This window comes from Somniosus microcephalus, chromosome 6 (genome assembly GCF_052327205.1).
Source record: "Somniosus microcephalus isolate GS21.2 chromosome 6, FLI_Smic_1.0, whole genome shotgun sequence".
Lineage (NCBI taxonomy): Eukaryota > Metazoa > Chordata > Chondrichthyes > Squaliformes > Somniosidae > Somniosus > Somniosus microcephalus.
The window spans coordinates 271,827,856-271,899,944 of record NC_140992.1 but is presented as its reverse complement, the minus strand read 5'-3'; positions in this window follow the sequence as shown (position 1 = coordinate 271,899,944).

Sequence of the window (72,089 nt, the reverse complement as noted above, 5' to 3'; positions counted from 1 at the left end):
CTGGGAATCCTTTCAGTGGAAGAACAGGGCACTGTAAGAATGGTCCCTGAACATGAATTAGAGAGCATCAGGGCGCAACTTTGCCGAGCGCTGAAAGCCAAAGTTCAAGAGGAACGTAAGGTGGAAGTATTGGAGAAATAGGTGGATGAAATGGAGAAGACTCTGATCCACCATGTTCCCAGGGAAGAGTTAACGGTCGGCCAACTCCTTCATATGCTGAAGGACAAGACTCGGCAAGGGGAACAATCTGAACACGAGCTTCAATCTTCAGGGGGAACGAGTTCGGAGCTCTCAAAAGTCACGGAGATAACTGAGGTGGCAACACAAATTTTACAAGGATGCCAAAAGTACATTGAATCACGTCAAGGTGAACAGAAGAATGTGGAAACCGTTATTTCAGTAGAAGGGTTAAATAGCCTGATAACGCAATTACCGATGGAAAGGAAGGTATTGAACTCACAAATGAGGTCCGTCGTGAAGGAATGGCAGATAACCCAGGAAGAGCGGGATGAATATGAATGCATGAAGAAGGCTTTTCAAGAAAGATGTTTAGGGAAGGAACCACCGTCAGCTAACGTCCAGATGGGTGAGGAGGAAGAAGAAGTCTCTCTCGCTGGCCTAACTCAGGACGAACCTGAATATTACCATGACCTGTTGAGTGACACTGAATATTACGAGGATGTGGTCTGCCCAGCTTGTGATGAAAACTCTCAAAGTGCTGAAATCCGGATGAAGCACTTAAGGTCTAAGGAACATAGAGAGTTGGTGGCGCTACAGCTGGCAGCCGAGAAAGGAGCTCCAAGAGTTCCAAAAAGGCAGAAAAGAAAAAGAAGAAGCAGAAGATAATAACTGTCTAAAATATTAGCACTTCTACCATTCCAGGCGGGACATTACGAAAGGAGCTAAATTAGTTGAAAAACTGAAAAATGTCAAGACAGCCAGTTGGTTGTAAAAGTCCGCACTGCTGGTTCAACAGGATGAAAGTTCAAGCTGTTACATCAAGAAAAAGGCTATGGAGGAGTCACGCTAGCCAGGTGAACCGGCTACACCAAAGAAATGTTGTTCGGAACGAGTCAAGATCAGAGACTGAATCTATGAACTGTTTCCGCAGAGACTGAACCTGTGAACTGTTTCCACCGAGATTATATTTGTAAATTGTTTTGTATGACATTGACCCCACCGAGATTATATCTGTAATTTGTTTTATAGAAATTTGAAGATATGTATGTTTAACGGGGACTCTGTAAGTAATAAGCTAAAAAGGGAGGATTGTAGTGTATGTACCCGTCTATCTTTAAGGGAACTATTGAATGTAACCGTTCACCTTTAAGGGAACTACTTTAGGTGTGGCACTATTTGTTTGGCTTTTGTATACTGTAATACCGATAGTGACCACACCAGTATATAAGTGTTGTGGCATGATTGCTGAGGCAGATTCGCCCGGACCTTCGAATAGTAAAGACCTGTTTGTTGTTATTTCTGAAGTCTGTGTATTTATTAACTGCACAACCCACAGGCTTTACAGGTTTGACAGCTCTTCCTGTCAAACTCATGAATGAAGCATTCCCTGCTACCATTGACTCTCCATGGCCCATGTGATCCCAGGGGACGCTTCGAACTAACTGCGCCCCTGGGATACGCAAGCACTGCACGCCGGCAGTTGGAGGAGGCCCAGGATCGGAATTCCACGCGGGCCCACAGCTCAACGGCCGGCACGCTAGGTAAGTGCAGGACGGGGGTTTGCACCCGCAGGAAGCCTCGGACCCGAATTTCTGGGCCGTGTTTTTTCAAAGATATATATTAAGAAAAAAAGGAAAGACTTGCATTTATATAGAGCCTTTCACGATCTCAGGACACACTTTTGAAATGGAGTCACTGTTGTAATGTAGGAAGTGCGGCAGCCAATTGGCGCACAGCCAGGTCCCAAAAACAGCAATGCGATAAAGACCAGATGTTGGTTGAGTGATAATTATTGGCCAGGACACCGGGGAGAACTCCCCTGCCCTTCTTCGAAATAGTGCCGTGGGAGCTTTTACATCTCATCCGGAAGAAGGCACCTCTGACAGTGCAGCACTCCCTCAGTACTGCCCTGGAGTGTCAGCCTAGATTACATGCTTAAGTCCCCAGCGTGGGACTTGAACCCACAACCTTCTAACATAGTGTTTATCTATTCACTTAACCCTGTGGCCACATCTTATTTACGTTTTTTTTTAGTATTCAAAAAGGTCTGGGTTTATTGGGGGAATTGACCTTTACCTGCCTCTTAAATAAACTCCAATTCAGCCATAAACAGAAGACACACCCGTTCACCCATCACCCCTGTACTCGCTGACCTACATTGGCTCCCGGTTAAGCAACGTCTCGATTTTTAAATTCTTATACTTCTTTTCAAATCCCTCCATGGCCTCGTCCTCCCTATCTCTGTAATGTCCTCCAGCCCCACAACCCTCCAAGAGATCTGCGCTCCTCTTGAACATCCCTGATTTCGATCACTCCACCACTGGCGGCCGTGCCTTCAGCTGCCAAGGCCCTAAGCCTCGCTACCTCTCTCTCCTCCTTTAAGACGCTCCTTAAAACCGACCTCTTTGACCAAGCTTTTGGTCACCTGTCCTAATATCTTCTTATGTGGCTCGGTGTCAAATGTTGTTTTGATAATCGCTCCTGTGAAGTGCCTTTGCACTTTTTACTATGTTAAAGGCGCTATATAAATACAAGTTGTTGTTGTTGGATGTTCAGTCTAACAATTATTTGTATAACTTTCAGTGCCAATTTGAATTTTTGCAACAACTTGTGAACAAAGAGACTTCAACCCACACATGATTAACCACTGGGGAATGAGCTCAAAATAACACAAATTTACATAAATATATAGCTATTTACTAATTGCAAAAGACAAACTAAATTTGCTTTAAGTACCTGCTGATTACTGTTTCCTTGGCTAGCAATTTACTTGTAATTAAAATCCTTAGAGTTAAGAACTGTTTTCCCCCTCATTTCCTGAAGCCATTTACTCTTTCCTGGGGTACATTAGTCACTTCATTCCAGTCGCCATTGTTCCTGTGCGTGCATCAGTCGTGTCAGCAAGTTTTCAGCCAGAACCAAATCCAATTTTTACAAAAACATTGGCCTCTGAGACAGAAGGTTTGTGTGTTCAAGTCCCACTGCAGAGACTTGAGCACAAAATTCTATGTTGGCACTCCAGTGCAGTACTGAGAAAGAGTTGCACTGTTGGAGGTGCCGTCTTTTTGATGAGATGTTTCGAGGCCCAAACTGCCCTCTTGAGTGGACATAAAAAATCCCATAGTTATATTTCGAAGAAGAGCAGTGCAGTTCTCCCTGGTGTTCTGGCCAATGTTTATCCCTCAAAAAGTATCACTAAAACAGTTATCTAGTCATTATCACATTGCTGTTTGCGGGAGCTTGCTGTGTGCAAATTGGATGCCGCGTTTCCTACATTCCAACAGCGACTACCTTATATGATAGCAAAATACTGCAGATGCTGGAAATCCGAAATAACAACAGAAAACGCTGGAAAAACTCAGCAGGCCAGGCAACATCCATGGAGAGAGAAATAGAGTCAACGTTTCAGGTCTGTGACCCTTCGTCAGAACTGAGAAAAAAGCAGGAAATGAAACAGATGAAAAAGCAAGTTTGGGGGCTGGAAAATGGGGGAGGGGATGAAAGAACCTACCTTTTCATTGGCTTTAAAGTGGTTTAGGACATCTTGAGGTATTGGGCATCCAGTGTCAGTATCGAGCTCTCCCAGTTAAATATAGCATGGATAGATGCAGAGAAAGTCGCCCTCTACTCTGTCCCAACATTCAGCTCTACCCCCAGCCTCACAGAAACACACACACCAGTGGGATTTCCCTCTTCTCCATTCCCCACCTCAGGCAACCCATGGACCCTCAGAGTGAGATGGAACATTAAGAGCAGTTTTCTGCCCACTAGGAACTAGAGCGAGTCTACTCACATTATTTTTTGCACAGGGCTGGCAGAAAGAGGAAACTTTCATCCCAAGTAGTCGGGGTTGGATTTGAACTGAAGATCCAGAACTTGAAAGGATAATGTTGATGTCATCCCACCCATCCAGTCCACTGTCCTTTAAATTCATTTGGATCCAGCGACCTTGAGGTTCATCTATGTTTACCAATCTATGGCTTTTCTCTTATTGTTGCTGATGGAACGTGTTACCACCATGAAAATATTAAATCTATCGCCGTCGTTTTAATTTGTCAGCGAGGTTTGACTTCACCTCCCCGAGCGCCCACCTCTTGAGAGGTCAAGGTTTGACAAATTGCTGGTGGAGTTTCATTGTCAGAGGTAATGAATGGATGATGCAAATAGAAAGGACTTGAAATGGAATCTATTAAGAAACAATAATTCATCTTCACCTTGAGTGCTTGCAACTTTCAACAAAAAATGTGTTTCTGTAGACTGGTGTTAATTTACCAGATTCTGTAATCCGCTAATTGTCTGTGTTTTTAGAGAAATGTGCCAGAGGTCATGAGTCATTATATGCAGAGCAGTGCTGAAGCATAAAGAGGTGGATTCTCATTATTGCAAAATTGTTTGTAGAGTTTAAAAGGAATGTCACATCTGCTGGAATAAATCAGGAATCAAAAGAGAAACCGGGGAGAAATTCCCTGCTCTTCTTCGAACTAGCCAGCAAGGCCACCACCTTGTGCAAAAGAGAAAAGTTCAAAAGTGTCTCCATCTAAAAACATGAGCACACAATCCGGGCTGACACTCCCAGTGCGGTACCGAGGGGAGCGCCGCACTGTTGGAGGGGCCGTCTTTTGGATGAGACATTAAGCCGAGGCTCCATCTGCCCTCCGCCCTATATCGAAGAAGAGCAGGGAAGTTCTCCCCGGTTTCCCGGCCCAATATTTATCTCTCAACCAACAACTAAAACACAGATTATCTGGTCATTATCATGTTACTGTTTGTGGGATCTTGCTGTGCACAAATTGGCTGCTGCTTTTCCTACATTACAGCAGTGACTGCACCTCAGCAGTACGTCATTGGCTGTAATGCACTTTGAGATGTCCGGTGGTCGTGAAAGGCGCAATATAAATGCAAGTCTTTCCTTTTTTTCTCCATACTACCCCTCTGACAGTGCGGCACTCCCTCAGTACTGTCCCCCCGACAGTGCAGCGCTCCCTCAGTACTGCCCCTCCGACAGTGCAGTGCTCCCTCAGTACTGCCCCTCCGACAGTGCAGCGCTCCCTCAGTACTGCCCCTCCGACAATGCAGCGCTCCCTCAGTACTGCCCCTCCGACAGTGCAGCGCTCCCTCAGTACTGCCCCTCCGACAGTGCAGCGCTCCCTCAGTACTGCCCCTCCAACAATGCGATGCACCCTCAGTACTGCCCCTCCGACAGTGTAGCGCCCCCTCAGTACTGCCCCTCCGACAGTGCAGCGCTCCCTCAGTACTGCCCCTCCGACAGTGCAGCACTCCCTCAGTACTGACCCTCCGACAGTGCAGCACTCCCTCAGTACTGCCCCTCCGACAGTGTGGCACTCCCTCAGTACTGCCCCTCCGAGAGTGCGGCACTCCCTCAGTACTGCCCCTCCGACAGTGCAGCGCGCCCTCAGTACTGCCCCTCCGACAGTGCAGCGCCCCCTCAGTACTGCCCCTCCGACAGTACAGCGCTCCCTCAGTACTGACCTTCCGACAGTGCAGCACTCCCTTGGTACTGCCCCTCCGACAGTGCGGCACTCCCTCAGTACTGCCCCTCCGACAGTGCGGCACTCCATCAGTACTGCCCCTCCGACAGTGCAGCGCTCCCTCAGTGCTGCCCCTCCAACATTGCAGCACTCCCTCAGTACTGCCCCTCCGACAGTGCAGCGCTCCCTCAGTACTGCCACTCCGACAGTGCATTGCTCCCTCTGTACTGCCCCTCCAACAGTGCGGCACTCCCTCTGTACTGACCCTCCGACAGTGCAGCACTCCCTCAATACTGCCCCTCCGACAGTACAGCATTCCCTCAGTACTGCCCCTCCGACAGTACAGCACTCCCTCAGTACTGCCCCTCCGACAGTGCAGTACTCCCTCAGTACTGCCCCTCCGACAGTGCGGCGCTCCCTCAGTACTGCCCCTCCAACAGTACAGCACTCCCTCAGTACTGCCCCTCCAACAGTGCAGCGCTCCCTCAGTACTGCCCCTCCGAGAGTGCGGCACTCCCTCAGTACTGCCCCTCCGACAGTGCAGCGCGCCCTCAGTACTGCCCCTCCGACAGTGCAGCGCCCCCTCAGTACTGCCCCTCCGACAGTGCGGCACTCCCTCAGTACTGCCCCTCCGACAGTGCGGCACTCCATCAGTACTGCCCCTCCGACAGTGCAGCGCTCCCTCAGTGCTGCCCCTCCAACATTGCAGCACTCCCTCAGTACTGCCCCTCCGACAGTGCAGCGCTCCCTCAGTACTGCCACTCCGACAGTGCATTGCTCCCTCTGTACTGCCCCTCCAACAGTGCGGCACTCCCTCTGTACTGACCCTCCGACAGTGCAGCACTCCCTCAATACTGCCCCTCCGACAGTACAGCATTCCCTCAGTACTGCCCCTCCGACAGTGCAGTACTCCCTCAGTACTGCCCCTCCGACAGTGCGGCGCTCCCTCAGTACTGCCCCTCCAACAGTACAGCACTCCCTCAGTACTGCCCCTCCAACAGTGCAGCGCTCCCTCAGTACTGCCCCTCCGAGAGTGCGGCACTCCCTCAGTACTGCCCCTCCGACAGTGCAGCGCGCCCTCAGTACTGCCCCTCCGACAGTGCAGCGCCCCCTCAGTACTGCCCCTCCGACAGTGCGGCACTCCCTCAGTACTGCCCCTCCGACAGTGCGGCACTCCATCAGTACTGCCCCTCCGACAGTGCAGCGCTCCCTCAGTGCTGCCCCTCCAACATTGCAGCACTCCCTCAGTACTGCCCCTCCGACAGTGCAGCGCTCCCTCAGTACTGCCACTCCGACAGTGCATTGCTCCCTCTGTACTGCCCCTCCAACAGTGCAGCACTCCCTCTGTACTGACCCTCCGACAGTGCAGCACTCCCTCAATACTGCCCCTCCGACAGTGCAGCGCTACCTTAGTACTGCCCCTCCGACAGTACAGCACTCCCTCAGTACTGCCCCTCCGACAGTGCGGCGCTCCCTCAGTACTGCCCCTCCGACAGTGCAGCGCTCCCTCAGTACTGTCCCTCCGACAGTGTAGCACTCCCTCAGTACTGTCCCTCCGACAGTGTAGCACTCCCTCAGTACTGCCCCTCCGACAGTGCGGCGCTCCCTCAGTACTGCCCCTCCGACAGCACAGCACTCCCTCAGTACTGCCCCTCCAACAGTGCAGCGCTCTCTCAGTACTGCCCCTCTGACAGTGCGGCGCTCCCTCAGTACTGTCCCTCCGACAGTGTAGCACTCCCTCAGTACTGCCCCTCCGACAGTGCGGCACTCCCTCAGTACTGTCCCTCCGACAGTGTAGCACTCCCTCAGTACCGCACTAGATTGTCAGCCTAGATTATTGGGCTGAGTTCTCTGGAGTGGGACCTGCTGTGCCATTGGTGAAGTGTCCTCACCGTATACAGTGAATTGTAACCTGCCACAATATGAAGCCCAGCAACCCTTGCAAACCAGTGCTCCGACGCTGCCAAAATATTCCCAAAAAATAATCATCAGAAACAGCCAGCCTAAAATAAAAGGATGTCACAGATAATGATAACACTTTGCAACTGTGTGATCTGCAAAAGTGGCAGTGATGGTGACATATCCCTGTAATTTGGATTCATCTATTTAATTACTCGTGAACGAATAAAGGATTCTTACACCCTTTGAAGGCCGCTTCTTTTCAGACTTTTTTCATTGAGGATTTTTTTTTTTTGAAATTCATTCCTGAGATGTGTGCGTCGCTGACACGGTCAGGAGTTGCCCTTTGAGAAGATGGTGGTGGGCCTTCTTGAAACGCCAGTTGCGAGTTTGGTGCAACTGAGTGGCCACTTCAGAGGACAGGTAAGAGTCAACCACATTGGTGATGGACTGGAGTCACACTTCGGCCCAGACCGGGTAAGGACGGCAGGTTTCCGTCCCTAAAGGGACATCTGTGAACCAACAATCCGACAGCTTCATGGCCACGTTTACTACATGAGATTGACAGCTTAGTGATGAATTAGGAGGCTATTTTGTGCAGTGGGCCGACTCCCCACTATGAATTGGGTTGCGATTGGCCCTCAAAAACTTTTTTACATTAAACCTTTACGGCCAGAACAAAGAAAGGATTGTCATAATTCGGGGAGGGTTTGCTTAGCAACTCCTGGCAGGAAGCTGGTGGGTCAGTAGAGGCAGGTTTGGACTCAGCTCACAATTTCCATGGTCAAATAGCCGACATGTGAGGAATAACCACTTGGGTGAGCTGTTGCAGAACTGCAGTTACCTGTCGAACTCAAACGCCATCATGACTCAGGGTCGAAGGGGAGGGTGGGAAGGACGGATAAAAGATCCTGAGGGGGGATTGACAGGAGTAGATGCTGAGAGGTTGTTTCCCCCTGGCTGGAGAGCCCAGAACCAGGGGGCATAGTCTCAGGATAAGGGGTCGGCCATTTAAGACCGAGATGAGCAGGAATTTGCCCATTCAGAGAGTTGTGAATCTTTGCAATTCTCTACCCCAAAGGGCTGTGGATGCTGAGTTGTTGAGTATATTCGAGGCTGAGGTAGATAGATTTTTAGACTCCAGGGGAATTTAATGATATTGAGAGTGGGCGGAGAAAATGGAGTTGAGGTCGAAGATCAGCCATGATCTTATTGAATGGCGGAGCAGGCTCGAGGGGCCGTATGACCGACTCCTGCTCCTAATTCTTATGTCCTTGTGTTCTTAAAAAGGTATCACACTACAGCACATAGCATCAGCAATACTTTCCTCAAACAAACGAGAACGACTGAGAGGAAAAGATCATCTGGACTGTCCCATGTGGTTGTGTTACCTTTAGCATCATGATACAGACACACTCCCCCACTCCAGCCAGAGCCATGGAATCTCCTGGGAGAGCCTAAAAGCCAGGTTACAATCCCCAGGCCAATTAGCAAAAAAAAAGAATCTGGAAATATTCCTCTCTCTAACCCCTTTAGGTGACGGACACTAGTCCGGGAGATCACACCCGCCCTGATTTATAGCGGAGGGCACCTGCATCCTGTCCGAGGTGATCTCGGCCCCAGCCAGAAAAAGGTCAAGCTCTCGCTTGAAGGAATTCAGGGCGCTGCCTGTTACTCGGCGCAGTTCGCAGGCTTGGAAATGGGGCCCTCCCTCCCAATATTGGGGGAGCCTTGGGCCTCGCCATTCAGGTGGAGGGAATGTCTCCTGCGCCTACCCCACACCCCCCGCCCCTACCCCAACCCAAACCCGCCCAGACATGGCCGTGCCTGAATATCTCTGCCCTGATTTCTTGAACTATTCTTTTTCCATTATTGTTTCGCACTGTGTCAGCCGTGGCTCAGGGGGCAGCACTCTCCCCTCTGAGTCAGAAGGTTGTGGGTCCATAGTCCCGCTCCAGAGACTTGGGCTCATAAATCGAGGCTGACACTCCCAGTGCAGTGCTGAGTCTTTCGGATGAGATGTTAAACCGAGGCCCCGTCTGCTCCCTCAGGCGGACGTAAAAGATCCCACGGCACTATTACGAAGAAGAGCAGGGGAGTTCTCCCCGGTGTCCTGGGGCCAATATTTATCCCTCAATCACATCACTAAAACAGATGATCTAGTCATTATCACGTTGCTGTTTGTGAGAGCTTGCTGTGCGCAAATTGACTGCTGCGTTTCCCACATTACAACAGTGACTACACTTCAAAAAGTACTTCATTGGCTGTGGTCGTGAAAGGCGTTATATACATGCAAATCTTTCTTTTTAATGCAAAATGCAGGCTAACTTAAAAGTGGGAAAGACACAACGGGCTGGATTTTGACACTGGAGGCGTGTAGGAGGCGGGACTACAACTTTTATAGAAACATAGAAACATAGAAGATAGGAGCAGGAGTAGGCCATTCGGCCCCTCGAGCCTGCTCCGCCATTCAATGCGATCATGGCTGATCATTCAAATTCAGTACTCTGTCCCTGCTTTCTCTCCATATCCCTTGATCCCTTTAGCCTTACGTAATATATTCAACTCCTTCTTGAATATATTTAATGGATTGGCCTCTACTGCCTTCTGTGGTAGAGGATTCCACAGTTTCACCACTCTCTGGGTGAAGAAATTCCTCCTCATTTCTGTCCTAACTGGCTTATCCCTTATCCTTAGACTGTGACCCCTGGTTCTGGACTCCCCGACCATCGGAAACATCCTTCCTGCATCCAATCTGTCCAGTCCTGTCAGAATTTTATAAGTTTCAATGAGATGCCCTCTCATTCTTCTAAACTCCAGCGAGTATAAGCCCAATCAACCCAATCTCTCCTCATACGTCATTCCTGCCATCCCAGGTAACAGCCTGGTGAAACTTCGCTGTACTCCCTTCATGGCAAGAACATCCTTCCTCGGATAAGGCGACCAAAACTGCACACAATACTCAAGGTGTGGTCTCACCAAGGCCCTGTACAACTGCAGCAAGACGTCCTTGTTCCTGTACTCAAACCCTCTCGCTACGAAGGCCAACATACCATTTGCCTTCTTAACCGCCTGCTGCACCTGCATGCAAACCTTCAGCGACTGGTGCACAAGGACACCCAAGTCTCGTTGCACTTCCCCTTCTCCCAATCTATTGCCATTCAGATAATAATCTGCCTTCCTGTTTTTGACACCAAAGTGGATAACTTCGCATTTATCCACGTTATATTGCATCTGCCATGCTTCTGCCCAATCTCCCAACCTGTCCAAATCATCCTGGAATTTCTCGGCATGCTCCTCACAGCACACACACCCACCCAGCTTTGTGTCGCCTGCAAACTTGGAGATATTACATTTAGTTCCCTTGTCTAGATCATTAATATATATTGTGAATAGCTGGGGTCCAAGGACCGATCCCTGCGGTACCCCACTAGTCACTGCCTGCCACTCGGAAAAAGATCCGTTTATTCCAACCCTTTGCTTTCTGTCTGCCAACCAGTTCTCAATACCTTGCCCCCTTCGGGGTTGTAGTCCCGCCTCCATCGAGTTGTGGCCAACCCACGCGATTTTCATTTGATTGACCTTGTTGAGCCCACCCAGCGGGCTCAGCAGGCCAAGTAAGGACCACCCGGCAACAGGTGACATCACAGATTGACATTTCATCTGTCAAGAGCTTTTGACAGATGAAGTATCAGCGTTTGACAGCTCTTTGAAGCTGTCAAACACTGACAATCTGTACTCTAAGTTAATTCCTTCCTCTCAGGCTGATTTAGAGATCTCTCCAGAACAGAAAGCTGAATGCTGCAGATTTTGACAGCTCGCGGCCATTCTGCTTTCTGTGCTGGTGAGATGAGGGACTCCCAACACCTGAAGGAAGGAAGGCTGTAAAGATAAGTAAAGGTAATTAAACCTCTTTAAACACTTTACACACACCAAACACACTTACCTCTGCAGTCATGCACCCATCACTCACCTGAACACCGGACATCTCGACCCCTCCAAGTCCTTCAGCCCGACGGTCCGTCTCGCTAACTTGGCGTGGTTTGGAGCCGTCGGGAATCCCACACTTCAGGAATAAAAGTAGGGATTAGGCTAAAAACTGCCTGTTAACTACCTGTTAACAGGCAGTTAATTGGCACTAATCCCCTTCCCGCCTCGGGGAGGCGGCTCCCAGCACAGGTCGGGTATCCGCCTCCTTTGAAACTGGTATGGAGGCGGGTTGGGGGCGGGATGGGCTCATGCCCCCCGATTTTGGGATTTTAACCCCCCACATGCCTCCAATCCCGCCTCCACGGACCAAATTTGGGACACTCTGTTGTACCTGTGTAACACACTCGATGATAATGGCCCAGAAATTCGGGTTGGGGGCTTCCCGCGGGTGCAAGCCCCCGACCTGCACTTATCTTGCGCGCCGGCAGTTGAGCTGTAGGGCCCCATGGAATTCCGCTCCGGGGCCTGGCGCAGCTGCCGGCACACTGTGCTTGTGTGTCCCAGGGGCGTAGTTAGTGTGATGCATCCCCTGGTATCACGTGAGCCACAGGCAGCCAATCGGAGGAGGGAAAAGCCCATTCATAAGATTGACAGGAAGACCTGTCAAAACTTATAAATACTACGGGCCCCAAAATAGCAGTAAACCTTCAAATACATTTTTTTAAAATTACTCTTTTTAAATAAACTATAAATTACATTAAATAACTATTTTAAACAATAATTTAAATTTTTGAAAAAAATAATTTTATATTCTAACGGGGCTAAAAATAAACTTACCTTGCTTTAAAGTATTTAAAAATAATAAACCTGTGGAAAAAATGTTTTAATTTTAATTAATTGACCACTTACCTTGTAAAAAGCAGGCCTTACGCCTGCTTTTTAAATGTGTAAATCCTGCAGGCTTAACCTCGCGTGAAAACCTGCAAAAAAAACCTAAGTTCAAAGCGCACGTGCAGCATTCCCTGCGTGCACGTTCGACCTCTGAACCCCTTCGTTCAGAGGATCGGAAGTGCTGGTTTCCCATGCATGCGCAGTGCATGCAGAAAACCGACACTTCCATTCGGCCTACGGGTGAGTACCCCGTGCGTACTCACCCGTGGAGACCCGAATTTCTAGGCCTATGACTCTCTGCAATCTGGAATCACACACATGTGACGCCCCACCATTTGGAATCATAGGAACATAGGAACAGGAGGAGGCCATTCAGCCCCTCGAGCCTGTTAAGTCATTCAATGAGATCATGGCTGATCTGTGACCTAACGCCATATACCCACCTTTGGCCCATATCCCTTAACACCCTTTGTTAACAGAAAGCCGTCAATCACAGATTAAAAATTAAAAATTGATCCAGCATCAATTGCCATCTGTGGGAGAGAGTTCCAAACTTCTCCCACCTTTTGTGTGTAGAAGATTTTCTTAACTTCATCTTTGAAAGGTCTGGCTCTAATTTTTAGACGATGCCCCCAGTCCTAGAATCCCCAACCAGCGGAAATAGTTTCTATCGACCCTACTTGTTCCCCTTAATATCTTAAAACTTCGATCAAATCACCCTATTCTGCCCTTGCCGCGCATTCCTATGCAGAGCTAGACAGGTAGCTAACAACTTGATATTTTCCCATAAAAATCACAAGGCTTGACTTTTCTTGTAAATTTTACTGAAAGATCCTTATTGTAAAACTGAAATACAACACAGAAATAGAAGCACACATTAGTACACAAGCACATAACTGATATGCATACACAAATTTAGGTACGCCTGAGCAACACAGTACATTTGGCATGTAAATTACCAAACACGAGGAAACACAGCTTACTGTGAATATACATTTAGCAAACTGAAAGGCATTCTCTTTAAATTAGCCCTGTACATAGTACATCAAAATACAGCTACAAGTTAACCAGCTAGACAGAGAGCGAGCACTTCATGGCTAGCTGTGTAAGTTTGCTTACAGAGAAAAGTTACAAACTAAACATTTTCTGCAAAATATAGTGTACACTAATCATCTATAACATTCTCAAGTACTAACAGACAAATAGTGTCCAAGGCTGGAGCATGACAAGAATATAACTTCCCAGACCATGTGTGGCTGCAGGTCTGTGATATACAGTAGTTTACTTTACTGCACTTTACTCTGCTTTACTGCGCTTTACTGCGCTTTACTGCACTTTACTGCACTTGCTAGGTACCAAATATCCACTAGGTGGCGGCACACAATGGAAATCGACCCAAATTACTCAAATCCCTGAATTAACTGGAAAACTAACATAAATTCCTAAAGGAAGGCAGCACACACCCCTTCATCTTCTAAATTCTAGGGAATACAAACCTAATTTGTGTAATCTCTCCTCATAACTTAACCCTTGGAATCCGGGTATCATTCTGGTAAACCTACGCTGCACTCCTTCCAAGGCCAATATATCCTTCGTAAAGCGTGGTGCCCAGAACTGCCTGCAGTACTCCAGGTGTGGTCTAACCAGGGTTTTGTATAGCTGCAGCATAACTTCTATTCTAGTCCTTTAGATATAAAGAACTCTCAGGAAGACAGTACATTCTATAATCTTTCAATCAGAAACAACAAAATCACAACAACTTGCATTTATATAGCGCCTTTAACGTAGTAAAAAGTCCCAAGACACTTCACAGGGGCGTTATCAAAACAAATTTGACACCAAGTCATGTAAGAAGCTATTAGGACGGGTGACCAAAAGCTTGGTCCAAGAGGTAGGCTTTAAGGAGCGTTTTAAAGGGGAGGAGAGAGAGGTCGAGAGGTTTAGGGAGGGAATTCCAGAGCTTAGGGCTCAGGCAGCTGAAGGCACGGCCGCCAATGGTGCAGCGATGGAAATCGGGTGACGCTCAAGAGGCCAGAATTGGAGGAGTGCAGAGATCTCGGGAGGCGGGGGGGTGGGGTTGTAGGCAACGTCCCTGCTAAGCCGCGCGGCCATGCAGCGGTCTGGTGATCCCGCACAGCCCGGGACCCGCTTTTCAATGGGAGATTCCGCGCATGCGCACCATTTTGAATGAGACGTTAAAGCTTCCGCGTACCCAACAAAAAAAATTGGGGGTGCGTTGATTGTAGGGTTGGAGGAGGTTACAGAGACAGGGAGGGGCAAGGCTATGGAGTGATATGAGAACAAGGATGAGAATTTTAACATCAAGGCATTGCCGGACCGGGAGCCAATGTAGGTCAGCGAGCGCAGAGGTTGATGGGTGATTAGGACTTGGTGCGAGTTAGGATTACGGGCAGCAGCGTTTTGGCCATATAGTCCAGAATCCCGCACTCAGGAAGCCCTTACAGTTGGAAAAGCGCACCGGCCGAAATACCACATAATCAGAAGTCAATAAGGCGCATAAATTGATATCTCTTGCTCATCGCTGAGCCAACGTAAACAGGGGTTGATGAGATCTTCCAACGGGAGCTGTGTTTCCACAGATAACAAACACATTCGGACCGACCCTTCCACTCCCAATTCCACCCTGACAGTCCTGCCAGCCTCCTAATTCAGCTCATCGAACAGCTGAAGCCTGGGATTACAGCTAGAGTGCTTGATTACTCCTTTCAAAGCCCCACAGATAACGACATTGAATAGCAGGCTGTGAACGTACCTCCCACAAGCTGTCAGGACACTTAAATGAAGCCAACTTGACATCAAATTACTTTCCTCCCACTTTTGAAGTGCAGATGAAAATTCTGTTCACAAGTTTCATCCACGAAAAGTCTATATTTATGGACTCTGTTCTTACATTGCTTTTTATTCTGAGTCTCGCGTAGAACAATACACTAGTAATATTTTTAACCCATTGTCTAAATTGCTGAATAATTTTTCACTTCAGCCATTAAATGCAAAGGAAAAAAAGCAATCAATGTAAAAACTAATATAACCAACACCACTGACTGAACGACTGTTAGGGATAAGTTCCCAAGACCGCACTGGTGACGCGGAACTTCCCGAGGCACAAGAGCGAAACCCAGGTAGGAATATAAAACCAAGGCCTTAACTCTCGTCCACCAACATCGCTAGCGACATATTATATAGGATTACATAGGAAATACAGCACAGAAACAGGCCATTCGGCCCAACAAGTCCATGCCGGTGTTTATGCTCCACTCGAGCCTCCTCCCGTCTTTCCTCATCTAAATCTATCAGCATAACCCTCTATTCTGTTCTCCCTCATGGGCTTGTCCAGCCTCCCCTTAAATGCATCTATACTATTCGCTTCAACCACTCCCTGTGGCAGCGAGTTCCACATTCTCACCACTCTTTGGGTAAAGAAGTTTCTTCTGAATTCCCTATTGGATTTCTTGGTGATTATCTTATATTGATGGCCTCTTCCCCACAAGTTTTTTAAAATTTGTTTATGGGATGTGGGCGTCGCTGGCAAGGCCGGCATTTATTGCCCATCCCTAATTGCCCCTTGAGAAGCTGGTGCTGAGCCGCCTTCTTGAACCGCTGCAGTCCGTGTGGTGAAGGTGCTCCCACAGTGCTGTTAGGGAGGGAGTTCTAGGATTTTGACCCAGTGACGATGAAGGATTGGCGATATACTGTACTTCTAAGTCAGGAAGGTGTGTGACTTGGAGGGGAACTTGGAGGTGGTGGTGTTCCCATGCGCCTGCTGCCCTTGTCCTTCTAGATGGTAGAGTTCACGGGTTTGAGAGGTGCTGTCAAAGAAGCCTTGGCGAGTTGCTGCTGTGCCTTTTGTAGATGGTACACACTGCAGCCACGGTACGCCGGTGGTGGAGGGAGTGAATGTTTAAGGTGGTGGATGGGGTACCGATCAAGTGGGCTGCTTTCTCCTGGATGGTGTCGAGCTTCTTGAGTGTTGTTGCAGCTGCGCTCATCCAGGCAAGTGGAGAGTATTCTGTAAGATTCGAAATTTTCAGCAATAATCACGCAAGAAAACAGGATGAAGTGGGACAGTTTGTTGACCGAGGTGGCCTTGCACGGAGGGGCCTTTGATGGAAGGGCATGCAGGGTGGCCGCCGGGCCTTGTGGTCAGTTTCTGGACCATTTGATTTCTGTTGCTGCGGGCCGGACAGGCTTGTGGATTGAGGGCAGTGGGCCCGCGGAGGCCGGTGTCGGGGGGCCGAGGCTCGGGGAGGCAGCGTGCGTGTTCGGTGGATTCTGGGTGCGGGATGGTTTCGGGCAGGCAGGATGGGGCCCATCGGGATGTGGGCGGACAGTGCATGAACACTTGTGCCCATTTGATGTGCAGGGGAGAAACCGTTTGACAGCCATCAGGGGAGGTCTCCAGACCGATCGATATGCGAGCTGAGTCACGGTGACAATGTAAAAAGCATTAGAGGACATTGTCGGCCGGGAAGGCCAGTTGGGTTGTCACTGGCTCCCGTTGCAAGACAAGGCGCCCCTGCAGAGATTTCTGCCCGCCAAAATTAATACAAAGACAGGGCTATGATTTGGCAGGAGATGAGACTGTCCCAAAAGGGTATAACTATGGATTGAAAGTCCATCAAAGTTACGGTTACACAGATCCAGGATCAAGTTCACGTTTCACTTCTTCGGAATTCGACCAAGACGTTTCTTCTTTTTGAGGACGCTTCGGACGGACTTTTCAGTGCAAGACAGCACTTCGATTTCGGGACACGATCGGTGTTCAGCCAGACAAGGCTCGGCCACGACGGGAAGACGACGAGGGTGGCCCGGGTGCTGTTGTCGGGAGATCATCGACGACCCAGGCCGAAGGAGAAGACACCCTCGGGAAAAAAAAACGACGATCCAGGTCGGATAAAAAGGACATTCCGAGCCTAGCCAGGCAAGGCCTCGACACGTGCATCCATTTCTTCAATATCACATTGGTGGCAGGGACTGCTCCATGAACCCAAATCCACAATTAGTGGATCTCAACCTTGACGAGCGCTCATCGAGGCTGTGTCTATCCCGCCACCTCGAGAGAGAGAGAGAGAATATCGATTGCGCCAGAAGTTTCCAGGTCCACGTGACGACGGAAAGCTGTGCTAAAAGATTGCGAACCCCTTTTTGCGATTCTGATAGTGGTGAGCATGATCCCTAGTTCCTCAAATCGAAACTTAGTTTAGGTATTTAGGGGAGGGAGTAAGGTTAAATCGTAATGTGTTTCCCCTTTTACGACGTGCCGTGTGTTCCCCATTTCCATAGAGTCAAGTTCATAAATTTGTGCATGATTGTAGTTACTTTAATCTGTGCCTATGACATGTATTTTGTAATGCTTCAAACTGTTTAAAAAATAAAAGCATCCATTTCGTGCTATTCAACCTGGTCTATTGAGTCCTTTCTCTGCACTACAGTTCTCTGCATCTAAGTCCAAGGTCTAGAACCGTAGGGGAGAGTGGGTCGAACCACTCAAGGGTAATTATTGCACAAAGCCTGGCAGGAGACCAGAACGAGCAAGAGAAACCCCCTACAGAAATGGCGACCGCGGCAGGACCTTGGCAGCAGGAAAGTAGTGTGTTAGATCAAGGTCTGAATAAACGAAATGTGATGGATGAAAGAATAGTGGATTATGTTTTTGGAAAAGCCAACCTCACAAAACAATGGATATCTCACCTATTAAGGGATAGGCGCCCGCTAGACGCAGCCATCAAGTGGACAGAGGGTAAAGAGCATAAGAAATCTGTAGAAAAGGCGGTCTGGCTGATGTGCTACAAGAAGCAAGTCCAGCTTTTGGACCAAGTCGTTGCAGCACAAACAGCCCAGATCAAAGGGTTGCTTACAGACGTAGAGGAAAAAGTTGCGGGAGGTCAAAAACTGATTGAATCGCTTAACGCGCTGAATCAGGAACGCCACTCCACAACTCGCTGCCACGAAACCCGGGTAGAGTATTTAAAATGTCAGGTCATTGAAGCCAAGGCCTGTGAAGGTAGAATGAGAGAGAGGTGTTTCCGTCTAGCTAAGCAAATAGAGACCCAAGAGGAAAAACTTCTGGGAGCCAGGGCAGCATATAAGATGGCCATGGAGGATAGATCTGAGAGCACCGACCACAGCGCTTGCCGCCGGGAGCAAGAGGACCTGAGTACGGCCCTAGCCAAGGCAAACGGGTTGGTGTGTCTCATAAACCCACCAGCGAGCCAGCTATTGCTAGCCAAGGAATCCAAAAGACCGATTCCACAAGAGATAGTTCAGGAATCAACCCCCGAACCCTCTGCGCCTCCTGCTTATGATGAGTCTTGGACTCCGGGGAAGGAGCGGAGACGGTAGATGAAGAGATTCTTGAGATAGAGCGACACCAGATAGTAGAGTCGGGGCTGGCGCCGATGTGTCCAACTTGACACCGGAGGCTCGGTCCGAATGAAGACAATGGCGAGGACGGACCCCTTGTGAATCAGATCATAATGCCCCACAGCGCACAACAGCTGAGGGCAATGATAAGTCACATCCCAAAACTCTCTGAGTCAGGAGATCCCTCCGTCCATTTTAGGGACGTGGAGCAGACCGCAGCCGTTAATGACTGCGACGGGGCTGAACAGTCTAAGATGCTGCTGTTCTCCCTGGACAGCTCGCTCCTCCAGTGTCTCCCTGACGAGAGCAAGAGAGGGCACAGGGAATATGAGTTGTTACAGGACGAGATCCTGGAGATTATAGGAGAGGGTGACGGAACTCCGTTCCTCCGTTTAGAAAAGACAGTGCAGCTAGAGGGAGAACCCCCACGGGTTTTCGCCGGAAGGTTGTGGCCCATGTATCGGCACAGCTGCCCGGGAGGACCGGAATGGAACGCGCTAAATGATGAACAAAGGGCTCATTGGCTCCGGTGCCTGGTAGCAGGTTGCTTGCCAATAGTGAGGGAGCAGGCCAAAGCATGGTTTGACCCCACTAACGCCCGCTCCACGGAGGAACTAGTACTTGATCAGCTCACGATCAGTTACAGGAACAAGGGTAGGAAAACGCCTGTTTTAAAAGGAAAGGTACATGAGGCAAGGCCTGCAGTTTCTGCTAAAAAGGAATGTCATCAGCAGGGGAATCGCCCTCCCCAAGCCAACAGCAGTTGTTACGGGTGTGGGAAGGAGGGTCATTGGCGCAAGGACTGTAGAAATCCATGGAAGGATAAGAGAGAGAGAATGTTCGCCGCAGCCCAAGCCCGAGCCCAAGCCCAGACCGTTGCCCCAGCACCAGTCCAAGCCCAAGCCCAAGCCCAGACCGCTGCCCCAGCACCAGCCCAGAACCCAACCGTAGCCCCTGCCCCAACAACAGGAGGTGGTGCGGTTGTGGATCCCGCTACGATTGAGTCAATCTTGGAGACTATGCGGTCTCTGATGACCTCGCAGGGGAAGGTAGCGGTCGCCAACAGCCCTATCGCTCCCGAGACCCCAACCGAAGCACCTAAATGACTGACGCCTGCGCAGCCCGTCTACTTGTGTCCGCTCCGCTATGACGCCTGGAGAAGACCTGTGGTGGAAATGGAGGTGGAAAGGGAAAAGGGTAGTTACCTGTTGGATACGGGAGCTTCGTGTACCGTGATCCACACAGCTAGACCTTTTGCCTCACCTCTGTCCACCCAGGCTCCATTCTTAGTAGCGGGTTTCACAGGCAGAGAACAGGCTGGCGCGTACTCCATCCCGCTCGCCATTCATTTGGGAGCACTCCACACCACATGGACGTGTACCCTATTGAAGTGGAGTGAGGGGGGTGGAAAAGGCATCCTCGGGGCTGATTTCTTGGTGGAACACGGGATCCTCGTGGACCTGAGAAATCACTGTCTCTGGGGAGCCGAGAGCGGTTTAGGTAAGGTAGTCGTAATCCCAGGGAGGGAAGAAAAGGGGGCCCTGTGCACCATGAAGCCGTCAGGAGGTTACGATCTCGAGCCCATGGTAGCGAACGTCCCAATGGACTTGCAGGCGTGTGTCGGAAAATCTGACCGCGTTTGCCACCCACAAGCACGACTGTGGGAGAGTCACTGGGTTTGAAGTCAGCGTAGACGGGGACCCCATGATCCGACACCAAAAGCAGTATAATTTCCCCAAGGAGGCAGAACCCGACATGGAGACCGCAATATCTTCATTGGTGCAGCTGGGCGTATTGAGACCAATAGCCACTCACGTGAACTCCCCCTTATGGCCGGTAAAGAAGCCGGACAATTCGTGGAGAGCCACGGTGGACTACAGAGTCCTCAATAATAACATCCCAGCCTGCGCGCCCACGGTAGCAGCAGTTGCAGACCTAATAGGGAGTATTCCAGCATCGGCGACCACGTTCACGGTGCTGGACATCTCGAACGGTTTCTGGTCCATTCCGCTGCGGCGGGAGGATCAGTACAAGTTTGCCTTTACTTTCAAAGGGCAACAGTACACTTGGAACTGCTTGCCACAGGGTTTTCACAACAGCCCCAGCATTTTCCATCAATGCATGGCGGGGAGTTTAAAAGAGTTTAGCCAGCCCAACCAGATAGTACAGTATGTGGATGACCTACTCCTGTTCACGGACACAAGGGAGGAGCACGGCCCACTATTAGCTGAATTATTGGAACTGTTAGAAAGGAAGGGTTTCAAAGTAAACCCAAAGAAAGCACGGATCGGCCAGCAGGAAGTCAAATTCCTGGGTCTGGCCATCCGCGCTGGAGAGAGAGCCATAGATAAGGCCAGAAGGGAATCAGTACAAGATCTGCCGATCCCCAACACAGTAACGGGTGTAAGGTCCTTTTTGGGATTGACCGGGTACTGCAGAGATTTCATCAAGGACTATGCTGCCACAGCAGCCCCGCTACTCCGACTCTTACACAAGGGAGTCGAGTGGTCTTGGGATGAGGGGTGCCAGGCAGCATTCGAGAAGTTGAAAAGAGATCTGCAGACCGCGCCAGCCCTAGGGGCCATAGATGGGGGAGAGGAGTTCTTCCTGGAGGTAGCCGCTAGTGGGGACAGCCTGAGCGCCGTGTTGCTCCAGGAGCGGCACGGCAAGCTGAGACCGGTAGTTTATTCCTCCAGGGTGCTCACGGATGTAGAGAGGAGTTTCTCCAATTGCGAACGGCATCTCCTGGCCACGCATTGGGCTGTGAACAGATCAGTGATCTTCACAGGAACCTCTCCCATCACGCTCCTCACCCATCACACCCCCACAAAGATGCTTCTGGATGGAAGGATTAAGGATGGGACCGTAAGCAGCGCTCGGATTGCGCGCTGGACCCTCCTCCTTTCCCAGATGGATCTCAAAGTTAATGGCCTCTGCGAGCCAAAGCTCGCAGCCAACATGGTATATCCCGGAACAGCCCATCGGCGTTCCGTAGAAGGGGTATGGGAGGTCAACATAGGTTTATGGGCCGGGATACACCCCACAGGCCGCAAAATCTACGTAGACAGTTCTAGCACTGTATCTGCTGGCGAACGACTCACAGGGTGTGGAGTTTATGACCCTGCGGCAAACATTGCCCTGGCAATTAAGCTCCCCAGCACTATGAGCGCACAGCAGGCTGAACTGTCTGCGGTGGCGTACGTGGTTACCCACCCCGAGATTTTCCCAACCCCATACACGATTTGCTCAGACAGCATGTTCACATGCAATTCGTGTACGGAGTACCTCGCCATCTGGTCCCGCCGCGGATATACCTCCGCGGACGGGCGGCCTTTAACAGTTAAGCCCTTGCTGGAAAAGATCCTGGCAGCTGTGGGAGAGGAAGGGGAGGTGTTCATCCATAAGGTCAAGGCTCATTCCACCACAGAACCCCGCAGTCAGGGCAACCAGCAGGCGGATGCGCTAGCCAGGGAGGGTGCCCGCAACGGCATTCTCTGGGACCCCTATGGACCCGGACCCGTGGCGGCGATCCAAGGCAGGGAGGGAATTCCAGGGAACACAGGGGTGACACCGCCCCCAGACCTAAAGACCGTCCAAACCCTGGATCCCGCCCTAAAAACAGTCCTAAAAGCCATCACAGAAGGCAAGCAGGTAGAGGGTCCATACAGTACGGCAGCCCTCTCAGTCAAAGAAGGCATGCTGTTCCGAGAGGAGCAGTGGGTTGTGCCGCAGCAGCACCGGAGGGAATTCCTGCAACTGGCCCACGAGGGTCCAGGGGTGGGACACCCCGGGCCTGAGGTCACCTGGCAGCGGGTAGAGCAGGCGGGATGGTGGCCGGGACTTCGGGACGATGTCCGCGAATTCTGCACAAGCTGTCTTGTGTGCGCTGCAAACAACCCAGACCCCCACAAAAGGAAGGTGCCCATGGGGCACATCAGGAGGGTAGAGGGACCATGGCAGTCGATTCAGGTCGACTACATAGGGCCCCTGCCCACCGCCCAGGGAGGATATAAGTACTGCCTTGTCCTGGTAGATGTGTTCACCAAATGGGTAGAGGCTTTCCCGTGCAGAACAGCTACGGCACTGGGCACTGCTAAGATCTTGATTCGGGAAGTGTTCTCACGGTGGGGGCTCCCCCGTTTTGTAGAGTCCGACCAAGGGAGTCAGTTCACCGGTCAAGTAATGCAGAACGCCCTCATGCTCTTGGGCATTGAGGGGAAGTGGCACGTAGCATACAATCCCCAGTCATCCGGGATTGTTGAACGCATGAATCGGACCCTCAAGGAAAAGCTGAGGAAAGAGACAATGGGCTCGCCCCAGAAATGGGTGGAGGTCCTGCCTTTAGTCCTCATGGGGATCCGAGCCAGCCAGTCCAAAAGTACGGGGTATTCCCCGCACGAATTAATGACTGGAAGGATCATGCGAACACCCACCCATGCACTAGCCCCGGTGCTCACTGAGGGCCAGCTCCGAGAGGTGAAGCGAGACAAATTCGTCCAAACCCTTTTGGAGCGCCTGAAACAGATTTATGGGCAGGCGGCTGGGAACATGGGAAGACAGCACCAGGGAAATCGACTGTTACTGGAACCTCGTAAGCAACAAGAGTGGGTAGTCGGAGACCAGGTCATGGTCCAAAACTACGCCAGGGTAGGGAGTTTTGAACCATTGTACATGGGGCCTTACAGCATTGTAGACAAGGCCAGCCCCATGGTTTATGCAGTGAAGGTGCCCCGACGTACCAAATGGTTTCACATTAACCAGTGTAAACTGTTTAAATCGGGTGCACAAGGGCCAACAAAAGGGACCAGGTCTGAGAACAAAAATCCTCAGCCGGTAACAGAGTCACAGACCACACAGGCTGGAACAGTAGCCTGCGTGAAGGGAGGGGCCACCCCATCGGAGTGGGAGGTCTCCCCCCTAATTTGGGATTCGGACGAGGAAGAGCCCGAACAGCTCGACCTCGCCTTAGACCCAATCACGGAGGAGGAAGAGTCAGAGGACGACGATCCCGCCCTCGACTCAAGCTTGGGGGAGGTAGGGAATGGGGGCGGAGACTCACTACCTGTAGGGACAGGTGAGGTGGAGTCGGAAGCCACAAATCCCGGCCCCGGGGGGGGCGGAGCCTGAGGGAGGGGAGCTGGAGCCGGCAGCTGTGGTGGAACCACAGGCTGTGACGGTGACAGTCCCAACCCCCGGTCCATCAGCCCCGGGAGCCTCACCCAAAGCAGCCCCTCGTAGGTCGACTCGAGCGCCCCAGCCCAGAAAGTTTTGGCCAGATTCTCCCCATTTTTCCCAACCTCGGTTTAGAGCAGCCCCAGAAAGGCATGGTTCCCGTTCAACAACGACAGGCTGCGGGGGATCAAAGCCGAAGGCCAGTGCAGCCCCACTGCAGGGTGTGGCACGCTGCAGCCCTCACAGGAATTCAGTAGGCCGCCCGGCGGAGGGCGGCGCTGTACATAAGTTAAGTTAGGTAATTATGATGATAGTTTAAGGAATATAAAGTTTACGGTGTTAAGAAATGTTAAGAGTACAATTTTGAAGTCTGCCCGGTATGTGTGCTTGTTTGGGAGCGGGGTCCAGGAACCCGCGTGTCCATTTAATTAGGCCAGCACCTATTGGGAGCCTGGCTACATCATTTTATTGGTTACAGAAACCTGGGATATGATGAAAAAGATTCTCATCGTGTTCGTGGCAATCGGGTGCGGGTGGGCCTACCGAGGCCGCACCAAGGACGTCATCATCTTCGGGTGTTCCGGGGACACGGCCCCCATCGCAACGGATGGGACAGGGGAGCGAGAGGTTGAGGAAACCGCCACCTACTTCCACCAGGGGAGATGGCCAGGTTGGCTGGGGACGAATTCTACGGAATACTCCAGCAATTTCGGTTTTGCCTACCAAGAGACTTCGTTAACGTGCCCTCGGGTGAGGATCCTTGCACCCAGAGTCAGTGTTACCGTGCGAAAGAGGCTCTGTCTGGTATGTAATGGGAACGTACCACTAAGGCGATGGTGGTGGCTGCGAAAGCTGGGAAAGGACATGAAGAACTCTACGGTCGAGTGGGAGCGACTGGGTAATAATACCCATCGGACTATTACGGGGACTCACGGACAATTACTTGTTCCCACCATTTGTCCCAACACACCAGATGAAGGAATATATGTCTGTATGTGGGGTTCAAAACGCGTTTGCCCCAAGGGCGTATCCATCTTCTTCCAGAGGCAGTGGCAGGATGAAGGAAAGGGGATGAGATGGGATGTCAGCACTCGAGCGTGCGGAGCCCCATACTCCCCTATTCCGGTAAATGCCACTGAACTCATCACCCGCCCACGCAAGCCTCTGCCCACGCCTCCGGTAGCAAAAGCCCAGAAAGAAGGGTGCCCAACCACCACCAAGGGACCCGGGAACGGTTTAGTATTGGTACCCACCGGTCAGGTGCTGTACCAAGGGGTACACTACGCAGTGGCCTCAGTGATTTTAAACCTCACTGAGGTGCGATTGCCGGAGTGGTGTCCCAAAGAAACGGAACAATTATACCAGGTCCTGTTAACCCGAATGTTTAGACAGTTTTACGAGTTTGACTTTGCCGACATCGACAAAGACAAATTATACACCACACCACCAGAAGTTTTGGATCGAGTCGGGAGGCAAAGAAGGGGTACAGTAAATGACATATTCACTGCTTTTAATACCGGGACATCTGTCGTCAACGCTCTAGATAACGTGGAGCTGCAGACACAGATCAACGGTTTAAAAGCCCAGTTAAGGAACATACTGACAGACGAAAATAAGGTAGTGGGTTCTGAGTTACATGAGGACCAGGCCATGACACTACACTTTAAGGAAATAATAGCTGAGCTGGAGAAACACGCGAGAACGGTAAATGCGCTCATTGAGGATCGGAATGCGTCCGATCAAGCTGCGCAAAACGAGACCTGTGTGCTATACGGGGCGTGGTTACTGGGCGAGGGCCGCAGTAATCTTGAGGATTTAAAACAGGGTTTGGTCCCGTCCTGGATCAGCAACAAGCACTTGCAAGCGCTCCACCCTTTTGAGAATGCATTAAGCCCGTGCCAGCTCAGACTAGCTGCAGAAGCGTACCCAGTCCGAGTGGACTGCGGACGTTCGAATCATACTATCATGGGAATAGTTGTAAGAATGCCGGTGTTGGGTCCCACAGCAAAGCCCGCCCCGATATACAGGGTGGAGAACATTGGAGTCATTCAGGGGGGCGCACACATTCGTTACGCAGTGGTCCCGCCTTACGTCATCAGATGGGAGCGTACGATGACAGGCACCGACCTCTCGGGATGTCGGAGCCGGGGAGCACACATCATCCTGTGTCCCCAGCACTTGAATGCCTTTTTGAAACCACAGTGCGGGTTCAGAACCGCTAGCGCGAAGCCGATAAATTGCACCATGGAGGCAATGGCAGAGGACCATGTGCCCCCGCAGGTAGCATATATCGGGGGTGGGACATACTGCGTCACCACTGCAGCGCCTCACTACCGCTACGGACAACACGAGTGGTGTTCGATCAGTGATAGCAGTTTCTGTTTCAAACCCAGGGCCGAGGTTCAAGTGGCACAACAACGAATTGTCCCCATTCCTGCACCCTCCACCGTTCACCTCACTGTCAAAGAGAATTTCACGGACTTGCAACTATTCGTCGCGCATTTTGGTTATGTCATTCCCCCTCTTCCCGAACATCTCACCAAGATTTTAAAAGCCGTTATAGTTTCACAGAAACATTTTTACACACTGGAGCAGAAGACTTTAGAGATAGGAAAAGACATATTGGACATAGTCATCCCACCATGGTGGGACTTGTTCACTAACATAGAGGTCCCGGCCTGGATTAGAATAGCATCCCACATCCTAGTAGTGTGTCAGGTTTTAACTGTGATATTTTTGCTATTCGTGCATTGCAAAAGAGGCAAACGCCTCCAGAGGCACAAGAACACAGGAGAATGGAGAGAACGCTATGTGCGAATGGGGGAAGAAGACACCCCACTTTAAGTTGCTAGTATTGAAGGTTAAGCGTCCCTCCATTTTTAGGTTTTGGCCATTTGCGTGTTTTTGTTTTAAGCATATGAATATTGTTATGTTATGAGTCGTTCTTAAGTTTTTGGATTAATAAAAGGTGTATGCAGGTGGTGCAAGAGGGTATCAACCCCTGCACATCGGACAGATGAATGTGTTATAGTTTAAGAAGTGCTGCCTATGATTGTCCAAATGTGCACAAAGTAATTTTCGTTTTTTTCGGAAATGGGAACTGCATGTGTCGTGAGGGTCATAGATAGTTAAGTGCCAGGAATGTTTGGATGTGGGGAATCAGGGAAAAGTTGCTCACCAAGGATCATTGATACCTCTAGCAAGCTATCAGCATCACAGGGGGGCCTGTAAGATTCAAAATTTTCAGCAATAATCACGCAAGAAAACAGAATGAAGTGGGACAGTTTGTTGACCGAGGTGGGCTTGCACGGAGGGGCCTTTGATGGAAGGGCATGCAGGGTGGCCGCCGGGCCTCGTGGTCAGTTTCTGGACCGTTTGATTTCTGTTGCTGCGGGCCGGACAGGCTTGTGGATTGAGGGCAGTGGGCCCGCGGAGGCCGGTGTCGGGGGGCCGAGGCTCGGGGAGGCAGCGTGCGTGTTCGGTGGATTCTGGGTGCGGGACGGTTTCAGGCGGGCAGGATGGGGCCCATCGGGATGTGGGCGGATAGTGCATGAACACTTGTGCCCATTTGATGTGCAGGGGAGAAACCGTTTGACAGCCATCGGGGGAGGTCTGCAGACCGATCGATATGCGAGCCGAGTCACGGTGACAATGTAAAAAACATTAGAGGACATTGTCGGCCGGGAAGGCCAGTTGGGTTGTCGCCGGCTCCCGTTGCAAGACAAGGCGCCCCTGCAGAGATTTCTGCCCGCCAAAATGAATACAAAGACAGGACTATGATTTGGCGGGAGATGAGACTGTCCCAAAAGGGTATAACTATGGATTGAAAGTCCATCAAAGTTGCGGTTACACAGATCCAGGATCAAGTTCATGTTTCACTTCTTCGGAATTCGACCAAGACGTTTCTTCTTTTTGAGGACGCTTCGGACGGACTTTTCAGTGCAAGACAGCACTTCGATTTCGGGACACGATCGGTGTTCAGCCAGACAAGGCTCGGCCACGACGGGAAGACGACGAGGGTGGCCCGGGTGCTGTTGTCGGGAGATCATCGACGACCCAGGCCGAAGGAGAAGACACCCTCGGGAAAAAAAAACGACGATCCAGGTCGGATAAAAAGGACATTCCGAGCCTAGCCAGGCAAGGCCTCGACACGTGCATCCATTTCTTCAATATCACATTGGTGGCAGGGACTGCTCCATGAACCCAAATCCACAATTAGTGGATCTCAACCTTGACGAGCGCTCATCGAGGCTGTGTCTATCCCGCCACCTCGAGAGAGAGAGAGAGAGAGAGAGAGAGAGAATATCGACTGCGCCAGAAGTTTCCAGGTCCACGTGACGACGGAAAGCTGTGCTAAAAGATTGCGAACCCCTTTTTGCGATTCTGATAGTGGTGAGCATGATCCCTAGTTCCTCAAATCGAAACTTAGTTTAGGTATTTAGGGGAGGGAGTAAGGTTAAATCGTAATGTGTTTCCCCTTTTACGACGTGCCGTGTGTTCTCCATTTCCATAGAGTCAAGTTCATAAATTTGTGCATGATTGTAGTTACTTTAATCTGTGCCTATGACATGTATTTTGTAATGCTTCAAACTGTTTAAAAAATAAAAGCATCCATTTCGTGCTATTCAACCTGGTCTATTGAGTCCTTTCTCTGCACTACAGTTCTCTGCATCTAAGTCCAAGGTCTAGAACCGTAGGGGAGAGTGGGTCGAACCACTCAAGGGTAATTATTGCACAAAGCCTGGCAGGAGACCAGAACGAGCAAGAGAAACCCCCTACAATTCCATCACACACTCTCTCTGTATCCACTCTATCAATATTTTTCATAATTTTTAAGGCCTCTATTAGGTCACCCCTCAGCCTTCTTTTTTCAGGAGGAAAGAGACCCAGCTGTTCATCCTTTCCTGATATGCTACCCTCGCATTTCTGGTATCATCCTTGTAAATCTTCTCTGCACCCTCTCCAGTGTCTCTATATCCTTTTTATAATATGATGATGAGAACTGTACGCAGCGCTCTAAGTGTGGTCGAACCAAGGTGCGATACAGGTTTAGCATAACTTCCCTAATTTTCAATTCTATCCCTCTAGAAATAAACCCTAGTGCTTGGTTTGCTTTTTTATGGCCTTGCTAACCTGTGACGCAACTTTTAGTGATTTGTGTATTTGTACTCCTAGATCCCTTTGTTCCTCTACCCCACCTAGACTCGCACCCTCCAAGTGATAAGTGACCTCCCTATTCTCCCTACCAAAACCTAATACCTCACATTTATCTGTGTTGATCTTCATTTGCCAATTATATGCCCGTACACATTCATTCTCCTTCAGCCATCATTCAGTGCTTCTCTTTTCCAATTGTCTCCACTCCCACTCTGGACTTTTGTTGAGCTTCCATGGGCGACGTTATGAGAGGAAATGTGTACAAGCTGTCAATTTCATAGACTCATGGATGTTGCAGCTCAGGAGGCGGCCATTTGGTCCATCGTCAGCTGTGGCTCAGTGGATAGCACTCTCGCTCTCTGGCTGTGGGTGCAAGTCCCACTCCAGAAATGAACACAACATTCTAGGCTGACACTCCCAGTGCAGTGCTGAGGGAGTGCTGCACTGCCGGAAGTGCTGTCTTTCATATGAGACATTAAACCAGACGCCTGCTCTCTCAGGTGGATGCAAAAGATCCCATGGCACTATTTCGCAGGAGAGCAGGTGGAGTTATCCCTGGTGTCCTGGCCAATATTTATCCCTCAATCAACATCACTAAAACAGATTATCTGGTCATTACTGTTTGTGGGTCCTTGCTGTGCACAAATTGGCTGCCCTGTTTCCTACATTACAACAGTGACTCCACTTCAAAAAGTAATTAATTGGCTGTAAAACGCTTTGGGACATCCGGTGGTCGTGAAAGGCGCTATATAAATATATCATACCTGTGCTGGATCTAGCTCCTCGCTCCTTGATGCAGCCATCTTCTCTCATTCCATTTCCCTGAACCCGTTAATACCTTTTAATCTTCAAGTGTTTACCCCTAACTCCCTTTTAAACATTGGGAGTAAAATTGGTAATGGACAGTACTGTAACGCGAAAGCAGGCGATACCGAATCGATAGCCTCTTTTAAATGGCATTGACTTCAAATGGAGAAGTAAATTGGGGATGGTGTTAAAACGGGCCGGCGATTCACTATCAGGCACTTTGTGCTATCGCCAAAGACCAATTTCACCCCTGTGGCAACTGAATCAACTTCAGTAGCCCCATTCTGGTATCATGGTCCAGATTCTGAGGTGGAGTTTCCGCTTTGGGCGCAATCGGCAATCCGGGCGCAAACTGCGCTGTTTTTCCGAATCGAAGTTATGGTTCAAGTTCCTGCCCAAACTCATTTGCTTAATCATCAGCGTAAAACCTTCCACGAACCAGCGCAATTCTTTAGAATGTAATTATTTATTTTTTCTTGCACTAAAAAGTATTCCCTGATGTATTTAAGAGCGGTAACCTGGCGCAGTTTTATTAATGCAGCCAAAAATGTGTTTATCACAAAAAATAAGACTTTTTAATCAGTGTCCAGTCCACCACCTGTGAGAAACCCGATTTTAAATCACTGAAAATGACTTAAAAAAAATATACAGAACCATTTACTAGTTTCATTGGTGTACACTGGTTTCTTATTAAATTAAATATTTTTAAATATGTTTTAAACTTTTAAAAGGTGCCGACTAGTTACATGTGCACCTAAAAAAAAAATGCTGAATTTGAGGAGCCTCCTTGATGTGTCGCAAATGGACGCGACCTCCACCACCTAGAGGGACAAGGGGAGCAGGCGCATGGGAACACCACCACCTCCACGTTCCCCTCCAAGTCAAACACCATCCTGACTTAGAAATCTATCGCCAATCCTTCATCGTCGCTGGGTCAAAATCCTGGAACTCCCTCCCTAACCGCACTGTGGGAGTACCTTCACCGCACGGACTGCAGCGGTTCAAGAAGGCGGCTCACCACCTTCTCAAGGGCAATTAGGGATGGGCAATAAATGCTGGCCTCGCCAGCGACGCCCACATCCCGTAAACGAATTTTTTTTAAAAATCGGCAGAAACTCTTCATACTCAGTATTTCAATCTGGGGGTGTGGCCAGTCTTGTGGGCGGGGCTGGCTTCCCGCGTGAAGTTTCTTAAACCTGCATTAAAGATCGCAGAAACTCGGTTTATGCTGGACGTAACTTGCGCTTAATTTTTCCCCTTAGTCATCTATAATCATAACCTTTGCACGAAAAGATTTCTTCTCCCCTTCCCTTTATAATTTTAGTACTAATTCCGGAGTCTACCCGTCCCCTTTGATCCCAATTCACCACCCAGTGGAAATGATCTTTCCCCATTTACCTTCTTAAATCCTCTACCATTTGAAACACTCCTATTAGATCCTTCCCTTATCCTTCTTTGCTCCGGTGAATAGAGCGCTATTTTGTCAAAGTCTCTTATCATAGCTATACCCCGGTATCATCCTAATAGCCACTGGCTTCTACAAACTCATCACTGCTTCTTTGATTTTGTATTCTGTGTCCCTCCAAATAAATCCTATACTTGCACAATTGATAGAATCACAGCCATCTCAGTAAAGAAGGCTGTCGCTTGGTCCATTGTGCCTGTGGCCACTCGGCCCATCGTGTGTGTGCCCATTCAGCCCATTGAGTGAGCGTGCCCATTCGGCCCATTGAGTGTGCGTGCCCATTCGGCCCATTAAGTGTGTGCCCATTCAGCCCACTGAGTGTGTGCCCATTCAGCCCACTGAGTGTGTGCCCATTCGGCCCATTGAGTGTGTGCCCATTCGGCCCATTGAGTGTGTGCCCATTCGGCCATTGAGTGTGTGCCCATTCGCACATTGAGTGTGTGCCCATTCGGCCCATTGAGTGTGTGCCCATTCGGCCCATTGAGTGCGTGCCCATTCGGCCCATTGAGTGTGTGCCCATTCGGCCCATTGAGTGTGTGCCCATTCAGCCCATTGAGTGTGTGCCCATTCAGCCCATTGAGTGTGTACCCACTCGGCCCATTGAGTGTGTGCCCATTCGGCCCATTGAGTGTGTGCCCATTCGGCCCATTGAGTGTGTGCCCATTCAGCCCATTGAGTGTGTGCCCATTCAGCCCACTGAGTGTGTGCCCATTCAGCCCACTGAGTGTGTGCCCATTCGGCCCATTGAGTGTGTGCCCATTCAGCCCACTGAGTGTGTGCCCATTCGGCCCATTGAGTGTGTGCCCATTCGGCCCATTGAGTGTGTGCCCATTCGGCCCATTGAGTGTGTGCCCATTCGGCCCATTGAGTGTGTGCCCATTCGGCCCATTGAGTGTGTGCCCATTCGGCCCATTGAGTGTGTGCCCATTCCTCCCATTGAGTGTGTGCCCATTCATCCCATTGAGTGTGTGCCCATTCAGCCCATTGAGTGTGTGCCCATTCAGCCCATTGAGTGTGTGCCCATTCAGTCCATTGAGTTTGTGTCCATTCAGCCCATTGAGTGTGTGCCCATTCGGCCCATTGAGTGTGTGCCCATTCGGCCCATTGAGAGTGTGCCAATTCATCCCATTGAGTGTGTGCCCATTCAGCCCATTGAGTGTGTGCCCATTCGGCCCACTGAGTGTGTGCCCATTCAGCCCATTGAGTGTGTGCCCATTCGGCCCATTGAGTGTGTGCCCATTCAGCCCACTGAGTGTGTGCCCATTCGGCCATTGAGTGTGTGCCCATTCCTCCCATTGAGTGTGTGCCCATTCAGTCCATTGAATGTGTGCCCATTCGGCCCATTGAGTGTGTGCCCATTCCTCCCATTGAGTGTGTGCCCATTCAGCCCACTGAGTGTGTGCCCATTCGGCCATTGAGTGTGTGCCCATTCAGCCCATTGAGTGTGTGCCCATTCGGCCCACTGAGTGTGTGTCCATTCGGCCCATTGAGAGTGTGCCCATTTGGCCCATTGAGTGTGTGCCCATTCGGCCCATTGAGCGTGTGCCCAGTCGGCCATTGAGCGTGTGCCCATTCGCCCATTGAGTGTGTGCCCATTCGGCCCATTGAGTGTGTGCCCATTCGGCCCATTGAGTGTGTGCCCATTCAACCCATTGAGTGTGGGCCCATTCGGCCATTGAGTGTGTGCCCATTCGGCCCATTGAGTGTGTGCCCATTCGGCCCACTGAGTGTGTGTCCATTCGGCCCATTGAGTGTGTGCCCATTCGGCCCATTGAGTGTGTGCCCATTCGGCCATTGAGTGTGTGCCCATTCGCACATTGAGTGTGTGCCCATTCGGCCCATTGAGTGTGTGCCCATTCGGCCCATTGAGTGCGTGCCCATTCGGCCCATTGAGTGCGTGCCCATTCGGCCCATTGAGTGCGTGCCCATTCAGCCCATTGAGTGTGTGCCCATTCAGCCCATTGAGTGTGTACCCACTCGGCCCATTGAGTGTGTGCCCATTCGGCCCATTGAGTGTGTGCCCATTCGGCCCATTGAGTGTGTGCCCATTCGGCCCATTGAGTGTGTGCCCATTCAGCCCATTGAGTGTGTGCCCATTCAGCCCACTGAGTGTGTGCCCATTCGGCCCACTGAGTGTGTGCCCATTCGGCCCATTGAGTGTGTGCCCATTCAGCCCACTGAGTGTGTGCCCATTCGGCCCATTGAGTGTATGCCCATTCGGCCCATTGAGTGTGTGCCCATTCGGCCCTTTGAGTGTGTGCCCATTCAGCCCATTGAGTGTGTGCCCATTCCTCCCATTGAGTGTGTGCCCATTCATCCCATTGAGTGTGTGCCCATTCAGCCCATTGAGTGTGTGCCCATTCAGCCCATTGAGTGTGTGCCCATTCAGTCCATTGAGTGTGTGTCCATTCAGCCCATTGAGTGTGTGCCCATTCGGCCCATTGAGTGTGTGCCCATTCGGCCCATTGAGAGTGTGCCCATTCATCCCATTGAGTGTGTGCCCATTCAGCCCATTGAGTGTGTGCCCATTCGGCCCACTGAGTGTGTGCCCATTCAGCCCATTGAGTGTGTGCCCATTCGGCCCATTGAGTGTGTGCCCATTCAGTCCATTGAATGTGTGCCCATTCGGCCCATTGAGTGTGTGCCCATTCGGCCCATTGAGTGTGTGCCCATTCATCCCATTGAGTGTGTGCCCATTCAGCCCATTGAGTGTGTGCCCATTCAGCCCATTGAGTGTGTGCCCAATCGGCCCATTGAGTGTGTGCCCATTCGGCCCATTGAGTGTGTGCCCATTCGGCCCATTGAGTGTGTGCCCATTCGGCCCATTGAGTGTGTGCCCATTTGGCCCATTGAGTGTGTGCCCATTCGGCCCATTGAGTGTGTACCCATTCGGCCCATTGAGTGTGTGCCCATTCAGCCCATTGAGTGTGTGCCCATTCAGCCCATTGAGTGTGTGTCCATTCAGCCCATTGAGTGTGTGCCCATTCAGCCCACTGAGTATGTGCCCATTCCGTCCATCATGTGTGTGCTCATTCAGCCCATTGAGTGTGTGCCCATTCAGCCCATTGAGTGTGTGCCCATTCGGCCCTATGAGTGTGTGCCCATTCAGCCCATTGAGTGTGTGCCCATTCAGCCCACTGAGTGTGTGCCCGTTCAGCCCATTGAGTGTGTGCCCATTCGGCCCATTGTGTGTGTGCCCATTCAGCCCACTGAGTGTGTGCCCATTCAGCCCATTGAGTGTGTGCCCATTCGGCCCATTGGGTGTGTGCCCATTCAGCCCACTGAGTGTGTGCCCATTCAGCCCATTGTGTGTGTGTGCCCATTCAGCCCACTGTGCCTGTGGCCACTCGGCCCACCATGCAGTGCCAGTGCTCGCTCATAGAACTGTACTCGTTTGTCATTCCGATTCTTTCAAATTGTGCAATATTTGCACAAGCAATTACAAATCACCACTGGTACAGATTTTGTGCTAACACCATCAATGCCATGGTAGAGTGCCTACGTCTGAGTGCCCGCTCCTCATGTGCGAGCCGAGATACTGAGAGTTGATGGGCTGGTCATCTACAAGGGGCATCACCGCTGAGCCCTCCCAGCCTCTCCTCACCTGACGTCCATACACAGCCCCTTTCTATCACAGTTGAGTTGTTAGCGATCGTGAGTGGGAGCCCTGGCTGTTAGTCCCCCTCACCCACTCACATACCTTGTCCAGAGGTACTGAGGTGAATTGTAGGTCCCCACCGTCACCTGAGCTAAGATTAGCAAATGCTGGGATTTTCATGGTCTCTGCAGTTCAGTTTTACACTAAGCTGTTGGCGGACCCACCGTGTGTGGTTCATATGCAGAAATTACACTGCAACACTAGCGGTAGAGTGATGAAATTATCACTTTAACCCCTGTGTTCACTGTACAAGAACAGTTTCGGCACTAAGACATTCATTATTAAGGAGTCAGTAACAGGACATTTGGATAATCATAATTTAATTGGACAAAGTCAGCATGGTTTTATGAAGGGGAAGTCATGTTTGACAAATTTGCTGGAGTTCTTTGAAGAAGTAACATATAGGGAGGATAAAGGGGAACCAATGGACGTAGTGTATTTAGACTTCCAAAAGGCATTTGACAAGGTGCCACACAAAAGATTATTGCTTAAGATAAAAAATCACGGGATTGGGGGTAATATTCTGGCATGGATAGAGGATTGGCTATCTAACAGAAGGCAGAGAGTTGGGATAAATGGTTCATTCTCAGACTGGCAATCAGTAACTAGTGGTGTTCCGCAGTAGTCAGTGCTGGGTCCCCAACTCTTTACAATCTATATTAACGATTTGGAGGAGGGGACCGAGTGTAACATATCAAAGTTTGCAGATGATACTAAGATGGGAGGGAAAGTAGTGAGTGAGGAGGGCATAAAAAACCTGCAAGGGGACATAGATAGGCTAAGTAAATGGGCAGAGATTTGGCAGATGGAATACAATGCTGGAAAGTGTGAGGTTATGCACTTTGGCAGGAAAAATCGTAGAGCAAGTTATTATCTTAATGGCAAGAAACTGGAAAGTACTGAAGTACAAAGGGATCTGGGGGTCCTGGTGCATGAAACTCAAAAGGTTAGTATGCAGGTGCAGCAAGTGATTAAGAAGGCCAATGGAATGTTGGCTTTCATTGCTAGGGGGATAGAATATAAAAATAGGGAGGTATTGCTTCAGTTGTACAAGGTATTGGTGAGACCGCACCTGGAATACTGCATACAGTTTTGGTGTCCATACTTAAGAAAAGACATACTTGCTCTCGAGTCAGTACAAAGAAGGTTCACTCGGTTAATCCCGGGGATGAGGGGATGGACATATGAGGAGAGGTTGAGTAGATTGGGACTCTACTCATTGGAGTTCAGAAGAACAAGAGGCGATCTTATTGAAACATATAAGATTGTGAAGGGGTTGGATCGGGTGGATGCGGGGAGGATGTTCCCGATGATGGGTGAAACTAGAACTAGGGGGCATAGTCTTAGAATAAGGGGCTACTCTTTCAAAACTGAGATGAGGAGGAACTACTTCACTCAGAGGGTGGTAGGTCCATGGAATATGCTGCCCCAAAAAGCTGTAGAAGCTACATCATTACATAAACTGAAAACAGAAATAGACAGTTTCCTAGAAGTAAAGGGAATTAAGGGTTACGGGGAGGGGGCAGGAATTTGGACATGAGTCTAGGTTCGGATCGGTCATGGCCCTGTGGGTAGCGGAGCGGGCCCAGGGGCCGTGTAGCCTGACCCTGCTCCTATTTCATGTGTCTAATTCTGTTAGATTCAGGAGATAGTTTTGTGATAGTAGATTGGCGGTTAGGATCAGATCAGCCATGATCTTATTGAATGGCGGAGCAGGCTCGAGGGGCCGATTGGCCTACTCCTGCTCCTATTTCTTATGTTCTTATGTTCTTATGTAGGATCCATGCGATACTGGATATGAATGAATGCCTTCATCCTGACGTGTCACGGATGGGAAGGAATACTTACAAGGCCCACTGGGTAAAGGTCATGAGCTGCGCAAGGAAAGGAGACAAGATACCAGCCTCTCTCTGACTACTAACCATGCTAGGGTTGGATAGAATCATCCCAAGTTCCACTCCAGAGACTTGAGTACAAAATCTAGGCTGACACTCCCTGTAGAGAACAACAACAACAACTTGTATTTATATAGCGCCCTTAACATAGTAAAACGTCCCAGGGCACTTCACAGGAGCGTTATCAAAAAAATTTTGACACCGAGCCACATAAGGAGATATTGGGGCAGTAGGTTTTATGGTGTGTCTTACAGGAGGAGAGAGGTAGAGAGGCGGAGAGGTTTAGAGCCTCGGCAGCTGAAGGCATGGCTGCCACTGGTGGAGCGATGAAAATCGGGGGGGGCGGTGAAAAGGGCCAGAATTGGAAGAGTGCCGATATCTTGGAGGGTTGTGGGGCTGGAGGAGGTTAAAGAGATTCGGAGGGGGCGAGGACATGGAGGGATTTGAAAACAAGGATCAGAATTTTAAAATCGCACTGACGGAGTAGCTGCCTTTTGGGTGAGACGCTAAATTGAGGTCTCGTCTGCCCTCCCAGGTGGACTTTAGATCCCATGGCACTATTTCAAAGAAGAGCAGAGGAGTTATCCCCGGTGTCCTGGCCAATATTTATCCCTCAAACAACATCACAAAAACATTATCTGGTCATTTATCTCATTGCTGTTTGTGGGAGCTTGCTGTGCGCAAATTCGCTGCCGCGTTTCCCACATTACAATAGTGACTACACTACTTCAAAAGTACTTCATTGGCTGTAAAGCACTTTGAGATGTCCTGAGGTTGTGAAAGGCGCTATATAAATGTAAGACTATCTTTCATTTCTTTGTTATGCTGCCCCTTCCGGAAAATGAGTGTGTACGGATATTGGATAAGGGCAAGCATGGGATCGGCTGTGAAGTCTCCATGAGGGACAGGCTGCCTTGGTCAACATCCCTCCCTCAACCAATGACACCCAAAAAACACAGATTAACTAGTCATCTCATCTCATTTCTGGGATCTTGCTGTGTGCAAATTGCCTGCCCATCATATCAACAGTGACTGCTCTTCCAGAATAATTCATTGGCTGCAAAAACGCTTTGGGACGTCCTGAGGATGTGAGAGGCGCTATAACAATGCAAGTTCTTTCTTCCTTTAACCCTCTAACACTCGCTGTCTAGACACTGGTCACCCAAATGGCCAATTGGACAACGTACGCGGCACCGGGAAAAGATTAGCTCAGTCTGAACCAATGCCTTCAGAAGAGAGAGGAAAACATTGAGGGGGTGGGGGTGGCGTTAGAGAAAAAGAACTGATGGGTTTCATTCCATCCAGTTTTACAAATCTGACATAAATTAATAATTTTTTTCATTTCTAGCAGCGAGTGTGCTTCAGTTCATTTGTCAATCCGCGTTGATACCCTGACAGTCACACACATTTTTTAACAGAACCCCATCTATCATACTGCCAGCCCTTGCTTGTACAGTTGTCACCTCATCATGGAGACACACAGTGAAAGCCACTTAAACAAGAGCAGCATCCAACAGTTCTGCTAACATGCACATTTGAGTAGATTCGCTCTAGTTTCTCAGTCATGCTGTTGCCCCAAATGATGCCACCTCTGGTGGACGCAATTGGCAATCGATTGTGGGTCGGGTTTTTTTTTTTGTTGCTGCGCTGTTCAAGGTAAAGGAGGTTGGTTAAACTTCCCACAACAGGCACGCTTGATGTCAGCATCAAGCTCTCCCAGGTCAGGCACACCAGGGTTAGGTGAAGAACAAGGAGAGAAAGAAACTCGCATTTCTATGAACGCCTTTCGTGACCTCAGGCCATCCCAAGGTGCCTCGCAGCCGATCGAGTCACTGCTGTAAAGTAGAAAAATGCAGTGGGTAATTTGCGCACAGCAAGATCCCACAAAAGAGCAATGAGGTAAATGACCAGATCTTCACTCTTTTTCACTCTTCTTCAAGCCCTGCATCTGGATCAAAGCTTCAGATCAACACTACAGTTCCAGTCTCAATGTTCTTTATAGTAATGTGGGGGGAAATGGAGAAGCCGAACTCCATCCTCAAGGTGTTTTTTTGACTCCCTCCGCCTCCCATCATGTTCTCTTCTACTCCAGGCACTTTGAAATGAAGTTAGCTACTACATCCTCTTCACCCACCTGTTTCCTGATCAAACACCCAGTACAGTGCTACAAATAATATTGAAAGAAATAACTTGCATTTATATAGCACCTTTCACGACCTCAGGACGCCCCAAAGTGTTTACTGGACAATTAAGGACTTTTTGTAAAAAAATAGTCATTGTTGTAATGTAGGAAACATGACAGCCAATTTGCGCACAGCAAGCTCCCACAAACAGCAATGAGATAATGAGCAGATAATCTGTTCCTTTTAGTGATGTTGGTTAGGACACTGGGGAGAACTCCCCTGCTCTTATTTGAAATAGTGGCCATGGGATCTTTTGTGTCTACCTGAAGTTTAACATCTCAGCTGAAAGATGGCACCTCTGACAGTGCAGCACTCCCTCAGTACTGCACTGGGAGTGTCAGCTTGGATTATGTGCTCAAGACCTTGGAGTGGACTTGAACCCAGGACGTTCAGACTCATAGGCGAGAAGTAATACCACTTAGCCGTGGCTAACACCTTTTGTGCTAAGGGTAGGAGATCCACCACCACAATCTCCACTCACTCAAAACACTGTACTCTGCTCGTCTATCACTTCTGCGCTTGCTGACCTTCGCTACCTCCTTCTGTGTGGGCGTCGCTATCAAGGCCGGCATTTACTGCCCATCCCTGGTTGCCTTTGAGGAGGTGGTGGTAGGTCTTCTTCTTCAACCGCTGCAGTCCGTGTGGTGAAGGTGCTCCCACAGTGCTGTTAGGTAGGGAGTTACTTGGATTTTGACCCAGCGACGATGAAGGAACGATCAGGAGGGGAAATGAGAGGTGGTGGTTTTCCCATACACCTGTTGCCCTTGTCCTTCTCGGTGGTGGAGGTCACAGTTTAGGGAGGTGACTTCTTTCAGGATTTTCATTCTTCATTAACAATCCGTCTGTGGCCTTCCTCCATCCGAACTCTGCAAACTCCTGCATCCCTCCCACTCAGGCCGTACCATTCAGTCCTCAGGCTGCGGCCTCCTGAGTATCGCAACCTCGCGACACTGCACCAGAGCAGCTTAGATGGGGGATGGGGTTTATTAATTGCTAGTGCCGTGGTTATGTTGCTGGACGTGTAGGACGTGAGTTCAAATCCCACCATGGCAGTTTGAGAATTTTAATTCAATTTTAAAAAATTTGGAAGTAAAATCTGGTCTCAGTAAAAGTGACTGTGAAGCTGTCGAATTGTCATAAAAACCAAACTGTTTCACTAATGTCCTTTAGGGAAGGAAACCTGCCGTCCTTACCCGGCCTGGGCCTATATGTGACTCCAGACCCACACCAATGTGGTTGACTCTTGACTCTGATGTGGCCTGGCCAGCCCAGTCAGGTGTAGCGCTACCTGCCACTCAGTTAGCAGGAAGAATGCCCACCACCACCCTCTCAGGGCAACTCGGGATGGGCAAGAAATGACGGCCTCGCCAGCGATGCCCACGTCCCGAGAATGAATTTTTATGTTATGGCCCTAACGTTCCTCTCTCTTTGGTGGATGTGTCGAACTAGTTCACCATTTAAAAAAAAAAACCTGAAACATTTACAGGAAGGAAGTGGACGCCTCTGTGCGCAGTTTGAACACAGGGACAGGAGGAGGCCGTTCAGCCCCTCGAGCCTGTTCCGCCATTCAATTAAATCATGGCTGATCTGCACCTCAATTCCATTTATCTGCATTAGCTCCATGTCCCTTGACACCCTTACATATTACATGGAATAACATAGAATGTACAGCACAGAAACAGGCCATTCAGCCCAACTGGTCCACACCAGCCCCCTCCCACCCTTCTCCGTCCCACCCTATCAGCATCTCCTTCGATTCCTTTCCCCCTCATGTTTATCCAGCTTCCCCTTAAACGCATCTGTACGATTCGCCTCAACCACACCCTGTGGTAGCGAGTTCCACATTCTCACCACTCTCTGGGTAAAGAAGTTTCTCCAGAATTCCTTACCACACCTAACAAAAACTGACCCATCTCAGTCTTGAAAGCTTCAATTAACCCCCAGCATCCACGGTGTTTCGGGGCAGAGAGTTTCAGATTTCCACTACCCTTGGTGTGAAAAGTGCTTCTCACATGAAGAATCCACGATTCCCGCTTTTATAAAATTTATAAAGCACAAGAGTTGAAATTGAATGTTAATAAACAATGAAAAACCTCATCTCCTCAGAGACTCCAGCCTGGCATCAAGAAAACAAATAACCCCAGAGATAAGCAACGCTCATGAGCTTGGCTATCAAAATGCTATTTTCTTTCTCTAAGCAGTTTGCTTACACACTGGTGAGGACACATGATATAAGAGAAATGACAGAGAGTGACACAGCCACACAGTCTGAATCCATGTTTGGAAAAATTATGGGGAGTAACAAGAAAGAAAGAAAAGACTTGCATTTTTACAGCACCTTTCATGACCTCAGGATGTCTCAAAGCGCTTTACAGCCAATGAAGTACTTTTTGAAGTGTAGTCACTGTTGTGATGTAGGAAATGCGGCAGCCAATTTGCGCACAGCAAGCGCCCACAAGCAGCAATGTGATGATGACCAGATAAACTGTTTCAGTGATTTTGATTGAGGGATAAATATTGGCCAGGACACCGAGGAGAACTCCCCTTGCTCTTCTTCGAAAATAGCACCATGGGATCTTTTACATCCACCTGAGAGAGCATAAGAACATAAGAAGTAGGAGCAGGAGTAGGCCATACGGCCCCTCGGGCCTGCTCCGCCATTCAATAGGATCATGGCTGATCCGAATCTAGACTCACGTCCACTTCCCTGCCCTCTCCCCGTAACTCCTAATTTTCTTATCTGCTAGGAAACTGTCTATCTCTGTTTTAAATTTATTTAATGTTGCAGCTTCCACAGCTCTCTGGGGTAGAAAATTCCATAGATTTACTACCCTCTGAGTGAAGAAGTTTCTCCTCATCTCAGTTTTGAAAGGGCAGCCCCTTATTCTAAGATTATGCCCCCCAGTTCTAGTCTCACCCATCAGTGGAAACATCCTCACCGCATCCACCCGATCAAGCCCCCTCACAATCTTATATGTTTTGATAAGATCGCCTCTCATTCTTCTGAATTCCAATGAGTAGAGTCCCAACCTACTCAACCTTTCCTCATACGTCAACCCCCTCATCTCCGGAATCAACCGAGTGAACCTTCTCTGAACCGCCTCGAGAGCAAGTATATCTTTTCTTAAATATGGAAACCAAAACTGCACGCAGTATTCCAGGTGTGGCCTTACCAATACCCTGTATAACTGCAGCAAGACTTCCTTGTTTTTATACTCCATCCCCCTTGCAATAAAAGCCAAGATTCCATTGGCCTTCCTGATCACCTGCTGCACCTGCATACTAACTTTTTGTGTTTCATGCACCAGGACCCCCAGATCCCTTTGTACTGTAGCACTTTGCAGTTTCTCTCCATTTAGATAATAACTTTCTCTTTGATTTTTTTCTGCCAAAGTGCATAACCTCACACTTTCCAATATTATATTCCATCTGCCATATCTCTGCCCACTCACTTAGCCTGTCTATGTCGTTTTGCAGGTTTTTAATGTCCTCCTCACTCACTGCTTTCCCTCCCATCTTTGTATCGTCAGCAAACTTGGATATGTTGCACTCGGTCCCTTCCTCCAAATCGCTAATATAGATTGTAAAGAGTTGGGGTCCCAGCACTGACCCCTGCGGAACACCACTAGTTACTGATTGCCAGCCCGAGAACGAACCATTTCTCCCAACTCTTTGTTTTCTGTTAGATAGCCAATCTTCCACCCATGCCAGTATATTACCCCCAACCCCATGATTTTTTATCTTGATCAGTAATCTTTTGTGTGGAACCTTGTCAAATGCCTTTTGGAAGTCCAAATACACTACATCCACTGGTTCCCCTTTATCCACCCTGTGTGTTACGTCCTCAAAGAATTCGAGCAAATTTGTCAAACATGACTTCCCCTTCATAAAACCATGCTGACTCTGTCCTATTAAATTATGTTTATCCAAATGCTCTGTTACTGTTTCCTTAATAATGGACTCCAACATTTTGCCAACCACAGATGTTAGGCTAACTGGTCTATAGTTTCCAGCTTTTTGTCTACTTCCCTTCTTAAATAAGGGTGTTACATTAGCAGTTTTCCAATCTGCCAGGACCTTTCCTGAGTCCATTGAGTTTTGGAAAATAATCACCAATGCATCTACAATTCCTACCGCCACTTCTCTCAAGACCCTAGGATGTAGGCCATCAGGTCCGGGGGATTTATCCACCTTAAGTCCCATTATTTTACCGAGTACCATCTCCTTAGTGATTTTAATCGTGTTTAGCTCCTCCCCCCCCCATTGCCCCCTGTTTGTCCAGTGTTGGGATATTTTTAGTGTCCTCTACTATAAAGACTGATACAAAATATTTGTTCAGCGTCTTTGCCATCTCCATGTTCCCCACTACTATTTTCCGGTCTCATCCTCTAAGAAGCCAACGTTCACTTTAGCCACCCTTTTTCTTTTTATATAGCTGTAGAAACTCTTGCTATCTGTTTTTATATTTTTTGCTAGTTTACTTTCATAATCTATCTTCCCTTTCTTAATGAATCTTTTAGTTATTGTTTGCTGGCTTTTAAATGCTTCCCAATCTTCTATCCTAGATTTGGCTACTTTATATGCCCTTGTTTTCAGTCGGATACTATCCTTTATTACTTTACTAAGCCACGGATGGCTGTCTTTTCTTTTACTCCCCTTTTTCCTCAGTGGAATATATTTATCTTGAAAGATGTGAAATATGTCCTTGAATGTAGATCACTGCTCTTGTATTGTCTTACACTTTAATCCGATTTCTCAGTTCACTTTAGTCAATTCTACTCTCATACCTTCATAGTCTCCTTTATTTAAGCTCAGTACACTGGTTTGAGATCCAACTCTCTCACCCTCAAACTGAATTTGGAATTCAACCATATTATGGTCACTCATTCCAAGGAGATCCTTTACTAGGACATTTTTTATTAATCCTGTCTCATTACACAGGACCAGATCTAAGATTGCCTGCCCCCTGGTTGGTTCAGTTATATACTGCTCAAGGAACCCATCCCTAATACACTCTATGAACTCTTCCTCAAGGCTGCCATGCCCAATTTGATTAATCCAGTCAATGAAAGTTAAAATCCCCCATGATTATAGCTGTTCCCTTATTACAAGCCCCAACTATTTCCTGATTTATACTCCGGCCACCAGAGTTGCAACTGCTAGGAGGCCTATAGACTACGCCCACTAGTGACTTTTCCCCTTATTATTCCTTATCTCCACCCAAACTGTTTCACTAACCTGATCCTTTGACCCAATATCATTTCTGACTATTGCAGTGATTCCATCCTTGATTAACATAGCAACCGCACCTCCCTTTCCTTCCTGTCTGCCCTTCCTAATTGTCAAATACCCTTGTATGTTTAGTTCCCAGTCATGATCATCTTGCAGCCATGTAGGGCCTGACGTAAGAAAACTACTAGGCACTTGGTCTAAGCGTTAAACAAAGCTTTAATCAACTGTTTTACAACATGGATGTCTAGTTGTGTCCTTCACTAGTTCCTGTTAAGAATGTCCTGCACAAGCTGGGCCCGTGCCCAAGTATTTCTACTCTCCCTGGACAGCGCCACCCGTAGGCCGCTCAGTATTATTTCATAAGTCTTTCTTTCATGAATGACTGATTCATGTCAGGCCCTTGGTTTAATGGGCTAAAATTTCGGTGGCGCCGCGTTTGCGGCACCAAGCGCGCCTGGGTGCCGGTAGTCCTGCCCCGGACTGAGCCAGGAGCAACAGCGGGATATTCAGTTTCAGCGCCCCAAACGGAAGCGGGGCGCTGCTAGAGGTGCCCTGCGTCACTCTTGGGGCGCTGAAACTGAATATCGCAGCGCAACACGCCGCAGCACCACACGCTGCAGCACGGCATGCTGCAGTACTTCTTAAGGGGGAGCGGCCTGCACCAGCGCGATCGCGAGTGCCGGCAAAAGAGCCCGGCACCGAGGAGACGTGCCGGGCTCTCGGGACACAGCCAGCACTGCCCGGGGGGGGGAATCAGGAGGCCGGGGAGGGTGGTGCAAGGAGGTGCTGGCAGGCGGCCAGCAAAAAAAATGGCCGCCCCGCACATCCACCTTAATTTGCGCCACTACCGCCACAGTAGGCCCCCCTGAACCGGTCGCGATTTGCGACTGGTGCTACAGGGGGGGGCGCGACCCAATATCGCATTCGGAGCAGTAGCGGGGTGCTGCGCACACCGATGACGTCATCGGTGGCAGCGCAGCACGACAGGCTAAGGCCGCCATTAGCGCCCCATTAAATTTCACGGGAGGCGCGGCCAGTGGTGCTAAAGCCACTGAGTGCCCTCTCTAGGCGCTAACTGGTGGCGCAGCCCACTGAATTTCTAGGCCAATGTCTCATCTGAAAGACAGCACCTGTAACAGGGCAGCTCTCTCCCAGTACTGCACTGGGAGTGTCAGCCTAGATTTTTTGTGCTTAAGCTTCCAACTGGAGTGGGACTGGAACCCATAACCATTCTGACTCAGAAGGCAAGAGTGCTACCAACTGAGCCATGGCTAACACCAGAGCAACAACAAGGAGACATTGGTGTTCGGTATAAACAGCCAGGATGTAACACCCTGCTAAGGGATTTTGAAGCATTTGAGATGGGTGGCCTGTGCTAATAATAAGACAAGTTGGCAAACTAATGTTTGTGCTGAAGCTAAACTGGGGGCCTCGCACCTCCACAGGAGCATCGGAGAAGTTCACCCCAGCAGCATTCTGGGGCAAAATCTAAATACCCCACACTGATTTTTTTTTGTCAACAAACACTTTCAAACAGACACCAGGTAGGACATGTTGATATACAAACTGAACATGCTGGAAATACTCAATAGGCCAGGCAGCACCTGTGGTGAGCAACAGAATCAGCGGGCTGGATTTTGCCATTGGGGGCGGGCTGGGGGCATGTCAGGTGGTCATCGTGTCAGGATCCCGACTCCGATGTAAAGTGGGACTAAAGTGGGATTTTGCCCTAATTGGGCACTTGATTTCCAGCGTGTGGAAACCCCTGGCCCAATGAGCCTTTTCAAACAGAAAGTCACCTCCGATGGCATCATCAATGCTGCTGGATTTAAGGCCTGCAAGCAGCCTTGCTTCTTTTTCAGCCTTTAAACTTTATGCCCATTGTTCTGCGCGCTTCCTTCACTAATTATGTCCACCAATAGGCCAAAGTGTGCTCCAAGGTTCGATGAGGCCTCCCTCCAAGCTCTGGTGGAGGGAGCAAGATCAAATAAGGAGGTGCTCTTCCCTTCCTCAGGGAGGAAAAAGCCTCCCCAGCAGACTAAAGCTGTGTGGCTGCAAGTGGCCCAGGAGGTAAACACAATTTCTATGTGCAGCAGAACCTGGCTGCAGTGCAGGAAGAGGTTTCATGACCTTCTCCGCACAGGAAAAGTGAGTATGACTTCCCCATCACCCTCAATCTGATCCCCATCGCCTCTCCTCACCAGCACTCAGCTTTGACAACCTCTTCCTCCACATCCCACTTGAACCTTACATCCCTGCATCCTTACCCATTCCCTCTCTCTCTATGGTCACATTCACTTAACTATTTGACCATGCAGCCCTCACACTCCCTATCACTGTGATGCAATGAAAACAACTTACAACACACAGGGAGGGCCCTTTGTCTCCTTCTAAGCATCGATGCTATGGATTCTCTACACTCACTCCTTCATTCTCACTCAAACTCCACTTGTGTCCCTCATTGCAGGAAAAGAGAGCCCACAATAAGAGGGAAAGAGCGAGGACAGGAGGAGGGCCACCCTCAGTAGTCCAGCTCAGCCCCTGGGAGGAGGCAGTCCTGGAAATCGCTGGGATCGAGCACGATACCCAAGTGGGGGACGGACAGACGGGTGCATCACAGCAAGCTGGTGACAGAATAGTTTGGCATCTCTCTCATTGACATTGCATGAGTGACTGATAATGATTCTGATGCTCTAACAGATTGACTTATGATCATCTGCACAATTCAAAGTGCTTGCGACCTTTACCTCACATCTCTAACTCTTTCCTTTACTCCCCCACAGGACCATCGACAGCCCGTGTCCCCACTGTCCAGGAGGAACAGCCTAAGCCTCAAGACTCCTCAGAGGAAGCTGCAACCTCTGAGGGTGCAGCGTCAGCAGAATTCAGCGCACCCAGCACCAGTGCAGACACTCACACCTCGGTGGGACCTTCGCGAGATAGAATAGTGTTGGCACCTGGTGTATCACAGATCACAAGTGAGCATCAGCAGCTGGTGGAGACAGGGACAGCAGTGGAGAGTCCTCATTGGAGGGCGCAGGACTCTGCCAGCTCGGCTCAGCTGCATGTCGACCCTGTGCCTCCGGGTCCATCCAGTAGGAGAGTAGTGCTGGAACTCCAGGAACAGCTGCAGGAGTCTCTGGCAGCATTGAAGACTGGGCAATTTACATTGAAAGAGTGGAGTTGTACTGTGAGGCTAACGGAGTGGAGGTAGAAAAGAAAGCCACTGTTTTGCTGAGTGTTATGGGCGCAAAGACATATGGGCTGCTGCGTAGTTTATTAACCCCTGAAAAGCCAGCAAACAAAACATTCAAACAAATAGTGGACACACTCCAAGACCATTTAAGCCCCAAACCACTGCTCATAGCTGAAATATTTAAATTCCACAAACGGAACCAGAGCAAAAATGAAAGCATTTCTGAATATTTGGCAAAGTTGCGCAAATTATCAGAACATTGCCAATTTGGAGTGGGCTTATCAGACACATTGAGAGACAGATTTGTGTGTGGTATGCAAAATGAAAGCACACAAAAGAAGCTCCTGTCTGAAAAAGACCTCACATTGGAGAAGGCTCTGAGTATCGCAATATCAATGGAAGCAGCAGCACGTGGCGCTTTAGAAATTCAACAAAAATCCCAGGAATATTCAACTAATAAAATGTCACTAAAACAAGAAAAGAAGTGTTATTGCTGTGGCAAAATGTCACATGACCACAATGACTGTTGGTTTAAAGACAAAGACTGCAGACAATGTGGCAGACAAGGGCACATTGAAAGAGTCTGCAAAGCAAATAAGAAGCAGAAAACTGATACAATACAGAGTAACAAGAAGGTACATCAAGTGACTGAAAACAAGAAACCTTTCAAAGAAAGATACAAGAAGGTACACCACGTGACTGGAAACAGTTCAGATTAAAAAAAAGTGACACAGACTCAGAGGAAGAGGATTTGGCTTGTCTGAAACTACACAGTGTGAAAGAGACAGAGGATCATAGAATAATATGGATTACTCCAGAAGTGGCGGGAGTTAGGCTGAAAATGGAATTGGACACAGGCTCAGCTTTAACAGTGATCACTGTACATGACTACGAACGACTGTTTTCACACATACCGCTAAGGCCAACTAAAGTACTGTTAAAGACATACACAAGAAAAAGAGTGTGCCCCAAAGGTAAAATAAAAGTGGCATACAAAGAAAAAAAATACCGCAATTGAACCTCTATGTACTGAAAAATGGAGGACCACCATTGCTGGGACGTGAATGGCTCAGGAAAATACAGTTGGATTGGCACACCATCCAAGCACTGTTTGTGTCAGCAAAGGAGGACAGCAACGCCACTCCTGAGAGACTGTCACAAATACTCTCTGACTCTCAGGAAGTGTTCAAGAAGGGAATAGGAACACTTAAGGGCATGAAAGCAAAAATTAAGATTGAGGAGAACGCAAATCCAAAGTTCCACAAGGCCAGACCAGTGCCTTATGCAATTCGCCCTTCAGTAGAAGCAGAGCTGGAGAACTTGGAGCAGTTAGGGGTCCTATCCAAGGTGGATTGGAGTGAATGGGCCACACCTATAGTTCCAGTGATGAAGAAAACCTCCAGCACAAAACCAGGAAAGCCAAGAAAAGTGCACATCTGCAGAGAATTTAAAGTGACTGTTAACCCAGTCCTCCACACAGTACAGTACCCATTGCCTCGCATTGAGGACATCTTTGCTTCCCTGTCAAGATTGAAGCTGTGATTAATGCACCAACACCTGAAAATGTGTCTCAGTTGAGATCATATCTTGGACTGGTGAACTACTGTCACAAGTTCTTGCCCAACCTATCCATAGTGTTACAGCCACTAAATGCACTGCTACAGACAGGGTCACAATGGAAGTGGAGTGACAGCTGTGAACAAGCTTTTCAAGAGAGTAAAAGACTCATTACTTCAGAAGAGGTGCTAGCTCACTTTGACCCATCCTTACCTATTCGACTGGCATGTGATGCTTCACCCCATGGCATTGGTGCCGTGTTGTCACATAAGTTCCCAGATGGCTCAGAAAGACCAATAGCCTTTGCCTCAAGATCATTGACTACAGCTGAACGCAATTATGCACAGATTGACCGAGAGGCCCTCAGCCTTGTGTGGGGAGTCAAGAAATTCAACCACTACTTGTATGGTCAACAGTTTACATTGTTAACTGACCACCAGCCTCTCGTTTCAATCTTCAACCCAAGGAAGGGCATTCCAGTGATGACGGCACAATGGCTGCAGCGATGGTCACTCTTCCTAGGGGCTCACCTGTATGACATTGAATACAAGGGGACCAAGCAACATGGCCAACGCCGATGGTTTGTCACGTTTACCACTGCCGACCTCAGAGAGAACTACAACAGTTGACTCAGCAGAGGTATTTCACACAACAATAGTTGAGCAGCTACCAGTGACAAACTCCCTCATTGAAAGAGAAACACGCAATGACCCTACATTGTCAAAAGTTTATGACATCACTGTGAAGGGATGGCCAGCACTTGGTGAGTTATTGTTTCCAGCCTTCTCAGCTAGGAGGGAGCAGTTATCAGTGTGTCGGGGAACACTGATGTGCGGCTCACGAGTTGTGATTCCTCCCAAGCTTCGTAACCAAGTGCTAGATGAACTGCATGAAGGCCACTTAGGTACGGTAAAGATGAAAAGCCTTGCCCGTGGATACGTGTGGTGGCCGGGAATTGACAAACAGATCGAGGACCTGACAAAGAGCTGCTCAGGATGTCAAAAGGTCAAGAACGCACCACCACAAGCCCCTCTCCATCCATGGGAATGACCCTCATCACCATGGCAACGTGTGCACATCGGCTTTGCTGGACCGTTCATGGACTCCATGTTCTTGATTGCAGTCGATGCACATTCCAAATGGCCCGAGGTCATTAAAATGAAATTAACCACATCTGAAAAGACCATTTCAGTTCTGAGGACCATGTTTGCTAGAAATGGCCTACCAGAACAAATCTGCACAGACAATGGACGACAATTTGTCTCTGATGAATTCCAAGGTTTCATGAGGAAAAATGGAATCAAGCACTACACATCTGCCCCATACCATCCAGCTACAAATGGCTTGGCAGAAAGATTTGTACAGACTTTCAAGAAGGCCATCAAAGCAATGTGCAGCAAGAATCTACCACTGCAACACAAGATAGACAATTTCCTCTTTGCTTATCAGAACGCAGTACAGGCAGCCACTAATCAGACTCCAGCGATGATGTTTCTGAACAGGAACCTGAGATCTCGCATGGACCTTCTTAAACCGAATGTATGTCATGATGTAGAGAACAAACAGTTCAAACATTTGAATGCTAAGCCAACAAGAAGCTTCAGTGTGGGACAGTCAGTTCTTGCTCGTGATTTCCGGACGGAAAAGTGGCAACCAGGGACAATATCCACAAGAGAGGGACCACTGATGTATACTGTGGATGTGGGAGAGAACGTTTTGAGACGTCATGTGGACCAAATTCTGGATATTCAGGTGGAAAACATCCCTATACCTCGCCCAGACTCACCTGACATGGAAACAGACACCCCTGATTCATCAGCATCAGCACCAGCCTCATCCACAGCTGAGAGCTCTACCTGTGCTGATAGCTCACCTGATACACCTGTACCTGTACAGTCTCATTCCCCAAAGCAAGAGAGTCTGGAGAGACGTTACCCAAAGAGGCAGAGGAGGCCTCCCCAGAGACTTGACTTGTAAAAGGGCTGTTGACAAAATAAAATGTTATGTTGGAATTTGAATTTTGTTACTTAAGAAAACAAAAAGGTTATTGTAATGACAGGCTCTGCATGTTAATTATAGAAATTTTGCATTAATATACTATTAAACTAAAGGGGGAGGAAGTGTAATGTATACAACATTGAAGGAACTACTTTGTTTTGCGGATGTACATCCTTAGTTGCGAGCGTATATAACAGACGCGTATCGATTTGTATAGTCAGTGCCGAAGTTCCAGTTACCCAGTAAAGATCACGAAGTTACTCTCAGTCTCTGCTGCTTTATTATTTTATGTAGTTGCGTATAGCGGTACAAACACAACAACCACGAATGTGGGAAAATTGCTCAGTGGCGGGATGGAGGCGAGATCGGACCCACCCACCATTTTTTGCAATTTTGACAACTCACACGCCTCCAAACCTGCCTCCTCCAGCCTGGTAAAATCGAGCCCAACATTTCAGGTCTGTGAGATATCGATGGCTAGCTGTTACTTGTAAGGGTCTTATACGAGGTGATCTCCATCCAGCACTTTCCTAAATTGCAGAAATAAATACTCAGGAGCTTCACACAGATAGACACCGACTGGTGCGGGGACTAGAGATGCCACTCTGGTACAGCAAGGGGGCGCTCTTCTGCGGTTGGACCAAAGGCTTGTTGTTGGCGCAGTGCAGAGGGAGCTGACACTGTACAACTAACCCTTGGCACACCCGACCCGGGAGTGTTTGACGGGAGGAGCTTTACTCTGCATCTATCTTCTGACTGGGAAGTGCTCAATGTGGCAGAGTAGTGGGAGCATTACTGCTTATAAACATTAGGAACAGGATTTAACCCCTCGAGCCTGCTCCACCATTCAATTAGATCATGGCTGATCTGAACCTTAACTAAATTTACCCACCTTTGCTCCATATTCCTCGATACCCCTGCCTAACAAAAACCTATCCATCTCAGCCTTGAAAGCTTCAATTGATCCCCAGCACCCACAGCCTTTTGTTGGGAGAGTTCCAAATTTCTACGACCCTTTGTGTGAAAAAGTGCTTCTCGATTTCTCTCCTGAATGGCCTGGCTCTAATTTTAAGGTTATGTCCCCTTGATTCCCCCACCAGAGGAAATAGTTTCCCTCTATCTACCCTATCGAATCCGTTTAACATTTTAAACACCTCGCTCGGATCATCCCTTAATCTTCAGTAATCAAGGGCATATGAGCAAAATTCCTGAAACCTGTCCTCATAATTTAACCCACTAAGCCCTGGTATCATTCTGGTGAATCTGCGCTGCACCCCCTCCAAGTTCAATATATCCTTCCTGAGGTGCGGGGCCCAGAACTGAATGCAGTTACTCCAGATGGGATCTGACCAAAACTCTGAAGCCATGGCTCAGTTGGTAGCACACTTGCCTCTGTGTCAAAAGTTTGTGGGTTCATAGTCCCACTCCAGAGGCTTGAGCAAAAATTTAGACTGACCCTCCAGCGCAGTGCTGAGGGAGTGCTGCACTGTCGGAGGTGCCGTCTTTCAGATGAGACATTAAACCGAGGCCCCGTCTGCTCTCTAAGGTGGATGTAAAAGATCCCACGACCACTATTTGAAGAAGGCCAGGGGAGTTCTCCCCGGTGTTCTGGCCAACATCCCTCAACCAACATCTGGTCATTATCACATTGCTGTTTGACGTAAGAAAACTACTAGGCACTTGGTCTCAGTATTAAACAAGGCTTTAATCAACTGTTTTTCAACATGGAGATCCAGTTGTGTCCTTCACTAGTTCCTGTTAAAGAATGTCCTGAGCAAGCTGGGCCCATACCCGAGTATTTATACTCTCCCTGGACAGCGCCACCAGCAGGCCGCCCAGTATCATTTCATAAGTCATTTCCACATGAATGACAAGATTCATGTCTCTGTTTGTGGGAGCTTGCTGTGTGCAACTTGGCTGCCACGTTTCCGACATTACAACAGCGACTACACTTCAAAAGCACTTCATTGACTGTGTAGTGCTTTGGGACGTCCTGATGTCGTGAAAGGCGCGGTAGAAATGCAAGCTTTCCTTTTATTTCTTTGAAGCCACACTTCCTCCCCTTTGTATCCCAGCGCACAGATAGAACGGCCGCAGGAACAAGGTCTTAGAGCGCTGTTGATGCCCGTGGAGTCATACACCTTGTGAGAGCGCTGAGCCTTTTCTTGTGTCATGGTACGCGCAGGGTTAAAATCGGTTACTTCTGGTTGATCCCTGAAGTGGTGGAGAACATGCTCTGTGATCCGGCAGGTCGAAAGCAATACTATAGCCCCGATTTCAGCCTGACTCGCCCAGAGAGAATGGGGCAGGGCGTCCGATTTACGCTCCGTCGTTCTGGCGGGCTCCTGCCATCACCATATTGGGGGGTGGGGGTGCGGTCTCCAATGGTTTCAGCACTCCGGGTCTACTTCAAGACCCCGGCACGTGGTCGGCACCGGTAACACCGTTGCTGGCCAACCAACTTGAGGAGGGGGCCCAGTTGAGGGGGTCCAAGGCCACCATACCAGCGAAATCTTTCTTCTGACATGGGGAAAGTGTGGGGCGGGGTGGGGGGGGGTGGGGGAGGTCTGATACCTCTCTTGGACTGGAACTCTCTGCTGGAGCTTCTGACCTCTTCGGTGGGCAGGGCCTCCCAGATACGCTGGTTATGTAGCCTGCTGAAGTGTGGTATCTGCTCCCACCCACCCCCACCACCCCCCCACCCTGACTCCAAGGGCATTGACGGAGCCAGGAGCGGAGGTCAGCGGGGGCGAGGGGTGGGGTGGCGTACCTTCACACTCGCACCGAGATATGCTGCCCCTGCCGATTGCTGGGGCCTGTATTCCTCTGTCCACCTTAGTGAAGCCCATTCAGCCGGGCAAAGGTTCAAACTCCGGGGGTCTCGCTACATTCAATTTGATATTGGGTGAGTAAAGGCCTTTACTCTGGCTCTTTGGAGGATGGGGAGTGGTCAATGTTGAACCCACGGAAAAAAATTCTCCAGTAAAAAACCCAAATTGTAGCACCCCAGAAGGAGTCAGCATTTTTCATAAGAGGGGGAGGTGGAACAAAACCAGGGGAAAAATACAAAGGGATCGGCATCAGGCAAAGTGTGCTGCTGCAGCACCACCTTCAGGATTCACAGGGAATTCAGAATATGTGTGTGTGTGTGAGCATCTCTCCTTCTGTCTCTGTCTCTTTCTCTCTCTCTTTCTCTCTCTCTTTCTCTTTCTCTTTCTTGTTCTTATTATCTCTCTATTTCTCATTCACACTTTCTCATTCTCTCTCTCTATCTTTTTTTACTCTCTTTTTCTCTCATGGCTTACTCTTTCTCTCTATCTCTCGCTTTTTCATTCTCTCACTTTTTTCTCTTTCTCTTTCCCCCTCTTCTGCTTTCTCATTCTCTCTCTCTCTTTTTCTCTCTCTCCCTCTCTTTAAGGAGTAACCTTTGACTGTGCGATGATGTAAAACAGGTGACAGCGAGTCAGCGGTCCATTTTACACCTCTCCCGATTTTTATTTCCAAGGGGTAGATCTTGATTTTGTGTGATAGTTTAATTGCGGAAATATAAATGGGGAGAGATGTGAAATGGGCTGTCGACTCGCTATGACCTATTTTGCATCATGCACAAAGCCACGGTCTACCTCTCTGTCTCTCTCTCTCTCTCATTTTTTCTTCCACCACCCATCATTTCTTACTTAAATTTCCTTTGAAATTCGAACAAACCCTGCTCCTCGCCACTTTTGATTTACAACTAACACGTTTGTTAATTCATTATTTTGTGTGTGTTTCTTTCCTTGGCTCTTCCTTTTCTCCCTGTCTCCCCATGAATTGCTGGCATTGCAACGTGACAGTGACGTGCCGATCCTTGCAGGGTTTCCAGGTTTATTGGTGGATTTACAGCAGACACTCATATCTGGGACTGTTATAAATTTGAAATGTCTCAGTACGGCCGATCATATTTTATAAAGTCTTCAGAGAAAGGAAGATTTACACTGATCGGGCTCGATTTTGTCAATGGGGAGCTTTTGGAGGCGGGACTCCCACTTTTTGGGTTGTAGTCCCGCCTCCATCGAGTTGTGGCCAATCCACGCTACTTTCCCTTGATTGACCTTGTTAAGCCCGCCCAGCGGGCTCAGCAGGCTAATTTAGGGACACCCGGCAACAGGTGACGTCAGGGATTGAAATTTCATCTGTCAAGAGCTTTTTATAGATGAAAAATCAGTGTTTCACAGCTCTGTGAAGCTGTCAAACACTGACAATCTGTCTTCTAACTTGAGTCCTTCTACTCAGACTCAGTTAGAGATCTCTCCAGACCAGAAAGCAGAGGCTGCAGCTTTTGACAGTTCAGTGGCCATTCTGCTTTCTGTGCCGGTGAGCTGAGGGACTCCCGAGACCTGAAGGAAGGAAGCCTGCAGGAAGAAGTAAAGGTAAGTAAAACTTATTAAAACACTTTTGTAGTGTATGTGCCTTTAAGACAGAACTACTTTTACAGCTCCTGTATACTGTAGTACTGGCAGTGACCACACCTGTATATAAGCCTTGCGCATGCCTCTGTACCCCCAGTCTTGAGACTACGCTCCTCCAGTAAATACCTGTTTATTGTTAAGTTACAGCATCCGTGTGGTTATTGAAAAACAGCATACTCTCAGAAGCACGGATCTAACAGTGGCGACGAGTGTCGATTCGAATCTACCTGCAACTAAAAAAAAAAAAGTCGAGGCCAGGAACATGGGCGTCGACCACGAGCAACCGCCCAGTCGTCCGGCAGAGAGTGAACATCGCAGGGGAGGCTGTGGAGAGCCGGGCTTGGTTCCCCAGCCACGACGATCAGCAAGAGACTGACGACAGGTCTAGCGCAGACCCTTCCTGGACAGCGGCGACTGGAGCCGACCGACGGCGGAGAGAAAGCCGAGCAGCGTCGACGGGGTAAGACAGAGGGTGAAGCACACAGGGCGCAGCCGGGGGTTGAAAACCGAGCGGCGTCGAGAAAAAAAAAAAAAAAAAACGGAGAGAGAGAGGGTAAAGCAACAGCCGGGTTCAGGACCGAGCGGCGTCGAGAAAAAAAAAAAGAAGAACGCGCAGAGCACAGCCAGGGCTCAAGGGCTGAACAGTGTCCGCGGGGAGAAGAAGGGAGAGCACGGGAGACGCCATTGAGCCGCGGAGAAGAAGGAAGAGCGTGGGAGATGCCATTTTTAGAAGCCGCAGCAGAGAAGAAGGGCGAGCGCGGGAAGGAAGGAAAGCGCGGGAGATGGCATTTTGTGCTAGCGGAGAAGAAGGGGAAGCACGGGAGATACCATTTTTGACAGTTAAATCACACCCAGGGATGCCGAAGAGTGGCAGTATCTCTACGTTCGACAATGAAGTCGAAGATTGGGCGACATATGTGGAACGTATTGAGGTGTACTGCAGGGTGAATGAAGTGTCAGATGCTAGTAAAGCACTGGTTTTGTTAAATTCCATGGGTACAAAAACTTATGGGTTACTGCGAAATCTAATAACCCCAGAGAAGCCGGTGAACAAGAATTTCGAAAGCATAGTAGAAATACTACAGGACCACTTAAACCCCACACTGCTGCTGATTGCAGAACGATTTAAGTTCCATAAAAGGAACCAACACAAAGACGAACGCAATGCTGAGTACCTAACGGAACTGCGCAAGCTATCGAAACACTGCCAGTTTGGAGCGGGACTAGCAGATACGTTAAGGGACAAGTTTGTGTGTGGGCTACAAAGTGAAGGAACCCAGAAACGGCTTTTATCAGAAAAGGATCTTACGCTGGACAAGGCTTTCAGTATGGCTGTATCACACGAAGCAGCCGCAAGGGGCGTTGCAGAGATACAACGGAGACAGCAAGAATATGGCACCAATGAAATGTCCTATGGAACAGGGAAGTGCTATCTGTTATAACCGGGTGGTTAAAGTCCAAATAAGGGATATAAGGGAGACTTCAGGAACTCAAAACTTTGCTTTTAATTTACACAGAACCAGGAGAGAACAGAGCTCTCACAACTACAGGCATGCACATCAATTCAACTGCACGAGCAATCTAAGATGGTGGATCCTATGATGTCATTCTACCCATAATGCAATTTTACCTTAAGACTAGTAATTATAATCCCCTTAGCATTTGTCTCCCTCTGGTGGACAACTTAAGCATTACTTCCAAGATTACTATATCCCCCCCTCTTAAGTTACAACAATTCTTAACAACATTCTTAAAAGTCCATAAGGAAACTCCTTTAACGATAGTCCATCCTGAACAATCTAGCAGGTTGTGATCAATCGCTCTGGTAGCTTGTGAGACCTTGTTGAACGTCTTACAGTCAAGTCCCTGCTTGGTTGTGGTAAAGCCACCTGCTGCTCCTGAGCAGTACTCAGAGTATCTGACTCTGCTACGATGGTTTCCTCTTGATTAAGGGGTCCAGGTGTAACTGTCTCTGTTCGTGGGGCTGGTACCACCAATGCATTTGGATAACTGGGGACCAACCTGTCCTCCCGCATTTCCTCTGGAACCTCCAGTTCGATCTCCCATTGTCTGGTCAGTATCTGATCCACATGTCTGCGTACTACCTGACCAGTTCCCAACATGACCCTATATGAAACTGGACCAGTCATTGAATCTATGATGCCAGGAATCCATTTTGGACCATAACTGAAATTTCTGGTAAGGACCGCCTCTCCTTCTCCAAAACTACGGCTCTTGGTCCTTTTGTCATGGTTCTCCTTTTGTTTGAACTGTCGGTTTTCCACCTTCCTTTTTAGATCTGGGTGAACCAGGTCAAGAGTGGAGCGTAGTCGACGTCCTAACAATAACTCAGCAGGAGAGAGTCCTGTGGTAGATTGAGGTGTTATTCTGTAGCTGAACAGAACTCGTGACACCTTTGCTGTCAAACTCCCTTCCGCACTTTTTTTCATCATCTCCTTAAATGTTTGTACGGCTCTCTCCGCAAGTCCATTTGAAGACGGCTGATATGGAGCTGAAGTCACGTGTACTATGCCATTGTTTCTCATGAACTCTTTTGTTTCTGTACTCACAAAACACGTGGCATTGTCACTTACTACGATCTCCGGTATCCCTGATTACTAAAACTCCTACGCAGGCAGTCTATAGTAACTGTAGATGAAGCAGAATTTACAGGATACACATCCATCCATTTGGAATGTGCATCAATGATTATGAGGAATATCTTTCCCATGAATGGACCCGCATAATCGACATGTAATCTTCTCCATGGTTTATCCGGCCACTCCCAGGGGTGGAGTGGAGCCGCTGCTGGTGCCTTCCTGTGTTCTTGACAAGTGCTGCATGTCTTGACTAGATTTTCTATCTCCTCATCTAGCTTTGGCCACCACAAGTAACTCCTTGCCAATGCTTTCATGCGCGAACCTCCAGGATGACACTGATGTAGTTGCACTAGGATAGACTGTCATGCTAGCTGTGGAATAATCACTCGAGCTCCCCACAACACGCAACCATCCTGCACACTCACCTCTGTCTTCCTGACACTGTAAGGTGTGAAATCAGTCCCTTCGGATGTTGTGGCCAACCCCTCATTACATATTCTCGGACTCTAGACAGTACTGGATCTTTACCTGTCCATGTCCTTACTTGTTCTGCGGTCACAATTGCCGGGTCCGTGTCCTCCATGTCGACATAAATCTTAGCTGGGGGGCCATTAAATGTTCCAAGTTCTTCCTTGAATCCATTCTCATGTTCAATCAACACGTCTTGCAAAGACAACTGTTTGCCTCTCTCCATTTGATTTATTGCTCCCCAATCCAATTTAAGTTCTTTTATCCAGCCCCGACCTAACAAATTTGGTCCAGAACCCGATACTACAACTATAGGTAGCTGTTCCACGGTGTCCCTGTGTTTCACAGTCACAATAGCTGTACCCAATGTTGCCACTCGTTCACCGGTATAGGTTTTAAGCTTCATAGAGCAAGACTTTAACTCTGGAACTTTTGCACGGTTCCACAATTTTGAATACACTTCCCTGTTCATTATGGTTATGCCACATCCAGTATCCACCTCAAAGTTGACCTTAGCGTCATTTACTATCAGTTGCAAAGTGATAGGATCCACTTTAAGAATGTCCTCTACCATACTATGCATTATAAACATGTCGTCTTCTTTCTCAGCTTCTCCACTGATGTGATGTGTTCCCTGTTTTTCCACTTCTCTTTCCAGGTTTTGCTTCTCTCCCCCTTTAGGTTTGTATACCTCCAGGGTAGCTTTTGCTCTACATGCACGTTTGATATGTCCTTTTCTCCCACACTTGTGGCACTTTTCCTCCAGAAACCTGCATTCCCTTGCCAGGTGATCTCCATTGCATCTATAACATGTCTTTAAATGCGCACATTGTGATGTACGACTCATATTTAACTTGTGCACCCTAAACTGACTTCCAACTTGCTTTGTAGCAGACCAGTCTGAACCTTGTATTTCTTTCACATCTCGGTTCGCTGTCTCTATTAATTGAGCAAGTTCCAACGCTTTTTCATACGTAAGCCCAGTCTCGCACAATAATCTCCTCTGCATTCGAGCATCCATTATTCCGCAAACCAGCCTATCTCTCAGCACGTCTGTCAAGCTGTTCCCGTAATTGCAATCATGTGCCAGTTTTCTCAACACTGCAACATAATCCAACACAGTTTCTCCCGGCATCCTGTTCCGTGAATTAAATTTGAAACGTTGTACAACCTCACTCGGTCTGGGATTGAAATGTTCCTTTAGCAAGTCCACTAATTCAGTAAATGATTTATCTCCAGGCTTTGCAGGACTGCATAAGTTTCTCAATAAACTATATGTTACACTTCCCACCAAAGTTAGCAAAATAGCTCTCCGTTTTCCAACATCGACAATATCATTTGCTTCAAAGAAATGCTCTAATAACTCACAGTATTCGATCCAAGTTTGATTTTGAACATCAAAAGCAGAAATCTCTCCTATTCGAGTAGCCATGATTCAGATGCAGTGTTCTTGTATATTCCCTTCTTCAAGTTGAAACTGTTAATTCTCATCACCAAAATGTTATAACCGGGTGGTTAAGGTCCAAATAAGGGATGTAAGGGAGGCTTCAGGAACTCAAAACTTTGCTTTTAATTTACACAGAACCAGGAGAGAACAGAGCTCTCACAACTACAGGCATGCACATCAATTCAACTGCACGAGCAATCTAAGATGGTGGATCCTATGATGTCATTCTACCCATAATGCAATCTTACCTTAAGACTAGTAATTATAATCCCCTTAGCATTTGTCTCCCTCTGGTGGACAACTTAAGCATTACATCCGAGATTACTATACTATCGCTGCGGCAGAACAACACATGACCAGAAGGATTGTTGGTTCAAGGACCAAGTGTGCAGACAGTGTGGAAAAGCAGGACACATAGCAAGAGTCTGCAGGTCTAGGGAGAAAACCAACAGTAAGAAATCTCCACAGGAGAAGTACAAAAAGGTACACCAGGTGATGGACAGTGGTTCAGACGAACAGAAAAGTGACACAGACTCCGGAAGCAAGGAGCTGGGTTGTCTGAAACTACATAAGGTAACCAAAATGGAGGATCACCAGACTATCTGGGTCACACTCAAGATAGACGGAGTCCAAGTGAAAATGGAATTGGACACAGGATCAGCCCTAACAGTCATAAACCAAAGGGACTACAAGCGGCTATTTTCACATATACCCTTGAAAGCTACAGAGATTGTCTTGAAGACGTATACGGGGCAAAAAGTCTACCCCAAAGGAAAAATAAGGGTGAAAGTGATATATAAAGGCCAGGAAATGCCTAAAATGGATATATATGTATTGCCAGATGAAGGACCACCACTACTAGGACGTGAATGGATCCGGAAGATACAATTAGATTGGCATTCCATACAGGCACTGAAGGTTGAGGCGAAAAAGGATGACGACGTCACACCTGGATGACTGTCAAAAATGCTAACTGACGCAAAAGAAGTGTTCCAGGAGGGACTAGGAACACTAAAAGGCATAACAGCAATGATTAAAATAGAGGAAAATGCAAGCCCAAAGTTTCTTAAGGCCAGACCAGTGCCTTATGCGATCAGACCAGCTGTCGAAGCAGAGCTGGAAGGGTTGGAACATTCAGGAGTACTGCCCAAAGTGGACTGGAGCGAGTGGGCTACACCCATCGTTCCTGTAATGAAGAGGTCATTGAGCAATACGCCTGGGGAACCAAAGGAGGTCCGCATCTGTGGGGATTTTAAGGTGACAGTGAACCCAGTCCTTCACACGGTAGAATATCCGCTTCCACGAATTGAGGATATTTGCGCCTCGCTATCTGGAGGTAAACACTTCACCAAAATTGATCTAGCCCAGGCGTACTTGCAAATGGAGGTAGAAGAAGCTTCGAAACAATACCTTACGATTAACACTCATAAAGGTCTCTATCAATACAACTGGCTGGTGTTCGGAGTAGCCTCGGCTCCGGCTATCTGGCAAAGGGCAATGAATCAAGTCCTGCAAGGGATTCCAGGGACCCAGTGTTATTTGGACGACATCTTGGTCACGGGCGAAAATGACAGTGATCACCTCGCCAACTTGGAGAAGGTGCTCACCAGATTAAAGGAGTATGGGCTACGAGCTAATCGCCACAAGTGCGAGTTTTTCCAGAAACAGATCTCGTATTGTGGCCACGTCATCGATGATGAGGGGTTACATAAGTCCCCTGAAAAGATTGAGGCAGTAGTCAAGGCTCCAGCACCGGAAAATGTGTCACTACTGAGGTCGTTCTTCGGGCTGGTAAACTACTACCACAAGTTCTTACCAAATTTGTCCACGGTATTACACTCACTGAACACCCTACTGCAAACAGGGGTACCATGGAAGTGGGATGACAAACGTAGACGAGCTTTCCAGAAGTGTAAAGAATTGATCACATCAAAAGAGGTGTTGGCCCATTTCAACCCAGCACTACCAATTCATTTGGCATGTGATGCATCACCCTATGGTATTGGAGCGGTGCTGTCGCACAAATTTCCAGACGGGTTGGAGAGGCCAGCAGCCTTTGCGTCTCGGTCACTAACCTCAGCCGAGCGCAACTATGCCCAGATTGACAGGGAGGCCCTCAGCCTTGTATGGGGAGTAAAAAAATTCAACCACTATCTGCATGGGCAGAATTTCACCTTGCTGACTGACCACCAACCACTTGTCTCCATCTTTAATCCTAAGAAGGGCGTTCCAGTGATGACTGCACAACAGTTACAAAGATGGTCCCTGTTTCTAGGGGCGAATCAATATGAAATAGAATATAAAGGCACGAAACAGCATGGGAACGCTGATGGGCTATCGCGCCTGCCACTGCCTACTGTGGAGGAAGCAGCAGCAGTGGACCCTATTGAGATATTTTATTCGTCAATAATTGAACGATTGCCAGTAACAAACGCGCATATAGAGAAGGAGATCCGCAATGATCCGACGTGTCTCGGGTATATGATTTGACGGTGAGGGGATGGCCAACACATGGCGACTCACTGTTGCCAGCATTCTCATCCAGAAGAGAACAGTTGTCAGTATGCCAGGGAACAGTGATGTGTGGATCCAGAGTGGTAATTCCACCCAAGTTAAGGGAGAGAGTGCTAAATGAGCTACATGAAGGTCATCTGGGGGGAGTGAAAATGAAAAGCCTTGCTAGGGATTATGTGTGGTGGCTGGGAATCGATCAACAAATCGAAGACCTAACTAAGAGCTGCTTAGGATGCCAGAAGGCCCAAAATGCACCACCACATGCCCCTCTACACCCATGGGAGTGGCCCTCCTCTCCGTGGCAACGGGTGCATATTGATTTTGCTGGTCCATTCATGGACGCAATGTTCTTAATAGCAGTGGATGCTCATTCGAAGTGGCCTGAGGTGATAAAAATGTCCTCAACCACTACAGAGAAAACGATTGCAGTCCTACGGACCATATTTGCCAGAAACGGTTTGCCAGAGCAGATTTGCTCTGATAATGGACCACAGTTTGTGTCCGAAGAGTTTCAAAAATTTATGAGAAGGAATGGGGTAAGCATTACACATCTGCCCCGTATCATCCAGCCACAAATGGATTGGCTGAGAGGTTCGTACAAACTTTTAAGAAGGCGATAAAGGCCAAGTGCGACGATAAAATTCCACTACAGCATAAGATGGACAATTTCTTATTAGCCTACCGAAACGCGACACATGCAGTTACCAACCAGACCCCGGCCATGATGTTCTTTAACTGAAGGTTGAGATCTCGTCTGGACTTGCTCAGACCAAATGTGCAAAGAAATGTTGAGGACAAACAATTCCAGCACATCAATGAGAAGCCAACAAGAAGCTTCAATGTAGGACAACCAGTCTTGGCCCGTGACTATCGAACAGAGAAATGGCAACCCGGAACGATATGCACAAGGCAGGGGCCATTAATGTACACAGTGGCTGTCGGGGAGAACACTGTGAGACGCCACGTCGATCAGATCTTTGCGTCACAGGAGCGCGTCAACCCCATGTCTCGAGTACCTGGGGATGAACCCGACATACTGGTAGCATCTACCTCAGAACCAGTAGCAGTGGAACCCGATGAACTACCCGATGAAAAGGGGTCAGAATCGCCTCTGCACCAAGAACAAGAACCTCAGGAAAGGCGCTATCCCGAAAGGGTCAGGAAGCCGCCCCAAAGACTGAATCTATAAATGGACTATTGTTGTTTAATGTACATGTTAAAGTGTTAATTGTTATTTGAATATTAGGGGTACTACTAATCTAAAAGGGGAAGAATTGTAGTGTATGTGCCTTTAAGACCGAACTACTTTTACAGCTCCTGTATACTGTAGTACCGGCAGTGACCACACCTGTATATAAGCCTTGCGCATGCCTCTGTACCCCCAGTCTTGAGACTACCCTCCTCCAGTAAATACCTGTTTATTGTTAAGTTACAGCATCCGTGTGGTTATTGAAAAACAGCATACTCTCAGAAGCACGGATCTAACAACTTTACACTTAACTCACACACTTACCTCTGCACACATGCACCCATCACTCACCTGCACAATGGACCTCTCGACCCCTCCAACCCCTGCAGACTGACGGTCCGCCTCGCTAACTTGGCGTGGTTCAGAGCTATTGGACAGCCCACACTTCAGGGCTAAAAATAGGGATTATGCAAAAAACTGCCTGTTAATTGGCACTAATCCCCTACCCGCCTCGGGGAGGCGGCTCCCAGCACAGGTCGGGCACCCGCCTCATGGGACATTGGCACGGAGGCGGGTTGGGGGGCGGGATGGGTTCTGGCCCCCCGATTCTGCAATTTTCCCACCACTCCCGCCTCCAAACCCGCCTCCACGGGGGCTTGGAAAATCAAGCCCATACAGTCTATCATCATCTTGCCTAGATATGCCCCAAAGGGCTGTACATACGTTAATTTGGAGTGCGCTCGACTGTTGTTACATAGGCAAACACAGCAGCCATTTTCTGCACAGTAGGATCCCACCAATGTGAAAAGGGTGAACGACCAGTTAAACCATTCTTGCTGGAGGAGCGCTGGCCAGGACATTGGGAGACCTCCTTCCTCTTCTTTGAATGGCACCAGATTGCCTTAAACTTCCATCTGAGCCTCTGGAACAGCATCTCATCTAAAAGACAGCACCCCCAACTCTGCAGCACTCCCCTAGTCCTGGCACTGTAGCGTCAGCCTAGCTAATGAGCTCAAGTCCTGGAGTGGGGATTAAATTGTAAGTAAATGGTGACAATTGCAGCACATGTGGTGCCGTGCGAACTGTTTATATCATAGCAGGAGCCCTGGGAGTTGCATAAATCGGACGAAAATTGACACCGAGCCAAAGAAGGAGATATTGGGACAGGTGACCAAACACTTGGTCAAAGAAGTAGGTTTGAGCAGAGTCTTAAAGGAGGAGAGGCGGAGAGGTTTAAAGGGAGGGAATTCCAGAACTTAGGGCCCAGGCGGCTGAAGGCACGGTGGCAATGGTGGAGCGAAGGAAGTGGGAGATGCTCAAGAGGCCAGAATTAGAGCGTCGACCGTATACACTTGGAGAGTGGCGGCACCGAATAGCTCATGTACACCTCAGTGCCAACTGGCCGGCTCTCTGGGCAGAAGCAGACAGTCCAATCACAGCTGTCTCTAAATGTCTCATTCCAGCGTCGCTGTCAAACTCCTACATTACAACAGTAACTACACACGCAAAAATACTTTGTTGACTGTAAAGCGCTTTTGAACATCCTGAGCTGGTGAAAGACGCTGCAGAAATTCAAGTTCTTTCTTTTTTCCTGAATTGTTATGATAAGCTTCTGCAGAGAGGAGGAAAGCAGTGCTGGTGATAAAAAAGGCTTGATTCACTGGTATATAATCTCAGTAGGGTACAACAGACGAATAAATATACATAAAAGCTGAGCGGTAATTGTCTCCTCTATAAGTGGCATTCAGCTCCCTGTGTGTTTAATAAAATATATCGCCAAAAGAATTTGTTCTGTTTTATGAATACATTACAAACCAAAATGTATTCACGGACAAAGATTAGCAATTTAAATGGATTAATCTCATCACTCCTGTGTTAGATTCCCAAGGAATCAATTGTGAATTTCCACCCTTGGACTTCCTGTCATTCAAACTCGCCCCATCCCCAGTTGCGAAATGTGACAGGTTTAAACGATTCTGTTAGGTTATGATGGCCAGATTCCCGATTTGTACGTGGACTCTGTTTTCAAATCGCTCAATATTAAGACGAAACAGGGAGACAGAGAAATAAACAGGGGGTGAATTAGAGAAAGGGAGAGAGGAGAAAGAAATAGAGACAGAGAGTAAAAGAAAGACCTGCATTTGTACAGCGCCTTTCAAGACCACAGGATGCCCCAAAGCGCTTTGCAGCCAATGAAGTACTTTTGAAATGTAGTCACTGTTGTAATGTAGGAAACGCAGCAGCCAATTTGTGCACAGCAAGCTCCCACAAACAGTAATGCAATAACGATCAGACAATTTTTTTTTTAGTGATGTTGATTGAGGGTCAGGACACCGGGGAGAACTCCCCTGCTCTTCTTTGAAATAGTGCCACGGAATCTTTTACATCCACCTGAGAGAGTAGACGGGGCCTCGGTTTAATGTCTCATCCGAAAGGCAGCACGTCCGAAAGTGCAGCGTTTCCTCAGTATTGCCACTGGGAGTGTTTGCCTAGATTTTGTGCTCAAGTCTCTGGACTGGGACATGAACACACAACCTTCTAACCTCAGAGGCGAGAGTGCTACCCACTGACCCACAGCTGACAGTAAACAAAGACACATGAAAAGAGAAAGGGAAAGAGACAAACACGGAGACGAAAACAGAAAGATAAGAGGGAAAGAGAAAGCGAGAAATAGCGAGGAGGAGCGATAGAGAAAGATTGAGACAGAGAAGTAAAGAAGCAGCGAGGAAGATTTCTGGTTATGGATGTATCTCTGTTTTACCTATTCTCAGTCGTCATTTAATGATGTCTCCATTCAGAGCTACACAACTGCTTGGTCTGCTCTTTACGTCCTGCATGAAAATACAAATGGGACCTTGTGCCTCTCTCAATTGGCTCAGACGTAAAGTATGTGAATTACTTATTTGGCCGTTAGATTATAGCTAGGGTTCCCAGACTGCTGGGAGGGTCGTGGATGCTGAGAGGGTCGTGGATAGCACGTTTAGTGAGTTGGTCACACCGCAGGGAAGGGTTGCACAGGAAGAAAGGAAATGGGTGACCACCAGGCGGAGCAATAGAAGCAGGCAGGTAGTGCAGGAGACCCCTGTGACCATTCCCCTCTCAAACAGGTATACCGATTTGGATACTGTTGAGGGGGATGACTCACCAGGGGAAGGCAGCAGCAGCCAACTTCCTGGCACTGGGGGTGCTCCTGCTGCCCAGGAAGGGAGGAAAAAGAGTGGGAGAGCAATAGTAGTAGGGGATTCTATAGTAAGGGGAACAGATAGGCGTTTCTGTGGTCGTAGACGTGAATCCAGGATGGTTTGTTGCCTCCCTGGTGCCAGGGTCAAGGATGTCACTGAGCGGCTGCAGGGCATTCTGGAGGGGGAAGGTGAACAGGCAGAGGTCGTGGTCCACATTGGTACCAACGACATAGGTGAAAAGAGGGATGAGGTCCTGCAGCAAGAATTTAGGGAGCTAGGTGGAAGATTAAAGAGCAGGACCTCAAAGGTTGTAATCTCTGGATTACTCCCGGTGCCACGTGCTAGTGAGTATAGGAATAGGAAGATAGAACAGATGAATGCGTGGCTAAAGGGATGGTGCAGGGGGGAGGGCTTTAGTTTCCTGGATCACTGGGCCTGCTTCTGGGGAAGGTGGGACTTGTACAAGTCGGACGGTCTACACCTGAACCAGAGGGGAACCAATATCCTTGCGGGGAGGTTTGCTAGCACTGCTGGGGGGGGTTTAAACTAACTTGGCAGGGGGGTGGGATACAGAGTGGAGCTATAGTAGGGGGTGATTTACAGCCAAATACAGAGGAAAAAACAAGTCAGCTGGGAAGGCAGAGAAAATATGTGAGGGCAAAAGGGAATATGGCAAGGCTGGAAGGCATTTATTTTAATGCAAGGAGTCTTGCAAATAAGGTGGATGAACTGAAGTTGTTGTTGAACACATGGGAGTACGATATTGTTGCTATCACAGAGACATGGTTGAGGGAGGGTCAGGACTGGCAGCTCAATATTCCGGGGTATAGAATCTTCAGGAGAGACAGAGGGGGGTGTAAAAGGGGAGGGGGTGTTGCAATATTAATTAAGGAGTCGATTACTGCTGTAAGGAGGGATGATATATTAGCGGGTTCCTCTAATGAGGCCATATGGGTAGAAATTAAAAACAAAAAGGGGGCAAGCACCTTGCTGGGAGTGTACTATAGGCCCCCAAACAGTCAGGGGGAGATAGAGGAACAGATATGTAGGCAAATCTCAGAGAAGTGCGAAAATAATAGGGTAATAATAGTGGGGGATTTCAACTTCCCCAATATTAATTGGGATAGTCAGAGTGTGAAAGGCTTAGAGGGTGCAGAATTCTTAAAGTGCATCCAGGAGAGCTTTTTGAGACAACATGTAGAAAGTCCTACAAGAGAGGGGGCGGTACTGGACCTAATTCTAGGGAATGTAGCCGGGCAAGTGGTGGAAGTGTCAGTAGGAGAGCATTTTGGCGACAGTGACTATAATTCAGTGAGATTTAAGGTGGTCATGGAAAAAGACAATGACAGCCCGGAAATAAGGGTTCTAAATTGGGGGATGGCCAATTTTAATATGATAAGGCAGGATCTGGCCAAAGTGGACTGGGAGCAGCTACTTATAGGAAAATCCACATCAAAGCAGTGGGAGGCTTTCAGAAGGGAAATAGAGAGAGTACAACACCAACATGTTCCTGTAAAGGTCAAGGGTGGGACCAACAAGCAAAGGGAACCTTGGATGACAAGGGATATACAAAAATGCATTAGGAAAAAAAGGGGGGCTTTTGGCAGTTACAAAAGACTAAAGACGGAGGAAGCCCTAGAGGAGTATAAAAAGTGCAGGGGCATATTAAAAAAGAAATTAGGAGGGCGAGGAGGGGCCATGAAATAACACTGGCGAGCAAAATAAAGGAAAATCCTAAGATGTTTTATAAGTATATTAAGGGCAAGAGGATAACCAGGGAAAGGGTAGGGCCCATTAGGGACCAAAGTGGCAATCTGTGTGTAGAGCCAGATGATGTAGGCGGGGTTTTAAATGAATTTTTTGCATCTGTGTTCACTATGGAGAAAGATGATGTAGACATAGAAATCGGGCAAGGGGACTGTGACATACTTGAACATATTAGCATTGGGAGGGAGGAGGTACTAGCGGTTTTTGCAGGCCAAAAAGTGGATAAATCCCCAGGCCCGGACGAGATGTATCCCAGGCTGTTGTGTGAGGCAAGGGAGGAGATTGCAGGGGCTCTGACACAAATTTTCAGAACCTCTCTGGCCACAGGGGATGTACCAGAGGACTGGAGAACAGCTAACGTAGTACCATTATTCAAGAAGGGTAGCAGGGATAAACCAGGGAATTACAGGCCAGTGAGCCTAACATCTGTGGTAGGGAAATTATTGGAAAAAATTCTGAGGGACAAAATTAGTCTCCACTTGGAGAGGCAAGGATTAATCGGGGATAGTCAGCATGGCTTTGTCAAGGGTAAATCATGTCTGACAAATCTGATTGAATTTTTCGAGGGGGTGACTAGGTGTGTGGATGAGGGAAATGCTGTGGATGTGGTTTACATGGACTTCAGTAAAGCTTTTGACAAAGTCCCGCATAGGAGACTGGTCAAGAAGGTAAGAGCCCATGGGATCCAGGGTGCCTTGGTGCGTTGGATCCTAAACTGGCTGAGTGGCAGGAGGCAGAGGGTGATGGTCGAAGGTTGCTTTTGTGACTGGAAGCCTGTGTCTAGTGGGGTACCTCAGGGATCGGTGCTGGGTCCCTTGCTGTTTGTGATCTACATAAATGATTTGGATGAGAATGTAAAAGGTATGATCAGTAAGTTCGCAGATGACACGAAAATTGGTGGGGTGGTAAATTGTGAGGAGGAAAGCCTCAGGCTACAGGAAGATATAAACGAGTTGGTCAGATGGGCGGAAAAGTGGCAAATGGAATTTAACCCTGAAAAGTGCGAGGTGATGCATTTTGGACAGACAAATAAGGCAAGGGAGTACACAATGAGTGGTAGGACCCTAGGAAGTACAGAGGGTCAGAGGGACCTTGGTGTGCATGTACATAGATCCCTGAAGGCAGCGGAACAGGTAGATAAGGTGGTTAAAAAGGCATATGGGATACTTGCCTTCATTAGCCGAGGCATAGAATATAAGAGCAGGGAGGTTATGATGGAGCTGTACAAAACGCTGGTGAGGCCACAGCTGGAGTACTGTGTGCAGTTCTGGTCGCCTCACTATAGGAAGGATGTGATTGCTTTAGAGAGGGTGCAGAGAAGATTCACCAGGATGTTACCTGGGATGGAGCGCCTCAGCTATGAAGAAAGACTAAACAGGCTGGGGTTGTTTTCATTGGAGCAAAGAAGGCTGAGGGGGGACCTGATTGAGGTGTACAAAATGATGAGGGGCATAGATAGGGTAGATAAAGAGGAACTTTTCCCCTTAGTAGGGGGGTCAATAACAAGGGGGCATAGATTCAAGGTAAGGGGCAGGAGATTTAGAGGGGATTTGAGGAGGATCTTTTTCACCCAGGGGGTGGTTGGAATCTGGAACTCTCTGCCTGAAAGGGTGGTAGAGGCAGGAACCCTCACAACATTCAAAAAGCATTTGGATGAGCACTTGAAATGCCATTGCATACAAGGCTATGGACCAAATGCTGGAAAATGGGATTAGACTGGACAGGGATTGATGGACGGCGCAGACACGATGGGCTGAAGGGCCTCTTTCTGTGCTGTAAAACTCTATGACTCTATGACTCTATGACTATTTGGGCTTCTAGTGTACAGTTTACAACTTTATTACAATCAGATGCCAAATTCCATATCAAGCGATTCCATTATTATGTGCTCACACCCATTGGCCGGGGTGGGGTGGAGGGGGGATGGGGGTTGGGAAACTGAAACTCCCAGATGGCAATTAGAAATCGCTCCTTTAGCCTGCTCTAGTTACCATCGTTTTACCTTTCCCCAGTCTTTTCACAACTTAGATTTAGTTAAATGTTGCTGCAGAACTCGGGGATGGATTGTACTCTTTGCTGTACAAGCTAATGTGGTAGATCTACCTGAATAACTAGGTGTAGAATCACCGGAACCTCGCGTAGATGATTACTCTGTCCTCTAAGAGTGTTGCAGTACACAAAGGTAGTTTGAGACCCTTCTCAAGCTCAACACTCCTCTAACTGCTACTCTCTCTGTTCACTCTCTTGAACTTTATCTTATCTACTCTTCTCTTCCCAACCTTCCCTCATCCCATCCCTGCTCCACCCACTCAGTTCATTCTCCAGCTGTTCGCTCCTTTCATTGTGATTTCTTCTATTCAAACTCATTCTTCTACAGAACTACAGATCAGTGGAATGTCTCATTGTTCCATCCTCCTACAGCTGACAGACTTCCGCAATCCAAAGCAAACCATCTTGTTATCTCTTCAACCTTGAAGGTGCCTTGTGTGACAAAAATGAAGCATTTTTTTAAAGTCAGTAATCAATCATGATATTGCTTTATTTATTTCTGTCATTGTACATCCAGACCTTCAAAACAGGTTCAGTTTGCTTTTACACAATGGTCCCAGAATATAGATATTAAACACTCAGCAGGTCAGGCAATATCACAATTAATGCTGGTGTGCAGAGGGATTTGAGTGTCATTGTATATGAACCACAGAAAGTTAACATGCAGGCACAGCAAGCAATTAGACAGGCAAATTGTAAGCGAGCTTATATTGCAAGGAGGTTGGAGTTGTTTTTTTTTGTTTGTTCATGGGATGTGGGCGTCGCTGGCAAGGCCAGCATTTATTGCCCATCCCTAATTTCCCTTGAGGAGGTGGTGGTGAGCCACCTTCTTGAACTGCTGCAGTCCGAGAAGGCACTTCCACAGCGCTGTTAGAGAGGGGGTTCCATGATTTTGACCCGGCGACAATGAAGGAACGGCCAATATATTTCCAAGTCAGGACGGTGTGTGACTTGGAGGGGAACTTGGAGGTGGTGGTGTTTTCTTGGGCCTGCTGCCCTTGTCCTTCTAGGTGGAAGAGGTCGCAGGTTTGGGAGGTGGAGTATAAGAGTAAGGAGGACTTGCTGTAATTATATAGGGCTTTGGTGAGACCACATGTGGAGTATTGTATACAATTTTGCTCTCCTTATCTTTACCTAAGGAAAAAAAGGGGGTGCCTTAGAGGGGGTGCAACCAGGGTTTACTAGATTGATTCCTGGGATAAGAGGGTTGTCCTATGAGGAAAGATTGAGTAGAATGGGCCTATACTCTGATGTTTAGAAGTATGAGAGGTGATCTCATTGAAATGTATAAAATTCTTAGAGGGCTAGACAGGGTAGATGCTGAGAGGCTGTTCC